The sequence below is a fragment of the Microcebus murinus genome, chromosome 2 (genome assembly GCF_040939455.1).
Source record: "Microcebus murinus isolate Inina chromosome 2, M.murinus_Inina_mat1.0, whole genome shotgun sequence".
Taxonomy (NCBI): domain Eukaryota; kingdom Metazoa; phylum Chordata; class Mammalia; order Primates; family Cheirogaleidae; genus Microcebus; species Microcebus murinus.
The window spans coordinates 125348724-125419132 of record NC_134105.1 but is presented as its reverse complement, the minus strand read 5'-3'; the positions used below and the strand labels follow the sequence as shown (position 1 = coordinate 125419132).

The window sequence follows — 70409 nt, the reverse complement described above, 5'->3', positions numbered from 1 at the left end:
TATATAATCAATATCTAAAATTTGTCCTATGCTACAATATTTCCACTGTGTCTACCACCCACAGTCCTCTGTGTTAGTGGAACGTACTAATGGAACAATTAAGACACAATTGGCAAAATTAGTCAAATTTCTCAGTCTGACTTGGCCAAAAGCTCTGCCCTTAACGCTGTTTAATCATTCCTTTTGGAAAACATACGCTATCCCCATCTGAGATAATTACTGGAAGACCGATGCACTTAAAACAAGGACTTTATGAATCAAAACTAATCAAAGATGACATGTTCACCTATTGTAAGGACTGATCCAGGTATTATTTTAAAAAATCGATAAAGCAATCTTTCCATAGTGTGCTCGTGGGAGATGACAATCAACAGCAACATAATCTACAAACTGAAGACTTTGTGTGTTGGGAACAGCATCCACGTAAGGATGCATTACTGCTAAGATTGAAAGCACCTTCTCAGGTACTGCTAACCAATCCTTGCACAGCAAAGCTTAAAGACACTCATAGATACATAGTTTTCATTTTTAAAAGGCTAAATCTCGAGGGGAAGGAGGAGGAGGAGAAAAAAATAAAAAAAAAAAAAAAAAAAAAAAAAAAAGGCTAAATCTCCCATATGGCCATCTCAATCTGATTGACAGTTTAAATCTGAAATTTAAACTGTCCAGGAACCACTCTACTCAATCTTGAAATAAGAAGTAGGCGACATTGGAAGTTGACAGCTGTCCCAAGACTCTGGACCAAGGCATGAATATGACTCCAGAATACCACTCCTTATCACCCTCACATTGATCTTTATGCTGATCATTGAAAGTCTACAAGGGCCACAACATCATTTGTCACCTCAATGCTTGTGCCCTTGCCAAAAATAATTGACTTTCTAAAGACATATTTAGGACCCAGATTTTGGAATTTAAATTAGAATGTACCCTATTGTCAATGTATTTGACCTACTTTTTTGATTATTGCCTTTTCAATGTTATTAGTCCTTTTACACCAAGTAAAAGTGATTTAGGTCCTATTCTTAATTATTTTTGAACATTGTGCCTCCCTTTTTGGCTCTATTGCTAGTTCCTATTACTGCAGAAATCGTTATTAAATGCCCTGGCCTTTCAGAATTTCTGTATCAACCAGGACAATCTTTTGAAGATATCTCTAAAGACATAGCATCTTCCCAACTTTTGCCTATAATGAGATCTAATTACCTTCTGCTCTGTTTTTCCCTCATTATTTGCAATATCACACCCTGGAAAAATAATGCCATAGTCCAATATTCACAATCTTTAGCCACCTATGGAAATCTCTCTGAATGTTGGATATGCCACATTTTCCCACTAACACATATTCTAAAAATCATGATCCCATTGTTTTATCTGTTTCTAACTTATCATTCCCTAACTGCACTTTCGCCTACTTTAAAACACCACCCAATATTGCTTCTCATGTCTTCATGTATTGGCAAGAAAGTAACCCCCATCCCTGCTTCTTCTTAACTTCACCTATACCTAATGGAGATCTCTACCTACCCACATCAACCTCAAACTGTACTAACTCAGGGGAACTATAGCAAAAATGTAATCCAAATCCCAGGATATACTTTCCAAGAATCTCATTATATTGTGAACAAAAAACTGAAAACTAGTTTAACCCTGTATCTTGGGACTTCCTATCAATCAACTGTGTCACATCAGGCTGTCAAGCTTCATAGAGGTCATACTTGAAACCCTCTCTTCTTTGGAAGGGGTAGGTCCCATTTCTGCCAGCCCCATTACATTAAAAATCTGCCAACTCAACAAAATCTCCAATCTTTGGTCGCTACTTAATTCTGATCATGGTTTAATCACATTGTCCCAAGCCTACATCAGAATCAATCTTGCAAGTTTGCAAATCTCTCAGATCTCCTTTGTGCTCATCAAGGGTACGTATTTGTGGATGAGGGGATTTATTTGGGCTCATATATCCATATATGTCTTGACAGCTGGCAGTTAGGTGGTACTTGCCTACTGGGCTATCTTAACCTCCCCTCTGGTAGTTCTAAAATCAATAACCTCTGAATCCACTCCAAATTCCCACAGAACAGAAGGGCCCTTTCAATAGTCATCAACCTGATGATGATCCCTCTGAATATGACAATAATAGCTGTGGGCTCTCATAAGACTGTGAACGAACTTCCTGGTGGCATTAAACCCAATGAGGGTACATGCCTAGGGTGAATTTTGGGGTCCTTTTAAGGTATAGAAACTGCCACAAAAGAATACATGATCTGAAACTTCTCCCATACTGTGGGCCACATTGCACGGTACACTGCTAGAGCTGTTAGAGCCCAACAGAAATCCTCAGATCCTCTTGCCCATGTGGTTCTCAACAGCCATGTGGCTTTAGACTATTTACTGGCTGTTCAAGGAGAAAAGTCTGTGCACTTTCAAATTCCTCTTGTCATACATGGATAAACTCTTCCCTCAGGTTGAATTAGAAACGTCTAAAATACACAAATTAGCCAAATATTTAAAAGGAATGCTTTCAGAGGGACTTTCGTCATGGCTTAACCACAAATTTTCTGATCTTTTTAGTTAGCTTCCTAACAGTGTTGGGAACATCGTCAGGACTAGAATACAATTATTGTTAATTGTCACCTCTCTGCCAATTCTTATTTTCATTCTTTTTAAGACATATATGGTTTGTATTTCTCATTGCTGCGAAACTACCCAAGATGTTAAGATCAGTGTGTCATATGGTTAAGCATATCAAATGTATGCTTCTTCTGATATACAACTAATTGCCATAGATTAATGCAGGCTTCCTTATTAAAATCATTCCCTTGGCTGGGTGCGGTGGCTCATGCCTGTAATCCCAGCACTCTGGGAGGCTGCGGTGGGAGGATCGCTCAAGGTCAGGAGTTCAAAACCAACCTGAGCAATAGCGAGAACCTGTCTCCCCTAAAAATATATAGAAAAAATTAGCTGGGCACTGTGGCACATGCCTGTAGTCCCAGCTACTCGGGAGGCTGAGGCAGAAGGATCTCTTGAGCCCAGGAGTTTGAGGTTGCTGTGAGCTAGGCTGACGCCACGGCCCTCTAGCCAGGGCAACACAGTGAGACTCTGTCTCAAAACAAAACAAAACAAAACAAAAAAACATTCCCTTGTTACTCAAATTTGGCCAATCTCTGAAGCTTTGGATGCACATTGACTTTCAACAACAACCCCCAACATGACACTCTAGAAACAGATGTTTCTAACTGTGAGAGAAACATATCACAAATCCGTGGCAGATCCACTGATAATTAATTAATGATGCTTCCTCACATCAGATCTTGATTAAAAGGGGAAAGTGTGAAATGTGATGTAAAAAGTGACATCACCCAGGTTCAGAGCTCTAAAATGGAGAAATGGAGTTGGGAAGCCATTCTGAAAAGGACTGCCTGCATATCCTGCAAACTTGCAAAAAAAAAAAAAAAACTCAAAAAAACAGGAACTTGCCTTGAATCTTTGAACTAGGTTAAACTGCGATGACCAAAACATTCTGGAAAACAGCTAAATTTCACCAGCACTGCATCTCCTCAGCAATGATGACCAATGAACTATGGATTCCTCATGTACCAGCCAGCTTCCTCCACTAATGACAATTCTTTGAAACTGACTTGTGTAATTACTCTTAGAGTCCTTTTTATTCCTCTTAAAACCTCTACTCCCTCCCTCTCTTCCAAACACACTTTGGCTTCTAGCTAACTCTGTGTCTTCCACTTTCAATTCCTAAGACCTCGATAAATGCCTTGTCTTACTGCATTGCAGCTTGATCTTTTGCCTCTTCTTACTTGACAGGCTACACAAAAAAGATATGAGTGATTGAGAAATAGTTCTGTTTGCTGAATTGGTGATCCCTTTCTTTCTTTGAATTATCTTGCCACCATTTAAAATCCCACAGAGGTGATAAGGAAAAGGTGTGTGTATCAATGGATGTTTTATGCAATTCTCTGCCCTAAATTAACTTGATCTCCTGTCATTAATTTTAATCCTGAGCTCAGCCAAAATGAAGGAGAAATTTAATCAATTTCCATTTTGAAAGATAGTTAGAATTTACATGCAGTTATTATAAAATACTTTAATAATTATATTTTAATTATTAAAATATTTTAATTATTTTTCTCCTGTGATTATAGTTTATTTTTAGCACAAATATTTGATATTACTAGAATATAAACAATTTATATTTATTTATGATTTTTGTCAAAAGTAGTAATAGTGACTGCATACTGGAAAGTTTGTCTTTGTAAAGCAATCTAAAAGATTTTTTTTTTTTTTTTTTGAGACAGAGTCTCACTTTTGTTGCCCAGGCTAGAGTGAGTGCCATGGCGTCAGCCTAGCTCACAGCAACCTCAAATTCCTGGGCTCAAGCAATTTTTCTGCCTCAGCCTCCCAAGTAGCTAGGACTACAGGCATGCGCCACTATGCCCAACTAATTTTTTCTACATATATTAGTTGGCCAATTAATTTCTTTCTATTTATAGTAGAGACGGGTCTTGCTCTTGCTCAGGCTAGTTTTGAACTCCTGACCTCGAGCAATCCGCCCGCCTTGGCCTCCCAGAGTGCTAGGATTACAGGCGTGAGCCACCACGCCCGGTCGCAATCTAAAAAATTTGTAGGAGCTGGAAGATTAGGACATAAGTGAAAGAGAAAATAACATTCTTTTTTCCTTTTTTTTGGCCAATTAATTTGTTTCCATTTTTAGTAGAGATGGGGTGTCACTCTTTCTTGCTCAAGCTGGTCTTGAACTCCTGACCTCGAGTGATCCACCTGCCTCGGGCTCCCAGAGAGCTAGGATTACAGGTGTGAGCCACGGCACCCAGCCTGAAAATAACATTCTTGAAAGGACAATAACCAAGAACATTTTCCTTCTTCCATAATATGTTTCTATAGAGATTACAGTATTTTCAAGGTCAATTCTGAGTTAGATGGGAATAGAAAGTAGAGAATAATTCCAGACCTCTCCTGTGTCATGCTCCTACCCTCACAAAAGTAATTTATGAAACACATGCAATAGCTATTTGGACATTGGACACTATCTGATGTAATTTTACTATGGTTCTATAATAGATATCTAAAATGGATTTTACTAAATAACTGAAACTTGTTGTGAATCCTTTTTGAATCTGGGAGAATTTATTTTTAAATCACCTCTAAGTTTCACTCACAAAAAACAACCATGACTTACAATAAAAATATTTCATTGTTTATAGAAGATAGTAAGTTTTATAAGATAGTACATTTAATACAAATTTACACCAGTAAATGTCTTTTGGTATGTAGAAAGCTGACCTAGTGATTCAAACAGAAAAGTAGATTAGATTCCCTAAATCAAACTTTGATTCTATCACTGACTCACTGTGCATACTTAAGCAAGTTATTTAATCTCTTAGTATCTTAGTTTCTGCACCTATAAAATGGAGGTAATAATATTTGCTGTTAGACAATGTCAGCAGAGCAGTTGAAGAACGTCAGACAAAAGGCGCCAGAGTGTTTGCTATGCAAAGCCTGACCTCACGCTGTCTGAGGAACGGGCCTTACCAGGCTTGATGATTATCTGGTCACATCACTGCTAAACTTTTCCTGTTCAACTTGCTTTTTTATTTTATTTCTATTTACAGTGTATTCTTTATGTATTTTAACTTTATTGTGCCGTTTATGTTGTTTTAAGGAGAATTGATGCTTCAAAGAAACTATGAAACAAGGCTTTAATTTTTTTGGTGTTGTTTAAACTCTTATGTTTAAGATTTGAAACAAATAAAAATAAGCACTGAAACAAAAAACTTTCTAATTATGGGATATGGCTATAGCTATGAGAATTATATTAGCTTACCCACTTGTTCCTTTTGTTTACTTAATTTCCTATTAAAAGGCAATTTTAGCATACATATATGTATATATATTTACATCATTCCTTGGACACTTTGTGAAAGACTTAAGACAGATATGAGAATGCTGTAAATTTTGATGTTTGTGTCCCTTTTGTAGAGGAATGAGATAACAGGTGATATAAGGGCAAAGGATTAGTTGCTTAGAACTAAATCAGAGCGTAATCTATAGTTCAACCAGCTAAAACATGTTGATCTGCTCAGGCAAACTGCAAGGGTCAAAGGGCCACCTTGAGAATAACTAGTTGATTAAAAAAACAGACTTGTGGATTCAATAACAAAACTTAGAGGCAAAGTCAGAGATAGGAAGTTGGCTGCCTTTTGTGAAAGCAAAAGCCCTTCATACCCTCTGTCTGCTAACCTGCTTATCAAAAGCTGATACAAATATTTCAGAAGAGCAAACCTTTGGTCTTTGGAACCTACCAGTTCACAAGAGAAATTCCAATTCTTTGTAACTGTTTCCAAAGAAAAAGATTTCATTGGAATCTGCTCACTAAGATGTTTTATTTCAAGCAGCAAGTATTACTCTACTCAAACACAGCTTGAGACACCTGTTAAACATTGGACAGGTCATGGACTACAAGCAATAAAGACTCTTTCAAAGAGCAAAATATTCTGGGCTTTACATTATTTTCAGCTATTATAACCTTTACCAATTCTACAGAATCAGCATTGGCAGAGACTTTAACCACTTCACTATGAGCATCGACTATAGTCGACAGCCACACATGAACGTGCACAGCCCAGCGTCGACTATAATCTATAATTTTGAATTGACTTTTCTAATTCTTCATTTATCAAAATAAAACTGTGAGCATTTAAAAATAACGTAATGAAAACATATATGTGCATGTTACCTATTCTGATTTACATGACAAGTAAAGCTGCCTGTAAAGTAAAACACGCTGTCAGTGCTTTCAAGCTTTCCTCAGCGCATAGCGCAAAGCGGATCCGTTGTCGATGCGCAGCACGGACTATTGTGCGGACTCTGAGTGCGGCTGTGGGCGAGGTTTTGTGGCCAGTGAGCGCCATACAGAAGTGGTTAAATATCATCTAGTTCAACATACATACAAATTAGGAAATCAGAACCATAGTAGGCCTTTGTTATTAGAAAGGCATTTTTCCTAATAGAGCTCCAAACATTATTGCCAGTTTTATAGAGAAGTGTAAATTTTATTAGGTAATCCAGTGATCCTATGCGTCGGGCACTATGTTTCCTCAATTTATATCCATTATATGTTTATGGTTTATAAGATATGCTTTAATATCATTTTTGCTCCTTAAGAAATTGATATGAGGCCAGGCACAGTGGCTCATGGCTGTAATCCTAGCACTCTGGGAGGCCAAGGCGGGAGGATTGCTTGAGCTCAGGAGTTTGAGACCAGCCTGAGCAAGAGTGAAACCCTGTCTCTACTAAAAATAGAAAAATTAGCCAGGCACAGTGGTATGCACCTGTAATCATCCCAGCTACTCAGAAGGCCGAGGCAGGACAATCACTTGAGTCCAGGAGTTGGAGGTTGCTGTGAGCTATGATGACACCACTGCACTCTAGCAAGGGTGATAGAGCAAGACTCTGTCTAAAAAGAAAAAAAGAAATGGATATGATTGGATAGAATGTAGAATGATATTATAGTTAAGAATGCAGATGCAGGAGTCAGACTGAGTTCAAATCCTAGATGCACCAGTTACTAAACAGTATAGCTTTGGGACTTCATTTCCTCATCTGTAACAAAAAGATAGTAATAATATCTACTACAAAGATTATAAAGATTAAATGAGATACTATATGTATGGTGACTAGCATGGTGCCTTGCACATATTTTTTTAATTTTATTTCTCACGTGTTTGGCTAGCTGCAAGCCTTGCACATATTAAATGCTTGATAAACATTAGTGATTATTTACCCCATTTGTAGACTATGCTAGGCTTAAAGTATGACTTAGGCTGGGTTCTCTGAGAAGCAGACTCTGAGACAAAATTTAGTGTACAGGATGTTTATCAGAGAGTAGCTTGGTATCAACAACTATGGAAAGGAGGGAAAAGCAGAACGGGGAGGCAGAGAAGTCGTGCTGCAACACAGGAGCCGTGGCATCAGCTGACCTCATGGAGGAAACTCTGGAGTGCAAACAGCCGTCAGAGTCACACTAAGTGGAGCTGAGAAGGCCAAGCCTTCATACCCCTCAATCGGTCTCTGGAATGTGCCACTCTTCCCCACCCCAGATATGGCCTTGGCGAGGAGCTTCTCTGTAGCTGAGGCAACGCGTGAAGTGGTTGACAGGAAGGCCACGCACTGTGAGCACCGCCAGCAGCTGGTGGAAGATTCTTCCTTGAAAGGGGACACGGGCAGCACACCTCTGTGTTCAGCATGGGGCAGTCTAAGTAGCACTTGGAAAATATCAACAAATTACAGTTGCTTGAATAAAAGAGAGGTTCATTAAGGATGATAGCAGGACAATGAAGGTGAGTAAGTCGACTAAGCTAGGATATACGAGAGAAAGAGCCGTGTGTAATGGAAAAGCTTTCTTATTCTTTATAGTACTCCTGATTTGGGGGAAGGCTGGATTCTGGTAACTGGAAGGCCTGTTGTTTTAATAAACTTTGTGATGGGTTGGGGTTTGTAATGGAGGTGGAAGCTGGGAGACAGCCCAGTACTGTGTATAACAACGCTCACCTAAAAGGGTGGAAGTCAGGGCCTGTCACGGTTGACGCCACACCGGAAAAGGGAGAGAATTGGTGGTAGTAAGAATTTTGGTGAATGAAAATGGCTAATATACCCCTTTGATGTGCTCAGCACTTTGTAAATGCTTTGCATGTATGAACTCACTGAATCCTCACAACAACATTATAATGTGGTTACATTATTTTCCTCATTTTAGAGATGAGAAAACTGAAGCACAGAGATGGTAATTTGCCAATGTCATGTAGTGAGAAAGGTGCGAAGGTGGGACTTGGTCCTAGGCAGTCAGACTCCTAATCATACTGTCTCTCATTACAATAGGGATAAGGATGACTCCATGTTCTGTGGGTTGTGTTATTTGTGTCCTGTGGTCAATTTTCCTTCTGCATGAAATTGTCAATGCTCTTCATGCAAATGGATTCTTTCTTAGTAATTCAAAGAGGTGTTGAGTTTTGCATCAAGGTTGAGAGAGGTCAAAAACAGAGGGTGCATGGTAAGCAGGGACTTTTAGCCACCCCCTGGGTTACATGTAAGGGTTTTGAAAAAGATGAACTGTGAGTTAACACTGCAGTAATTGTAGTTACAAAGGCATGATTGTGTACGCAAATACCATGTTTTCCCGAAAATAAGACAGGGTTTTATATTTATTTTTCCTCAAGAAGACACCCTAGGGCTTATTTTCAGGGGATGTGTTATTTTTTTTAAGTACGGTACAACAATCTACATTTATTCAAATATAGTTAAGTCTGGATATCATCATCACTCTCCAAACCCCGAATTCCATCCTGAATTTCTTGCAACTCTGTTTCCTTTAGAACCACTGGCCCCAGTCTCTCATGTTGAGCAATAGCGCTCCCATGGGGCAGATAAGAAGGGCTGCTCGTCTTCTTTCCCGCTCTGCGACGACACGCATGGGTTACGCAGATACACTGTGTAGCCATGCCCATCACTAGGTCTTATTTTGGGAGCAAGGTTTATGTTGTGCAAATGCTTAGAAATCCTGCTAATGGCTTATTTTATGGGTAGGTCTTATTTTCGGGGAAACATGGTATGTGTGAGCAGATAGGACTGTGTGATGATTGTCTCATTCTGCTCATTAATTCTTTAGATCCATGGTGTGTGCAATATTCAATTCCACATGCTAAGCAAGGAAGAAAGAAAAATGTTTAAAGGAAAGCCACAGATAATACATAGATTGAATATAGCCTGTATAGAACCTGAATAGATTGGGATGGAATAGATGGAAACTCCATGCCCCTTCCCACATGCCTTGCCGTATGCATCTCTTCAGCTGGTATTCATTGGAATCTTTTGGAATATCCTTTATAACAAACCTATAAATGTAAGTACAGCCATGTGTTACTTAATGACAGGGATATGTTCTGAGAAATGCATCATTAGGCGATTTTGTCATTGTGCAAACATCATAGAGTATACATACCTAGGCTATATATGGTATAGCCTATTGCTCCCAGGCTACAAACTTGTACAACATGTTGTCATACTAAATACTGTAGGCGATTTAACATCATGGTAAGTACAGTTGACCTTTGAACAACTCATGGGTTAGGGGTACGATCCCTAGTGCAGTAGAAAATCTGCATATTACTTTTGACTCTCCCCAAACTTAACTGCTAATAGCCTAATGTTTGTTACCAGAAACCTTATTGATAACAGTTGATTAACATGTATTTTGTATATGTATTACATGCTACATTCTCATAATAAAGTAAACTAGAGAAAAGAAAATGCTATTAAAATCATAAGGAAGAGAAAATATATTTACAGTAGTGTAATATATTTATTTATTTATTTTTGAGACAGAGTCTCACTTTGTTGCCCAGGCTAGAGTGAGTGCCGTGGCGTCAGCCTAGCTCACAGCAACCTCAAACTCCTGGGGTCAAGCGATCCTCCTGCCTCAGCCTCCCAAGTAGCTGGGACCATAGGCATGCGCCACCATGCCTACCCCACTAATTTTTTCTATATATATTAGTTGGCCAATTAATTTCTTTCTATTTATAGTAGAGACGGGTCTCACTCTTGCTCAGGCTGCTTTCGAAGTCCTGACCTCCAGCAATCCGCCAGTCTCAGCCTCCCAGAGTGCTAGGACTACAGGCGTGAGCCCCGGCCTGTATTTATTGATACTGTAAGTTTACTTTGTTTCTAAGTTAAGTATTCTTTCTGAAATGGCAGCAACTGCATATGCACACCTCAATCTACAGTCCATATCTTGCAACTTTTTCTTGTAATGTCATGAGTTTGCACTTCCAGCATCACTGGTGGCATTTTGTATGGGTCCTCTGGTGTTATTCACGATTTATGGTATTGAATTAAACATGATGAAAAATACATAAGAACTGAGGGAGATCACTTTGTTCTGCAAAACAACATGTACCAGGGGAGACAAACTGTTCACATGAAGATGACTGACATCACATGGTGTTTTAAGCAGATACAACACTTGAACTCAACCCAATAGCCACAGGGAGGGCTATGAAATTATTACAGTAGTACAGTATGTGTTAATACTACAGTTTTATGCAGTTATGATTTAATACTGCATCTTTACATTTGTTTACAGTTCTCTCGACTGCAAATGGCAGCCTGCATGATGTGTAAGTTTTTTCTTTTTTTTTTTTTTTATTTCGGCAAATTATGGGGGTACAGATTCTAAGGTTTCAATAAATGCCCTTTCCCCCCCTGCCCCCACAAGTCTGAGTTTCCAGCGTGACCATCCCCGAGATGGTGCACATCTCACTCATTATGTATGTATATACTTGTCCCCCTCCCCCCTCCAACCTGCCCTATACCCTATTACTGTAGTACCTATGTGTCCACTTAGGTGCTGCTCAGTTAATACCAGTTTGCTGGTGAGTATATGTGGTGCTTGTTTTTCCATTCTTGGGATACTTCACTTAGTAGTATGGGTTCCAGCTCTAACCAGGAAAATATAAGATGTGCTATATCACCATTGTTTCTTAGAGCTGAATAGTACTCCATGGTATACATATACCACATTTTATTAATCCATTCTTGGATTGATGGGCACTTGGGCTGTTTCCACAGACTTGCAATTATGAATTGTGCTGCTATAAACATTCAAGTGCAGGTGTCTTTTTTGTAGAGTGTTACTGGATCTTTTGGGTAGATACCCAGAAATAGGATTGCTGGATCAAATGGTAGATCCACTTGTATCGCTTTAAGGTATCTCCATATTGCTTTCCACAGAGGTTGAACTAGTTTGCAGTCCCACAGGCAGTGTAGGAGTGTTCCTCTCTCTCCACATCCATGCCAGCATTTATTGTTTGGAGACTTTCTGATAAAGGCCATTCTCACTGGAGTTAAGTGATATCTCATTGTGGTTTTGATTTACATTTTTCTGATGATTAGAGATGTTGAGCATTTTTTCATATGTTTGTTGGCCATTTTTCTGTCTTCTTTAGAAAAGTTTCTGTTCAAGTCCTTTGCCCACTTTTTAATAGGGTTATTTGATTTTTTCTTGCTGATTTTCATGAGTTATAAGTATATTCTAGTTATCAGCCCCTTATCAGATGTGTAGGATGCAAAAATTTTCTCCCATTCTGTAGGTTGTCTGTTTACTTTCATGACTGTTTCTTTGGCTGTGCAGAGCCTTTTAGTTTGATCATGTCCTATTTATTTATTTTTGTTGCTGCTATGATTGCCTTTGGGGACTTCTTCATAAATTCTTTGCCTAGGCCGATATCTAGGAGAGTGTTTCCAACATTTTCCTCTAGAATTCTAATAGTTTCATACCTTAGGTTTAAGTCTGTTATCCAGCGTCAGTTGATTTTTGTGAGAGGTGAAAGGTGTGGGTCCTGCTTTAGCCTTCTACAAGTGGCTATCCAATTTTCCCAGCACCATTTATTGAAAAGGGATTCTTTTCCCCAGCATATGTTTTTATCTGCTTTGTCAAAGATTAGATGGCTATATGAGGATGGTTTTTTTTTTTTTTTTTTTTTTTTTGAGACAGAGTCTCGCTTTGTTGCCCAGGCTAGAATGAGTGCCGTGGCGTCAGCCTAGCTCACAGCAACCTCAAACTCCTGGCTCAAGCAATCCTCCTGCCTCAGCCTCCCAAGTAGCTGGGACTACAGGCATTCGCCACCATGCCCGGCTAATTTTTTGTATATATTAGTTGGCCAATTAATTTCTTTCTATTTATAGTAGAGACGGGGTCTCGCTCTTGCTCAGGCTGGTTTCGAACTCCTGACCTCAAGCAATCCGCCCGCCTCGGCCTCCCAGAGAGCTAGGATTACAGGCTTGAGCCACCGCGCCCGGCCATGAGGATGGTTTTATATCAGGATTCTCAGATCTGTTCCACTGGTCAATATTCCTATTTTTGTGCCAATACCAGATTGTTTTAATTACTACAACTTTGTAGTATACTTTGATATCTGGCATATTAATACCTCCCATTTTGTTTTTATTGCCTAGAATTTCTTTTGATATTCGGGGTCTTTTTTGGTTCCATACGAAGCGTAAAATTATTTTTTCTATATCTGTGAAGAATGCTGATGGGATTTTAATAGGTATTGCATTGAATCTGTAGATCAGTTTGGGTAGTATAGACATTTTAATGATGTTGAGTCTGCCAATCCACGAGCATGGTATGGATTTCCATCTGTTTACATCCTCTGCTATTTCCTTCCTCAGTGTTTCATAGTTCTCCCTGTAGAGGTCTTTTATCTCCTTGGTTAAGTATTTTCCTAGGTACTTTAATTTCTTTGTTGCTATTGTGAAGAGAATTGAGTCTTTGATTTGGTTCTCAATTAGATTGTTGTTGGCGTATATGAATGCCTCTGATTTCTGTGTATTGATTTTGTATCCTGAGACTTTACTAAATTCATTTATCAGTTCCAGGAGTTTCTTGGTTGAATCTTTGGGGTTTTCTAAATATAATATCATATCATCAGCAAACAGTGAAAGTTTGATCTCTTCTGCCCCTATTTGGATACCTTTAAATTCCACTTTCCTGTCTGATTGCTGTAGCCAGGACTTCCAGCACTATGTTGAACAGAAGTGGAGATAGTGGGCAGCCTTGTCTGGTTCCAGTTCTAAGTGGGAATGCTTTCAGTTTTTCCCCATTCAGTATGATGTTGGCTATGGGTCTGTCATATATGGCTTGTATCATTTTTAGGTATGTCCCTTCTATGCCTATTTTCTTAAGTGTTCGTATCATGAAAGGGTGTTGAATTTTGTCAAAAGCTTTTTCTGCATCTATTGAAAGAATCATGTGGTCTTTGTTCCTGCTTCTGTTTATGTGGTGAATTGCATTTATGGATTTATGTATGTTGAACCATCCCTGCATCCCTGGGATGAAGCCCACTTGGTCGTGATGGATTATTTTTCTGATATGTGTCTACATTTGGTTAGCTAAGATTTTGTTGAAAATTTTTGCATCTATATTCATTAGGGATTTCTTTTTTTGTTGCATTCTTTCCTGGTTTTTGTATCAGAGTAATATTCACTTCATAAAAGGTGTTGGGGAGGTTTCGTTCTTCTCGAAGTTGTGGAATAGTTTCTGCAAGATAGGTACTACTTCTTCTTTGTAAGTGTGGTAAAATTCAGGTGTAAAGCCATCTGGACCGGGACTTTTCCTTTTAGGGACATTTTTAATTGCTGTTTCTATTTCAGCTCTTTAGATTGGTCTGTTCAGGGAATCTATTTCTTCTTGATTGAGCCTAGGGAGGCTGTGTGTTTCTAGAAATTTGTCCATTTCCTCCACATTTTCCAATTTGTGTGAATAAAGATTTTTGTAGTACTCATATATTATATCTTGTATCTCTTTGGGATCAGTTGTGATATCTCCTTTTTTGTTCCTGATGGAGCTTATTAGAGATTTCTCTTTTCTGCTTTTAGTTAGCTTAGCCAGTGGCATGTCAATTTTGTTTATTTTTTCAAAGAACCAATTTTTTGTTTTGTTAATCTCCTGTATAGCTTCCTTGTTTTCAATTTCATTTAGTTCTGGTTTGATCTTGTTGATTTCACTTCTTCTGCTGGGTTTGGGCTGGTCTGTTCTTCTTTTTCCAGCTCTTTGAGTCGTTTCATTAGATTGTCTATTTGTGAACTTTTTGACTTTTGGTTATAGGCATTTATGGAGATAAACTTTCCTCTCAGAACTGCTTTAGCTGTGTCCCAGAGCATTTGATAACTTGTCTCTCCATTGTCATTTTCTTCATAGATTTTTTTTTATTTCCATCTTGATTTCTTCATTTATGAAGTAATCATTTAGTAGGAGGTTGTTTAATTTCCACGTTTTTGTGTAGAAATGTGAATTTCTCTTAGGGTTGATTTCTTTTATTCCACTGTGATCTGAGAAGATACATGGTACGATTTCTATTTTTTTAAATTTCTTAAGGTTTACTTTGTGTCCTAGGATATGGTCAATCTTAGTGAATGTCCCGTGTGCTGATGAGAAGAACGTATATTCTGTGGCTTTTTGGTAGAATGTTCTGTAAATGTCAGTCAAACCCAATTGTTCTAAAGTGTTGTTTAAGTCCATTATTTCTTTATTAATTTTCTGTTTGGAGGATCTGTCTTGTGCCATCAGTGGGGTGTTGAAATCTCCGGTGATTATGGAGTTGCTATTAATCCATTTGCTTAGCTCCAGTAAGGTTTGCTTTATAAATCTGGGTGCACCTAAGTTGGGTGCATATATATTTAAAATTGTTATCTCTTCTTGTTGAACTGTGCCCTTCACCATTATATAATGACCCTCTTTGTCTTTCACTACTTTTGTTGCTTTAAAAACTAAATCGTCTGAAATTAGAACTCCCACGCCAGCCTACTTTTGGCTTCCATTTGCTTGGAATACTGATCTCCACCCTTTTATTTTAAGTCTATATGCATCCTTGCAGGTTAGATGTGTTTCCTGAAGACAGCATATACTTGGCCTCTATTTTCTTATCCATTCAGCCAGCCTGTGTCTCTTGAGTGGAGAGTTTAAGTCATTCACATTTATTGAGAGAACTGATAGGTAAGGTAGATTACTGTTCATTCTGTTGGGTTGGATGTTGTTGCTTTGATTTCTCTCTTTAGCCATTGTAATATCTGGCCTTTAATCTTTGGGTTTGGGTTGTTTTTATATTCGTGGGTTATTATTATGATGTTCCGTGCGTAACACTGTTTTGAGTACTTCTTGTAGGGCTGGTCTTGTCTTGGTGAATTCTCTGAGCCTTTGCTTGTCTGAGAATGTCTTTATTTCTCCTTCATATACGAAGCTTAGTTTTGCAGGGAATAAGATTCTAGGCTGGGGATTGTTTTGTTTCAAAAGAGTGAGAATGGGGCCCCAGTCTCTCCTTGCTTGTAAAGTCTCAGTAGAGAAGTCTGGTGTTATTCGAATTGGCTTTCCCTTGTATGTTACTTGCTTCTTTCATCTTACAGCTCTTAGAAGGGCCTCTTTTGGTGATATTTTGGTCAGTCTGATGACTGCATGTCGTGACGTCTTCCTGTTTGCATTGAATCTCCCAGGGGTCTTCTGAGCTTCTTGAACTTGTATATCGAGATTTTGAGCAAGGCCTGGGAAATTTTCCTCTATTATATCTTCAAATAGCTTGTCCAATCCTTGAGTGTTGTCTTCTTCCCCTTCTGGTAACCCTATGACCCTCACATTAGGTTTCTTCACATAATCCCACATCTCTTGTAGGCTTTGCTCTTTTCTCTTGTTTCTCTGCTCTATTTCTGTAACTGATTTATTTAATTGGAGGGTGTTATCTTCAAGCTCTGAGATTCTTTCTTCTGTTTGATCTGTTCTTGAGACTTTCTACTGTATTTTGTAGTTCCCCGAATTGATTCTTCATTTCCAGGAGTTTGGTTAAACTTTTCTTCATTGTGTCTATTTCTTTAGTGAACTTTTTTTCCAGATCCTGGAGGCTTTTTGTGGTTTCTTTGTGTTGGTTATTGAGTTGTTCTTGTAGGTCGGTGAGTGTTCTTATGATCCACATATGAAATTCCTCCTCTGTCATTTTGGTTGCCTAATTTTGGTTGGTGCCCGTTTCTAGGGAGCTGGTGCTCCTCTTTGGGGGTGTGTTTTCCGTTTGGTTCTTCATATTTCCTGAGTTCCTTCGCTGATTTCTTCCCATGTCGGTCAGTTGTTTCTTTTCTTTAGGTTTTTGTTTGGGTATTCACACGCCTTGTTTAGTTTCTGAGTCGGTAGGTGGTGTCTGTGAGTGAGATTCGACCACTCCCTGTATAATGAGTCAGTAGGTGCCGTGAAAAGGCTGTGCAGGATGTCTTCCCTGTCAGTAGGTGGCGCTTGCTTGGAGAAACAGGCTATGCTGTTGTTTTTGTGTCCTGTTATCAGCTCTTGTTCCTGTAGAGAGAACTCTAGTGCCTCAGGTGGTCGGTGGGGCCCTGGGACTTCTAGGTGTGTCCTCTTCTCCCTCTCAGTGAGGGCTGGTCTAGGAGAGAGTCTGGGCGGAGCTGGGTTGGGTAACCCTGCCCTCAGGCACCACCAGTGGGGTTAGCAGGGGTCAAAGTTCTGTTCTCTGCTTCCAGGCAAAGCTGTCAGGGCAGGGCTGGAATGGCCCGGCTCAGCCAGAAAGTCTGGGTGTGGGGGTGGGACTGTCTGAGACCCGCAGTCTGGAGGGGCCTCACTCCTTTCCACCCTCCCCAACTCCGCAGCTACTCCTGGGCCTCTGCCAGCAGGCCAGACCTCAAGCCACCAGGCCTCCCCTGGCTGTGATGCTGGTGGGGAGGTTCCCTGCGCAGGAACGCCACCTGGGCTGGGCGCACGGCCTCCCTTTGGGCGGAGGGTTGCCCCTAGGATGCTGATCTGCCCCTGAAGACACGCACACCTCAGTAGGCTCTTCACAGATATCCCTTCTGTGCCCCGGGCAATGCGAGACCTGGGTGCACGGGATCTGGTCTGCAGGTCCGACCTCTGGGTCCCAGAATTCAAACTGTATCCCCATCAGGGAGAGGAGTGCCTGTCCCAATTCACCCATAGGGAGCCCACGCTGGGTCGATGTCTCTCAGCCTCAGGGTCTGCCCCGTTCTCCTGGGATCACTGTGCCAGCAGCACCTGGGAGGGCTGGTGGGTGGGAAGCTCACCGTCTGAGTTCCCCTTAGTCAGCTGTAGGGCCCCAACAGGGAAGGTCCCGTTCCCTGGAGGTGCCTCCGGCTGGTGGCTCTATTGTCTCTCTCTCTGGGCAGCCACGGGTAGGGACGGGGGAGGGGAGGAGGCGGCAATATGGCGTCTGCCGTGCGGCTCGGGTCTGTGCACATGGAGGTGCTCCGAGGGAGTTGGGAGCCTGGTGCCAGGTCCACTACTGGCTCACCGCTCACTGGCAGCGCCCGTCGCTTGGCTGGTGTCCACAGGTCTCTCCACTCGCTGGGGAGCCCACCAGCAGTCCGGGATGCAAGGGAGGGGAAACGGCTGATCCACCTACACTTCCTGCTGGTCTCCGGGCTGCTCCGGGGTCCCAGCTTTCAGTTTTCTCCGTGACCTCCTCCCGTGGAGTCTCCCGTGGTCTCAGGTACTCCTCCTTCCGACCCTCATCCGATGTATGCTTGTCTTCTTGCTTCTTCTAATTTCTGCTAGAATCTGTCTTTTCTGCAGAGACACTCTGTCCGGCGGTGTTTCTCATCAGCCATCTTCTTCTCTAGTATATGAATTTAATGTTTTCAAATTGTTGCAAATCTCCAAAATATTTTCCAATATTGAAAAAAATTCGTGTATAAATGGGCCCACACAGTTCACACTTGTGTTGTTCAAGGTTAATTGTATTTGTGTATCTAAACATATCTAAATTTAGAAAAGGTACAGTAAAAATATATTATTATCTTAATGGGAACATAGTTATATATTGTAAGGTTTTTCGGCGGCGGCGAAAAGAAAAGACAGACACAGAGAGAGAAAGAGTGGGGGCCAAACCATGTGGCTTTATTATACACCCGTGGACGAGGTTCTGGGGCCCCAAGAGAGGGGGGCCCCAGCAGTCGCCGCCGTTTGAAGGGGCTGAGGCCTTTTATACCCTTTGGGCCTGGCTAGGGACTTTTGGCGGGAAGAGCTGGGGATTTTAGGAGGGGCTGGAGGTATTTGTGGAATCCAGGAGACAAAACATTCTTATCCAGGTGGACATCTGGGTGTGGATCCTCTCAGCGGGGCCTGGCAGTTTTGTCTTTGGCGGGTGTGGTCTCATGAGCCTTTTCTTTTTGACCTAGGGAAGGGAGGGGGCCCCGCCACCAGCCTTACATATATGTGGTCCAACAATGAGACGTCATTAGGCAGGGTATGACCAGAGAGTGTTTCTCGGAGTTTGGTGAGCTGCTCTAGCATAATTAACCAAACCCAAGGAACAGGGGTCATGGGAACCCTGATTTATAGCCAGTTGATCAGAAGTATAGGTAAAACAACATGGGGCTTGTGATTGGCATCAGAAGTGTGAGAGGTGGGGGCAGACTTGTGGGCCTGAACTCTCAATCTATAGGCTCTGATGCTGCCTCCAGGTGTCAGAATTGAATTGGAGGACGCCCAGCTGGTGTCTGCTGCAGAATCGCTTGCTTGCTTGCTTCATGTGTGGGGTAAAACGTCCACAGATCTGGTATGAGAAGGGTGTTGTGAGAGTACAGTAGGAGACAGTTTGTTTCTTTCTATATTTAAAATGGGGTTCTAGCCAGGCGAGGTGGCTCACGCCTATAATTCTGGCACTGTGGGAGGCCGAGGCAGGTGGATTGTTCGAAGTTAGGAGTTCGAAACTAGCCTGTGCAAGACCCTGTCTCTACTAAAAATAGAAAGAAATTAATTGACCAACTAAAAATATATATACAAAAAATTAGCTGGGCATGGTGGTGCATGTCTGTAGTTCCAGGTACTTGGGAGGCTGAGGCAGGAGGATCTCATGAGCCCAGGAGATTGAGGTTGCTGTGAGCTAGGCAGACACCCCAGCACTCACTGTAGCCTGGGCAACAAAGTGAGACTCTTGTCTCAAAAAAAAAAAAAAAAAAAATAGAATGGGGTTCTAGAGAACATCTCAGTGGTGAGAATAGATGTTCCAAAGCCAGATTGCCTGGGTTCAAATCTCTGCTCCACCATTTTGAGTGTCATTTTACTTCTCTGCTTCAGTTTCCTGTCTATTAAATAGGGAAAATATAATAGTACCACCTCTAGGGTTACTGTGAGAATTAAATTAGTACATGTAAATTCCTTAGAACAGTGTTTGGAGCATTAATAAACACTCAATAGCTGGCAAAAAATATAAAAGGTTAAGGGACAACTTAATACATATTCAAATACTATAAAAAGATCTTTATAGAGATCTTTTCCATCTTTGTTGTAGACAAAATAAGAGGAAGTCAATTTAAACTCTGAGAAATTGAGAATAGATAAAAATTTTGTCCATTCAGAAATATAAATAACTACTATGGGTGAATATCCTTTGTAGAGAGCTATGTAGAATGGAGCAGATTCTGTTACTGAGTTTAGTCCAAGAACAGTATTCTCTCAAAGTGGGAAAACAAGCCCTAAAAATCAAGTTTGAATCGGGTACATAGTCACCTACCACCTCACTTGTCCAAGAAACAGAATGAAACCAAAGAAAGCTCCATGTTCTATTGAGGGACTTAAAACAAATTAATAATAATAGCTGATGTATATTAAAATAGTGCCTGATGTCTTGATAACTGTCTCCCTCTTTTTCAGCAGAGAGGAAACAGAAATAATGGGAAGAAATCACATTCATAGTAGACCTATGACCAAGACCCAGATTTTAAAACTTAAAATGTTTCCAAATACCATATTGATTTCAGCATTTGAGATGAAAAATGTTTCCATTACTTTTAATGTCTTTTTCAAAAAGCCAAAATGAATTAATCATATAACATCGCGTTATATATAGAAAGGTCTTTATATATTTGAAGAAGTATTTAGTCATTCCTGAACCATATCTGCCCAGTCCCTGGCCGGATCTCAGGAAACTACCCTATCCCATCCCTACCCCATGGTCCCTCTTACGGGGTAAACTAGACAACTATGTCTAATCATATATCCTTAGGGATCCTCCAAACACTGGATTGAGCCACCAAATTCACCTTCTTGGCACTGAAGTCACAGACGGGAAGTTACTAATGGGTAGAAGCAGAGAGAATGGCTGCTGATGCCTCCATCCAAAACCAGTCTTCACAGTTCCCATACTCTCTTGTCTTGGGAGTCTGAGATGTAAATTCTTCTCATCCACACCTCAGCCCTCCTTTTCTCATTTCTTGGTTGGACATGGTATTTATTTAATCGATTCCTGACTAAATACATGTGACTATCTCTACTTCAAACTGCAAAATGTCAACTTATAAAGTCAACAAATCTTGTCACTTACACTTCTCAGATATTTTTCTTATCCATCTTCTCTCCACACTCATAGCCATCTCTTATCTGGATTATAATACCTTCTTAGGCAATATAAAAAGAGGTAAGGAAACTTGCTAGCTGTTTTAAGAAAATGCAAATGCCAAATATCACTGAAAAGATCTCAAGCTTTCGCCATCTTTTCCCTTGATATTCACTTTCCCCTTGGGGACCTCTCACTAATGATCACTGTCTCTACCAGAGAAGTGCCAGTTTCTGGCACTTAGATTGGTCCTCTTTTTTCTTTATTCATAGCACTGCTGAATCCAGGTGAAATAGTTATATAAAGCTTTTAGAAATGGCTCAGGCATAACAGAAAAAAAAAGCAAATAAAACACTGAGCAAAATGCAACCTACCTAATTAGGTAGGGCTTGCTCTTCTTATTCAACAAATATTTGAACACTCTTTGTGATTACCATTGTGCATACACTGACAACATGTATGCTTCTCAAGGGGCATGTAGTAAGGGAAGCGTGCTAATGCTGTAATGAGTAATATGGGATAAACGAGACCATACAAGGAGGCACGTAGCCACAGTGTGCATCACTGTAGCACTTCAAAATGCTTAGGCAAGGCTGTGCTCTCTCCCTTTATCTGGCAGATTCACTAGTCATTTGAGCCCTCTGGAATGACTATTCCCTCCTCCAACTGGTTTGGGTGTGGACATTACTCAGCTTTGAACACAGCTGGCTTCGGCTAGCCGTTTATAGAGGTTTCCCTTCGTCAGGGGCATTATTGGTTGTCTTGTGATGCTCATGACGAATTTTTCCAGCCTCTAAGTCATTCTCATACTGCTGGGTTTTGTGTTAATAAAACACCTCTCCTCCCTGCTACTTGGGAATCTGAGGTAGGGGGATCACTGGAGCCCAGGTCTTTGAGACTACAGTGAGCTGATTGTGCTACTACTGCACTCTAGCTTGGGTGACAGAGTGAGACCCTGTCTCTAAATAAGTAAATCAAAATACAGATTCCCTTGAGCATGCATTCCCAGTAGAAGTGAAAATTGGTTTGTTGGGGGCAAAAAACGTATTTTGTATGAAACACAAAAATATATGCAGTTCATAAACATATTGTATGTGTAGTATTAAAATTTCATGGGGAGGGGATGTCTAGAAAAAAATATCTAAAAAGGCTCTTTAGGGAAGTGATAAAGAAAAGTTTAGCAAAATCTGTGTGGAGATTCTTTTGCCACATGAGCAATAGCTAAATTAACTACATTTTAATAATTCAAAATCTTTGGATAAAACAAAATCATGGCTGCTCCATTTCTAACCAATGTACTTGTGAATGGCTCTAATTCTTTGGCCTTGTTTCTCATAGTCAAAGTCACTATAATTGTTCAAGTGTAAAGAAAACACTTGGATTAATTTTAAAAAAAGGTTTATAAATCATTAGGTTTATAACACAGAGTACAAACCAAGTAAGTAAATTTATTTAGACTACTAAAATAGTTTTTAAAGTCATTTACAGATCAGCTGCTACAATTATTTTTCCTGAAAGATATAAGTAACATATTACTTTTAAATTACTTCAGTCAGTGAAATATTTAATAAAAATATTTGTTTCTCCATATAACATGTATATATAAAAGAAACCTTTTAAAAACTGCTGTTTTATAATCCTCTATAAATCAGATGATCTGACTTTTCAGAGTCAGGAACAAATTACAATAAGGGGTATAAATTTATGAGTCCTAGTGGAAAGAATCATACCCCTCTCTATTATCAGTTGTGGGACCCTCAAAGGGTAAATGATGAAGCCAGTGACTGATTCTAAAAACAATATTTTCATATTTTCACTTAAAGGTTTATAGAAAAAAAAAAGTTGATCTAGAATCATAAGATTCTAAGAAAACCAAAGCAGTTGACAGATGAGCAAGCTCAGTTACAGATACCAAGTTACAGCTAAAATACTATGGTAGTACAGAAATACATTTAACATTCTTCATATGTGATAAAGTTCACTGTCGTGGTTTGAGGCACTCAGTAAAATTTATCACATGCATAGTACATTTTTATATGGTGTGTTCTAAAGGCTGCAACAAGTGGATGTGCAGAAAATTAAATGTTTCTTCAAAAGCCCAGGATAGCTGGTTAAACAATGGTTTACCAATTCCTGAAACTATGTTTCTTAATTTAAAACAGAAGCTTCTGGGTATGCCCAAAATAAACTCTGAATTTACCTACCCTTAAGAGTCAAGTAAACAAATATATTAAACCTTGTCATACACATGCTTTAAAAATCCTTAGGAGGACCAAGAATTTCTTCAAGAAAAAAAAAAAAAGAAATGTAAAAAACATATCCCAAATACCCATGTTTGACTAACATATCTCAGTGCCTTATTGTAACATTTCATCTTAAAGACTTTTTTCCTCCCCTTACCTTCCCTATTACACAATTTCTCTCTTTTCCCTTGCCTCCTTCTCTCCATTCTCCAAAAACAAAAGAAAAACATCCAAACACACAACCAGATGACCTTTCATTACTTTTGTTCCTATAAACAGAAGCTGACTAAGGAACTCACAACTAAATGGTGTAAAAGGGAACATAATGGGAAAATACGCAGTTACATCTAGGGAATCTATCTTACTAATAACTCAACAAACTTTGTGAAAAATCCAAATTAAAAAATCGGGAAAATTCACAAGAAAGAAGCTGAATCCCTCTCACTGGTTACAACATAGCAATAATAATTCAGCCCAGGATCAAAATAGATTCTCTATGGAACCGCATATAATTTATATCCTTAAGATACCCTTAACACAACTCTGAATGGAAACAGAAATGATTCTCTCATATAATAGATAATTAGGTTGAATAAATGACCTAGATGTTCCACGTTTACATAAAGAACTTAACTTCCTTTAAAAAGAAACCAGTTCTTTCAAAAAGAGCTCTGAATCCTGTCTCTGGTTAGGAAGTCTGAAAAATTCTTCAACTTGAGACATGATTTTCTCTTTTCTCACACCTTATAAGCAGATACCCCTTCTCAGGGCATTTTCAGGTTGCACAGGTAGGACTAAGTGAGAAATACGGCTCCAGAGCCCATTCAATTTGTCTGGGTCCATAAGATTGTAGGAGTTGGGTGTGTTAGAGCTGGTGAACTTGACTTTAAGGAAATCTCTCACTTTTTCTTCAATTTCCTTTAGGCCTAGACTGGTCCCAAGTGTCTCCTCCTCCAATAAGACAGTCAGTACTAACGCTACATCTTTGAAGGCTGCGTTTTCATGGTCACAATATTTATAGAAGATCAGAGTAGAGCCTGCAGGCAGGGACTCAAAGCGGTGTACCACGGCTGCATTCTGGCCATTTTTGAATCCATTGCTCAGTTCCTGATCTACCTCGAGTTTGACAGTATCACTGTCCTGAGCAGCTTTGCTTGCCCCATCAATCCGGATGGCACGAACACTACGGAAGGAAGAATAGGCATCAGCAATTTGTTCACTCAGACATTTAAGTGCCTCTTCAGCATCTCGGGCAGCAGTGAGGAGCAAGATAGCAGGCTGAGGCCGAGGGTGGGAGCTATTAAGATGTTTTTCCAGGAACGTTAGGCTCCTTTTCCATAGCTTCTCATCTTGGCCCTGGTACTTATTCCTAAGTTGTTTCATCTGGTTCTGGAACTCTTGAACAGCAGCAGTGGTTTCTACTTCAGGAGTACAAAAGAACCAAAAACTCCCAAAGGCAAGAGGAGCTATTAGGAAAAGTGGCCACCACCACTTGATCTTGACAAAAGATACATTTTTGGGTTGTGTAGTCAATTCTGCTCAGAAAAAAAGAAATGAGATATAAATACCATTTTCTTAGATTCAAGAATGAATGACTTTAAAAATCAGTATTAATCTTTATAAACATTAATTAAAAGAGGAAGGTCTTTAAAGAAGGGAACTGATAATTTTTCTTTCTTAAAGAATTAAAATAATTTATCATGTTCCCAAGAAAATCTCAATACCCATAGGCTTTGAGTTATGTGTATAAATATGCATATATCTCTCCAATATAAACATAAGTCTTCAAGGAAAAAGCACTTAAACATATGAAATGGCATAAACTGGTCAGAAATAATAGTTTATAAAGCAAAACTATTAATAAGACTGCTAATAGTTGTGAGAAAAACAGAATTAAAAGACACTTTATAAAATATCCAAGGTGGAGTATTTCCTTTTTCTTTTTCTTTTTTTAAAAACAGGGTCTTGCTCTATTGTCCAGCTGGAGTGCAGTGCTGCCATCACAGCTCACCATAATCTTGAACTACTGGGCTCAGGAGATCCTCCTGCTTCAGCCTTCTGAGTAGCAGATATGCATCACCATGCCTGGCTAATTTTTCTTATTTTTGTAAAGATGGGGTATTGCTACGTTGCCAAAGATGGTCTCGAATTCCTGACCTCACAAAGTGCTGAGATTACAGGCATGAGCCACCATGCCTGGCCAAGGTGAAATATTTCTTAAGTATATAAAGGGATAAAGGAAAGGATGCAATATAAGTGAATGTCTTCCAGATACTGTAATAGCTAGTTGTCCCTTTAACTGCACTGATGCCTATCTTTTTTTGGTATGGAAGGTAACACTGGTAAAATTTAGTTTGTATCCCTAATTATTATTGGCAATAGTAACATAAATTTACATTTATTTAGTGCTTTTCAGTTTATAAAGCACTCTCTCATATTCTACTTCATTTAATCAGTTAATATGATAACAACAATATACTGTTATGCCTTTTATTTATTTATTGACTGCTTTAGGCTAATAACTGTACTAGGGACCTTTTTAGAGCAGCAGTTCTTAAAATGTGGTCTGTGAGGGGTACCTTAAGACCCTATTTTAGGTAGGTCCATGAGGTTAAAGCTATTCTCATAATATTCAGATGTTATTTGACTTTTCCATTGTGTTGACATTTGCCCTGATGGTGCAAAAGCAATGGTGGGAAAAACTAATGATGACTCAGCATGACTCAGAGGGCAGTGGCACCCCACAGGACCAGTGTAGTCATGGTAATTTTCATGGCCACACATGCAAGGCTAAAAAAAGGGGTCCAGTTTCACTTAAGAATGTCGTTCATGAAGCAGTTAAAGTTACTTATGTTATTAAATCTCAATATTTGAGTATACATCTTCTCAATTCTGTGTGATTCTTCTCTATTCTGTGTGAAGCAATGGGAAGTCTATATAAAGCACTTCTACTGCATAGCACAGAACAATAGCTGTCTCAAGGAAAAGAATTTTGTGCACCTAGTTATAAGCTGATTAGTACTTTTTTAATAGAATATCATTTTTTAAGTGAAAGAACAAGTAACAAACTATGGTTAGACTTGTGTATCGGGCAGACATTTTCTTGAGAATGAACAAAGTGAGCCTGTTCTAGGAACACAACTAACAGTATTCATCAATTACAAAATTTAAGCTTTCAAGTGAAAATTAGGATTTTAGTAAAATTCTATCTGCCACCACAAGCTTGACAGCTCCCAATACTGTACTTAAAGACATTTTAAAAGTCTTAAGGCCGGGCATGGTGGCTGATGCTGTAATTCTAGCACTCTGGGAGGCCAAGGTGGGAGGATCACTTCAGCTCGGGGGTTCCGAGACCAGTCTGAGCAAAAGTGAGACCCCTTCTCTACTAAAAATAGAAAAATTAGCCGGGCACAGTGGCATGAGCCTGTAGTCCCAGCTACTCGGGAGGCTGAGGCAGGAGGACCACTTGAGCCCAGGAGTTTGAGGTTGCAGAGAGCTATGATGATGACGGCATTGTACCTTAGCCCAGGCCGATGGAGCAAAGCTCTGTCTCAAAAAAAGTCTTGAGATTGGTACTGATATTAACAAATGTGATCTTTCCTATTACAAATGTGTCAATATTTGGAAGATCTGCATATCTTAGTGAACCAATATTTTCAAAATGACCAGTCCATGATACTCCACTCAAAGTATAACAAAGACCAATTGATTTTAGTAGGGTACAAAAAGTTCATTAATATGGTTTCTATTTCGTATTTCAAATAACATTTAAGAAACTACCATTTGTTGAGTTTTGGAGAATACCAAAAAAGAATATCTGACCTCACATAATTATCTGAAAAGGCTATTAAAATTCTTCATATCTTCATGAAACTGGATTTTCTACAGATACTTCAACCAAAGCAAACAATATAGGCCAGGTGCTGTGGTTCACACCTATAAATCTAGCACTCTAGGAGGCTGAGGCAGAATGATTGCTTAAGGCTAGGAGTATGAGACCAGTCTGAGCAACCCAGCGAAAAATTAGCTGGGCATGGTGGCACACACCTATAGTCTCAACAACTTGGGAGGCTGAGGCAGGAGGATCACGTGAGCCCAAGTGTTTGAAGTTGCAGTGAGCTATGATGACGCCACTGTCCTCTACCCCTGGCAACAGAGTAATAAACTGAGACCCTGTCTCAAACAAACAAAGAATTAATATATTGTAATGACTGAATGCAGAAGCAGATGTGAAAATCCAATTCTGTTTTATTAAGCCAGGCATTACAAATATTAGAAAAAATGCAAAACTGTCACTCTTCTTACTAATTACTTAAAAATAAATATTTTAAAAATTTCTCAACTTTAATTTCTAGGTAAGTATGAATAAGTATTAAACCTTCCCCCTTTTTTAAGAGACAGGGTCTCACTCTGTCACCCAGGCTGGAGTGTGATCAGAACTGGCTACAGCCTCAAACTCTTGGGCTCAAGCAATCCTCCTGTCTCAACCTCCTGAGTAACTGAGACTACAGGTGCATGCCACCATGCCTAGTTAATTTTTAAAATTTTCTGTAGAGATGGGGTCTTGCCATGTTACCCAGGATGGTCTCAAATTCCTGGGCTCAAATGACCTACCTGCCTTGGCCTCCCAAAGTGCTAGGATTATCAGCATCAGCCACTGTGCCCGGCCCCACCTTTTTTTTCTAAAATGTTCTTTGAGGTTCTTAATAACTTTATTAGTATAAAGGGTTACTGAGACCAAAACGTTTGAGATTCACTGACAGTTTATTTTCTTAGCACTGATTCAGGACAATAAACAGGCATAGTGAATTTAAGAAACTTGCTCCAAGGCTATACAGGAGCTAAGTGGTCCAATCTAGTTCAAAACAGGTCTGTGAACTCTAAAACCCATAATAATCCCATTATGCCATTCTATGTGCTATCTTTCTTCTAATTCAGCATGGTTCACTCAGTAAACAGTATCAGTAGCTTTACTTATTAACTTTTATTTTGGTCTATGGACAATAAAGTAAAGGAGAAAACCAGATGTTGTCTGATATAGTTTGTCCATAGAGAATTTCACTGCTAGTAAAATATATACTATTTCCTATGAAATGCTTAAACTATGATTCTTCAAATAGCGTCAGTCATACTGCTGTCAAAAGACATTTTTAAACAATATGGACCACCAATTTTAGAGACCCATTTAACAAAAACCAAATAGACAAACTTACGTTGGCTGTGGGTTGATGGAGATTGGTTTCCAAGCTCTGATTTCTGAATGCTGTCATCTAATGATAGGAGTAATAAAAGAAGACTGTCATCTTATATTTTATAATTTGAATTTTTATTTCTAATAGAGAAAGATATAAATTCCATCAAGAAAAAACGAAGGCAGAGATCAGACAGAAGCAGAGAAGAAAAAGTAGACTATTCGCGTGCCCATCAGACTGAAAGCTCCCTGAGACACAAGACCTATGTCTTTCATAGTTATCACAGCAGGTAGTGGTCCAGTACAAAGCAAGCACTTAATATGTATTTATCCAAGAAAGCCCTGAAGTATCTGACCCATAATTATGTAATACGATTGGTGAAAATTCGGTAATAAAGTTAAGAGGACAAAGAAAATAGCACACCAATACAAAAGGAAATATATTATACCATCTGAAAAACTGCCATATATTGAACTCTTGCCTGGTGAAGGTGCTGTAAAGAGGGGGGGAAAGGACAAAATGTGGATTATGGATTACTGAGCTATCAGGATTAAGGTGTTTTAATATAAAATTCAATCTTAATCCTATTTTCTACCTCAAACTGATTCAAATATTTCTTCTGGGGCTTCTGACCATTTCAAATATTAGTAATATTTTAAAAAATCACATTAAAAAACTTTTCACCATTTCTGTTAATAAGTAATACTGTTTTAGATTTGTGATTAAATGGAGCTCAAAAATAATTTTATCACAACTCCATCAAATCTCTACTTCCATCATTATTTTAGAAAATAAACAAAAAGAGTATCCTAATGCTTCCCTTTTCCCATCTATCATTTTTAGCATGCCTGCAGATTTTAACGTCTAAGAGAGGGAATGGAGGGACAAGGTTCAGAAGGTGGAGCGGCTGAGGTATCTCAATCATATGCCCTATATTTACCAGTACTGCCACCTTTTACTTGCCTGGAGTTTTATAACTTTTATATTAATATATAGAAATGATCTTCCTGGTGGATCCTACTGGTATTTGTCAACAGCTTTCATTTGAGAAACATTGGACTAAACTAGAGGAATAAAATTAGCACTGCTAAGATACAGAAATAGCCTTTTTGGTCATATGACAAAAAACCCCAAATAAGGCAAAATGACATCAACTGTAACTCTAAGAAGCATATTGTTTTTCAATTACTAGTTTAGCTTAGAAAATTTAGTTATTTAAAAGTTTCTAAGTTAGGTCATCAAAATTATAACTAACAAAACAAAACAAAACAACTCAACCAAATAAAAACCCCCCAAACCCATCAGATAATGTTTATCCTAAATATCTCCCTCTATGGTTGCAAAGATCAAATGAGATAATATATATGAAAATGCTGTGAAGTGAATTCTATGATGTTAATGATGAAGAATAGCTAAATAATAATTATCTATAATATGTAATATTTATATAATTCATAGACAACAATCACACACTTAGCAGGATATATACAGCTGCAGCAGGACATTGTCTAAAAGGTAATTTCTATTCCTCTTATTAAAATTATTAAAGATGGTAACAAAAACTCTGAAAAAAAATCTTTTTAAGCCGGGCGCGGTGGCTCACGCCTGTAATCCTAGCTCTTGGGAGGCTGAGGCGGGCGGATTGCTCAAGGTCAGGAGTTCAAAACCAGCCTGAGCAAGAGCGAGACCCCGTCTCTACTATAAGTAGAAAGAAATTAATTGGCCAACTGATATATATATAAAAAATTAGCCGGGCATGGTGGCGCATGCTTGTAGTCCCAGCTACTTGGGAGGCTGAGGCAGAAGGATCGCTCGAGCCCAGGAGTTTGAGGTTGCTGTGAGCTAGGCTGATGCCACGGCACTCACTCTAGCCTGGGCAACAAAGCGAGACTCTGTCTCAAAAAAAAAAAAAAAAAAAAAAAAATCTTTTTAAAAGATAAAACTCAAGCCTTTTCAGTTCAAAGAGTATGGTAACAATCACTCTATAAAAGTCAGGAGTAGAGGGTATGAATCCCATTAGACAGTATATTAATGATAAATAAGCATTAATAATTATATGATACTTAGATTTGTTTTGTTTTTTATTTTTTATTTTATTTTATTTTCTTCTTCTTATGTGATCTAAAACATTTGTATGTTTTTTATTTTTGAGGCAGAGTCTCACTTTGTTGCCCAGGCTAGAGTGAGTGCCATGGCGTCAGCCTAGCTCACAGCAACCTCAAACTCCTGGGCTCAAGCAATCCTGGTGCCTCAGCCTCCCGAGTAGCTGGGACTACAGGCATGCGCCACCATGCCCAGCTAATTTTTTCTATATATATTAGTTGGCCAATTAATTTCTTTCCATTTATAGTAGAGACAGGGTCTCGCTCTTGCTCAGGCTGGTTTCGAACTCCTGATCTCAAGTGATCCGCCTGCCTCAGCCTCCCAGAGTGCTAGGATTACAGGCATGAGCCACCACGCCCGGCCTGATACTTAGATTTTTAAAAATTACATTTCCACATATAAACTCATTACAATTACATAGCTATAGGCACTAAGATCTCTAAAGGCAAGAAAACTGAGGTTCACAAAGTTTAAATGACTTTGCCAAGATTACTCAATTTGTAACTACCAAAGACAGGACTGGAACCCAAGAGCTCTAACTTCAAACTGTCTTCTTTTCTTTATACCAACTTCTGAGACAGATTCCAAAGCATGTATATTAATGGTCTGATCTCTCCATACATATATATTTTTCCCTATTCTCACTGTTTTATCACCTGGCAAATGGGAAAAAGTAAAGAGAGTGGTTCTATCTTTCCCAAAAGCTTAGGATGCAGTCACAGAAACCTGAACTAGAACCTGTCTGCCTAGGGAACTGGTGCTAACATGGGATGACAGTAAGAATCTAAAGCCCCAAGTTCTTGAACACCCAAATCTAAAAATCATTTTTTTCTTACCAAAGTAGACAGAAATATCACTTAAGAGAATGAGATAATTAAATTTAGAATGCTAAGAAAATAATTAAAATATGATCTTTGATTGAAAAGGAATGTATGATAAGGCCATTTAAAAAATCACTGGAGTCTTCTTCCACTTCATTGAAAATATTTTCTTCCTATTCATTGTTCTGTCTTAAAGTCCTCATGTGGTTAAAGGTCTAAAAAATTCTGTTACATGCACATTTCTGGTATGTTACTTCTACATAATACTCAAAAGTTCAACATAGTACCGACATATGGTAGGTGGCTGTCAACCAATGTACCACTATTTAAGCCTTAGTAAATATATTAAAGACGAAGTAAAAATGCAAACAGACAAAATACTAAAAATTAGCTATCAATCTATCAACTAAAAAAATCTATTTCTGCATTTCAATCAGATGTTCAATATAATTATTTTTCCTTCTGCATTGCAATGTCTTATAAGAGGAAATAACAATTATAGAAATATTTTCTGATAACAATATGTACTAACTTCACTTATCTGGAAGTCATTTATCTGATACTAATTAATTACCCAGAATATATAGTTAAGAACTAAGAAATGATATCAGAAGCCTCTGAGCTTTTCCCAATATATACTAAAATTCATGTGTTTTTACTTCAAACAGTATCTCTTAGGTCTTCAAATTTAATTTTAATGTTTGATTCTGGTTATAAATATAATTCTAATAAGCTAAATAATTGATATTTGGTTTCCTAACAATAATAGGTCAGGAAGAGCAAATTATAAGAGGAAATGGTCTTCTAATAAGCATACACTCATAGGAATAAGAAATGATACCCAACAAAGCAAGGGCAAAAGCTATTGCAGTTTAGACAGCTAAAGAACTCACTTATATGTGGGGTAGAACTTTACTGCTAAGGAAGAATGACCATTGTGACCATTACACTTTACTCATGGAATGCCACAGAAGTTAACTTGTTCAATTACAGAATTAATCATTCCATGAACAAGGGATCGATGATGGAGATTTGTATATTATCTAAATAAAAGTCAAGGGATACCTGATGACCTTGAGACCTATTGCAATTAGATAAGTAAAGAAGGGATAACGGTTAAAGGTCACTTAAGGTAGAAAATATGAAAGGTTTTTTTTAAATACAGTCAAGGTGTAATGTGGACACATTTCTACAGAAAGTATGATAGGCACTGAGTTCAAAGTATGATCATTTCATCACGTTAATTTATGGCATTTCTTAAGTTCTGTGACATTTAATCCATTCTAAACCTAAATATGAAAATGTAATTTGTGGATTTCAGCCTTTATTACATAAACTAATAGGCATATAAAGCTGCTCCAAGTGGTGATTTATGTAAAGACTGCTAAAAACAAAACACATGTATTGTCAAAAGGGCAGAATGTCATTATCATATACAGATTGTACTGCTGCTGGAATTGACAGCGTGTCAAGCCTAAGCCCATCATTCACAAGCTTTCTCATACCACTATTTACATTCTACACCCAGTTCATCTTCTGCCAGTCCAAGCAAATGGAAATCACTAAACTAGTCACTATAGTTGTCCTTTTTAGTGACAACCTAAATGTCACTAAAACAACCTAAATGCTTATCTGAAGAACTAAATATTTTTATCAAGAAAAACATAGCAAATAAAATTATCTCAATAACAGAGATTTATCTACTTACTTTGCATCCTACCCCTTATTCTTGCAGTTTGTTTGGCCCATACTTGAGAGGGTTTTTGATGTCCTGAGGCTGAAGCAAACACATATATCAAAATATTATTCCCCATACTTTGAAAGTTTACACCATATTCCAGTGTTATACAATGAATCTATCAGAAAGGCAAAGTAGAGGAGGAAAATAATAAAAATAATAGTTATAGAAGTAAAACATAATTTCAAAGGATCATATCAGTAAGGATGAACCACTTCCCTTGGCAAAGCAGGTAGCAAATAAGTATATCATCTAACAGACAAAACTATGTACAATAGTACAATATCTTTTGGTCTGATGTATGAGAATGACTAAGTTCAAAACCACTTCACTAAATTTTAATGTTATTTAAGAAGAAAAGTTAGCCATCTTTCTCTCTATATATGTATATTTATCTGTTTATTTATTTAGAGATGGGGTTTCACTCTGTCACCCAGGCTGGAGTGTAGTGGCATGATTATAGCTCACTGCAGCTCTAAACTCTTGGGCTCAAGCAATCTTCCTGCCTCAGCCTCTCAAATAGCTGGGGCTACAGGCATGTGCCACCACACTCAGCTAACTTTTAAAATGGCTTTACACATGAAATCTCACTATGTTGCCCATGCTGGTCTCCAACTCCTGGCCTTAGCCTCCTGAGTAACTGGGATTATAGACACAAGTTACTGTGCCTGACCTAACTATTTACTCTTGCAAGTAAATTACTTGTGGTAAAATGGCCCTGAATACATTTCCACATCACAGAGTGGTTATCACACGTGGTGCTGATGCATGATGGATTAAAAAGGCAAAGAGTAGGCCGGGCGTGGTGGCTCATCCTGTGATCCTAGCTCTCTGGGAGGCCGAGGCGGGCGGATTGCTCAAGGTCAGGAGTTCAAAACCAGCCTGAGCAAGAGCCAGACCCCATCTCTACTATAAATAGAAAGACATTAATTGGCCAACTGATATATATATATATAAAAAAGTTAGCCGGGCATGGTGGCGCATGCCTGTAGTCCCAGCTACTCGGGAGGCTGAGGCAGAAGGATCGCTCGAGCCCAGGAGTTTGAGGTTGCTGTGAGCTAGGCTAATGCCACGGCACTCACTCTAGCCTGGACAACAAAGCGAGACTCTGTCTCAAAAAAAAAAAAAAAAAAAAAAAAAGGCAAAGAGTAAAATGACTTAAAATCCTATCAGAACTTTAAGTTGGGAGAATAAGGTAAGGTTAGATTTGATTGAGCAAATAATGAGAAGACAGCCAACCACTCACTCAGCACTGAAGGTTGCTTATTATGAGCTATGAAGTCTTGACCTGAAACAGAAAATAGGAATAAGGTTATAGACTACTTGAAAATAAAAACAAAAATGATGTATAGACATTTTGCTTGTTTACTGTGGATACTATTAAAAACCCAGAACCAAAAAACACAAACCTCTCATCAGTTCAAAACAATCTCTCTCTCTCCATATATATATATATATATATATATTTTTTTTTTTTTTCCTTCATTTAAAAACTTAAAAATGTTCAGGAATTAAGGCCGGGCGCGGTGGCTCACGCCTGTAATCCTAGCTCTTGGGAGGCCGAGGCGGGCGGATTGCTCAAGGTCAGGAGTTCGAAACCAGCCTGAGCAAGAGCGAGACCCCGTCTCTACTATAAATAGAAAGAAATTAATTGGCCAACTGATATATATATAAAAAATTAGCCGGGCATGGTGGCGCATGCCTGTAGTCCCAGCTACTCGGGAGGCTGAGGCAGGAAGATCGCTCGAGCCCAGGAGTTTGAGGTTGCTGTGAGCTAGGCTGACGCCACGGCACTCACTCTAGCCTGGACAAAAAAGTGAGACTCTGTCTCAAAAAAAAAAAAAAAAAAAAAAAGTTCAGGAATTAGAAAAGGAATCAGCTTTATGATCATTACCAACAAAATAATGGCGAAAAAAGTATTCAATGATTACCAGCTATCAAGTATAATTTACTTAATTCTCATACTTTATGTGGAAAACACTATTATCCTATTTTAAAAATAAGGGAAAATTGAAATTAATAATTTTCCCAAAATTACATATCTAAAAGTAGTGAGGCCCAAGCAAGAATGAGACCCTATCTCTACAAAAAATAGAAAAAATTAGCTGGATGTGGTGGCATTAGCCTGTAGTCTCAGCTACTCAGGAGGCTGAGGCAGGAGGATCACTTGAGCCCAGGAGTTTGAGGTTGCAGTGAGCTATGATCATGCCACTACACTCTCCCTGGGGCAACAGAAGGAGACTTTGTCTTAAAAAAAAAAAAAGCATGGTGGCTGATGTCTATAATCCCAGCATTTTAGGAGGCCAAGATGAGAGGATTGTGTGATCAAATTATAAGTACTTTTTAAAAAAGTCTTTGAGTTAGGGCTATATCTTATAATCAATGGTACTGCCATAGTTTAACTGGATGGTTTTCCTTTTCCATCGATACATAAAATCAATGGCATCTTTGATTCAATGAAATATATCTTTTTTTTTTTTTTTTTGGAGACAGAGTCTCACTTTGTTGTCCAGGCTAGAGTGAGTGCCGTGGCGTCAGCCTAGCTCACAGCAACCTCAAACTCCTGGGCTTGAGTGATCCTTCTGCCTCAGCCTCCCGAGTAGCTGGGACTACAGGCATGTGCCACCATGCCCGGCTAATTTTTTTATATATATATCAGTTGGCCAATTAATTTCTTTCTATTTATAGTAGAGATGGGGTCTCACTCTTGCTCAGGCTGGTTTTGAACTCCTGACCTTGAGCAATCCGCCCGCCTCGGCCTCCCAAGAGCTAGGATTACAGGCGTGAGCCACAGCGCCCGGCCAATGAAATATATCTTGATCGTGTCTTTTCACAGGTATACAACAAACTGATTTTTCACATCTAAATAGTGTTTCATTGCATGGGTAGCATCATTTATATAGGTATATGGATTTTAAGAGTTTCCAAGTATCAAAGATTTGGAGTAAAATAGGGCAAACACACTAGATAATTCAAAGAGCAATTTTACACAGTGATATTTTTTGTTTCAGCAGCTTACTCATTTTATGTCTCAGTTTATAGTCAGTAACCCGGAACCCAAAACTAAAATTAAAAAAATATATATAAAATAGAATTCTATGAACACAATGATTATAAAACAGATTACCAACAGCTTTTTCTTTTAAAAAATGTGATGTGGAGCCAGGCGTGGTGGCCCAGTACTCTGGAGGCTGAGGCAGGAAGATCGCTTGAGGTCAGGAGTTTGAGATCAGCCTGAGAAGGAATGAGACCCTATTTCTACTAAAAATAGAAAAAATTAGCCAGGCATGGTGGCGCATGCCTGTAGTCCCAGCTACTTGGGAGGCTGAGGCAGGAGGATAGATGGAGCCCAGGAGTTGGAGGTTGCTGAGAGCGAGGCTGACACCACGGCACTGTAGCCTGGGCGACAGAGCGATACGGTCTCAAGGGGAAAAGGTGGGCGGTGTCTGCAACCAGCGGGCGCAGCAGCGGGGCGAGTCCGGCAAAGGCGGAGGCCGGTGGGAAGCGGGGGGCGCGGCAGCCGCACCTGCGCCAGTGACCAGCGCCAGGACCAGTGCCAGGTCCCCGCCGGGCGGGCGGCAACGAGGGCCGGGCGGGGGCGGGTGGAGGCCCACGTTCTAGCGCAGGAGCTGAACAAGCCCATCTGGGAGTGCCTGAGCGGTACCAGAATCTGTCCCCGCTGGCTGTGGCGCCTATGGCTCGGTGTGTGCTGCTTTTGACACAAAAACTGGGTTATGTGTGGCAGTGAGGAAGCTATCCAGACCATTTCAGTCCGTCACTCATGCCAAAAGAACCTACAGAGAACTGCAGTTACTTAAACATATGAAACATAAAAATGTGATTGGTCTGTTGGACGTTTTTACACCTGCAAGGTCTCTGGAGGGATTCAGTGATGTGTATCTGGTGACCCATCTCATGGGGGGCAGATTTGAACAACATTGTGAAATGTCAGAAGCTTACAGATGACCACGGTCAGTTCCTTATCTACCAAATTCTCTGAGGTCTAAAGTATATACAGTCAGCTGACATCATTCACAGGGCCCTAACCCTAGTAATCTAGCTGTGAATGAAGACTGTGAGCTGAAGGTCCTGGACTTTGGACTGGCCCAACACGCAGATGAGGAAACGACAGCCTACATGGCCACTAGATGGTACAGGACTCCTGAGACCATGCCGAACTAGATGCATTACAACCAGACAGTTTATATTTGGTCAGTGGGCTACATAATGGCCGAGACTGGAAGAACATTGCTTCCTGGTACAGACCACATTAACCAGCTTCAGCAGGTCATGCGTCTGACGGGGACACCCCCTGCTTCTCTCATTAACAGGATGCCAAGCCATGAGGCAAGAAAGTGTATTCAGTCTTTGATCCAGATGCTGAAGATGAACTTTGCAAATGTATTTATTGGTGCCAATCCTTTGGCCGTTGACTTGCTGGAAATGCTTCTATTGGACTCAGATAAGAGAATTATAGCAGCCCAGGCCCTTGTACATGCATACTTTGCTCAGTACCATGACTCTGATGATGAGCCAGTGGCCAACCCTTCCGGTCAGTCCTTTGAAAGCGGGGACCTTCTCATAGATGAGTGGAAAAGCCTGACCTACAATGAAGTCATCAGCTTTGGGCTGCCACCCCTTGACCAAGAAGAGATGGAGTCCTGAACACCTGGTTTCTGTTCTGTTGATCCCACTTCACTGTGAGGAGATAGGATTTTCATAGGAACTCTCCAAATATCATTCAAGCACCTATTGTTGTGAAGATTTCCTCCATGGTGGAAGGGGTGTGTGTGTGTGTGTGTGTGTGTGTGTGTGTGTGTGTATACATGTATATATCTGTCTTTGTGGGAAGGTGAGAGAATAATATGAGCGAACTATGATCACAGTGACTTTACGTGGAATTGCAGATGCTCCCTGGCAGCTTCCACTTGTTCTGCATTCTGAGAGTCAGCTCAGGCAGACAAGAACTGCCATCTTGTTAGGAAAATGTTAAATGCAAAGTAAAAAAATATTAAACATCCCCATCGCAGTCATGCTTTTGCCACCTTGGCTTCTCCTGTGGCCCCACCTTGATGGTAGACTTGACTACATCCTGCAGTGGCAGGGGAGGAGGCTCCCACCTTCTGGTTGCTTCAGACCTGAAGCCGTCCTCAGTGATATGTACAGCCAAAACAGACCAACTGGCCTCTGTTAACTTGCTTGGTATGATTCTCAGAACTCGACAGGTGTATTTGAAATTGTAAATATGTTTGTGCCTTAAAAGGAGAGAAGAAAGTGTGGATAGTTGAAAGACTACTGCTGCTGAAGTTATGAGCTGGGCAAGTAGACAGGGCTGTTGGAGACCTGCTATGGGCTGGAAGTAGCCAGGCAGCCTTCAGAGGCAGCCATGTGTGCGCATGTGTATGTGTGCATCTCGCTCTTTCTCTTTCTGTCTCTCCCCTCACCTGCAAGTGTTGTTGCCATGTCTCTGCTTACCCCTCACTTTCAGCGCGGAAGTTTTATGAATATTGGCCCCAGTAGTGAGAACCAGGCTCTTGCTGTCAGTATACTTCCTGTGTGCTTTTTATTTCTAGCAGAGTGGGGATGTGTTCTGCACATCTTGCTATTTGAGCATGCACAGCTGCTTGCCCTGTTCTCTTCGGGAGGCTCTGGTGCCAGGCAAGTTTGCCCGTGGAGACTTCTTGGATAATTCAGATCCTTTGTCATGTCAGCTGATGTTATGGGCAAGTGACATCATCCTCTCTTCAATCCCCAGTGCTATTTTGTGTTGAACACAATTGATACTCCAGGTGCTTTTGATGTGAAAACCATGAAAAAATGGAACAGATGGATGTATAGCATTTTCATTCTTGCCATCTTTCAACAAACTATTTTGGGGGAGCTAACATGGGAGAGATCAGGGCTTTCCCCAAGAATATCCCAAACTTTGGAAAACAAGTTGTTCTCTTTTCTCCCACTAACCAATGCCAAGAAATACTGAAAATAAAAGTGAAAAATAAACATCATGAGGCCAGAAACTCCTTTTGCTATCTTTCTCTAAATGTGGCTTAAAAAAAAAAAAAATAGGGCCGGACGCGGTGGCTCACGCCTGTAATCCTAGCACTCTGGGAGGCTGAGGGAGGATCATTTGAGCTCAGGAGTTCAAGATCAGCCTTAGGAAGATCAAGACCCCGTCTTTAATAAAAATAGAAAGAAATTAGTCAGACAACTAAAAATATATAGAAAAAATTAGCCAAGCATGGTAGCATATGCCTATAGTCCCGGATACTTGGGAGGCTGACTCGGGAGGATCACTTGAGCCCAGGAGTTTGAGGTTGCTGTGAGCTAGGCTAACACCACGGCACTCTAGCCTGGGCAACAGAGTGAGACTCTGTTAAAAAAAAAAAAAAAAAAAGCTAGTGTGATTTCCTATAAGAAATACTGCTCGGAATATTTTTTAATAAAGGTCTTTACACACGTGACCACATACATGTTAGGAGGCTGAGTGCTCCCGGAGCCTGGACTCTAAGCTGGAGCTCTTGGAAGAGCTCTTTGGTTTCTAAGCATAATGCTCACATCTCCTGATTTCTCTGACAGAAAACAAAGGAGAGAATGAGGGAAACTGCTATTTTATTTGTATTGATGAACTTGGCTGTAATCAGGTATGCCATATAGGATGTCAGACAATACCACTGGTTAAAATAAAGCCTATTTTTCAAAATCAGTGAGTTTCTCAAATTTGCCATATTTTTCTCTTGATTATTTTTATTTAATGTGCAATATGGCATCATATCAATGTTCTTTCAATTGTGGCCTGGCATGCTTCTGACAGATCTTAATACTATTCTTAAAATTTAGAAACATTGATAATGCTCCTTGGCTGTACGTTTTATGGTGAAGAGAATCTGGGTCTGTGATGTGGGTAAAGCAAAGAGCAAATAAACAAGGCATCGTATGGCAGAGTCTGTGTCACCACATGAGGGTGTGAGAGTGGCCTAGGACAGGTGTCAGCAAACTGGCCTGAGGGCAAACTGGCCTGTTTTGTGTAGCCTGCTAAGAATAGTGTTTACATTTTTTAATGGTTGGGGGAAAAGTAAATAAAAGAAGAATAGTATTTTTGTAGCACATGAAAAGTAACGTAAAACTCAAATTTCAATGTTCATAAATAAAGTTTTATCAGAGCATTAAAAAAAGTGATGTGGAAGAAAAACAATTTTCTACATTTTATATACAAAGATATTTTCAGTTGATTAATAATTAATTCAAATTCTGAGAGACTTGATTTAAAAATGGAAAAAGAAAAAATAGTAATACCGAAAATAATAAAGTAAAAGAAAAATGTCACTAATGATTCTATAATCTGAAGCAAATCATTCTTAGCATTTAGTGTATTACTTTCCAAACTTTTGTTATATTTTCACATTTGATCATGAAAATTTTCAAGTTAAGCTAAATTGTAAGACTTTTATAACGAATACTCATATCGGCGTCAGCCTAGCTCACAGCAACCTCAAACTCCTGGGCTCAAGCGATCCTCCTGCCTCAGCCTCCCGAGTAGCTGGGACTACAGGCATGCGCCACCATGCCCGGCTAATTTTTTATATATATATCAGTTGGCCAATTAATTTCTTTCTATTTATAGTAGAGACGGGGTCTCGCCCTTGCTCAGGCTGGTTTTTGAACTCCTGACCTTGAGCAATCCGCCCGCCTCGGCCTCCCAAGAGCTAGGATTACAGGCGTGAGCCACAGCGCCCGGCCACCATTAACTTTTTATTATATGTGCTTTACCACTTATTTATTCATCCTTCCAAAAATTTGCAACAGAGTTGAAACCCTACTATATATAAAATTTTATGTCCATATAAGTAGGCTCAAACCACTATATTGGTCAATTAAACTAAAAACAATCAACCCATTTATAGTGTAAGCAAAGTCATTCAACAAATCACAGAAAGCAGTAGTGGGGTATTTTTGTGTGTTTTAAATTCAAATTTAGGTATAGAGAATAACTCAAGAAGTGAATTCAAGAGGTAGAAAGATTTTGGTAAGTTTTTTTTAGTATTTATTACAACTATTTTTCAGTATTTATATTAAATTGTAAAAGAAGATCTTCAAAAATAGAGAATAGTATTTGACCAGGCCCACAGGTAGACCTATAAACATGGCTTTACTTACTTTGTGATGACTGCCAAAATGATTCTCGATATTGACCAGATGATCGAGTAGTTTGATCTAAAAACAAAAACAAAAACCATATTATACATCACATTTAACTTTTAAATTTACATTGTATAAGAGAATAATGAGTATTTAATCAAAAGAGCAAAAATATTCAGATAAACCACAAAGAATTCAACACTTGGGTACATAATTTATTTAAAACACATGGTTTCTAAACAGTCCTATCATATCTAAAAAGTTAACTAATTTATTATGTCTTTTCCCTAGCCACTTTTTTGTTTTGTTTTTTTTTTGAGACAGAGTCTCACTTTGTTGCCCAGGCTAGAGTGAGTGCCGTGGCATCAGCCTAGCTCTCAGCAACCTCAGACTCCTGGGCTCAAGTAATCCTGCTGCCTCAGCCTCCCAAGTAGCTGAGACTACAGGCATGAGCCACCATGCCCGGCTAATTTTTTCTCTATATATTAGTTGGCCAATTAATTTCTTTCCATTTATAGTAGAGACGGAGTCTCGCTCTTGCTCAGGTTGGTTTCAAACTCCTGAACTCAAACGATCCGCCTGCCTTGGCCTCCCAGAGAGTTAGGATTACAGGCGTGAGCCACCGCGCCCGGCCCCTAGACGCTTTTTAAAGAAAAAAAACTGTAAGACATGGAACACGGCATGAGATAAGGAAATAATGAAATCTTTGAGTTTGGGGAAATTTTTGAAAAGCTTATAACGATGGATTTTCTTGAAATCATTAATATCCATTTTGCCTTAAATTTTTACTGCAAGTAGGCAATACATTATGTATTTTAGTCTGTTTTTCTTAAAATTTTTTTCTCCATAAAAAGTAGAATTTATAACTAGATTTGTTTACAAGTGATCAAATTGTTACTTTGGAAATAGAAGCATTTGAAGCATAAAGGTATAATAGCTAAATATTTTTGATAGTATATTTCTATCACTAAAATAATTTTGACCATCAATCTCTGAAACATTTTTTCTTTCTTACATTATATACATTGCACTATGGAAATAATACATTTATTAAGACCAGGCTGGCCAACAAAGCAAGATCCTGTCTCTATAAAAAAAAAAAAAAGAATTAGACAAATGTGGTGGCATGCACTTGTAGTCCTAGCTACTTGGGAGGCTAAGGTGGGAGGATTGCTTGAGTCCAGGGATTTGAGGCTACAGTGAGCTATGATCGTGCCACTGCACTCCAGCCTGGTGACAGAGTGAGATTCTGTCTCTACAGATAGAAATAAAATATAAATGTATATAAAATTCTATTATTTTTTTCCTGCATTCCAATGGATCTTCTTGTACCTCTTTGGTGATGACTGGTCCAGAAGATAACCTAGGAAGGCCAGTACTCTTAGTATGTCTCAACATTTTGTTCCTTAGCTAGAGCTTTCTTCTGCATGTGGGTATGCTTCAATAAGGTCACACAAGAACTTTTAAGAATTCTAAAGGGATCATAGGACCTAGAGTTATGGCAGCAAACTATTGGCTATATGAATGACTTAATTAGTCTCTAATTTTTAGAGCTTTATGTATACATATATGAACACTAATAACAACACAAGTGGTCTACTAAGTGCCAGGTACTTGCTAAGTGCTCTTTGCATATGTGAATTAACTTAATCCTCACAAAAACCCAGATGAGGAGAATGAGGAATACAGAAGTGTGAAGGAGGCCGGGCGCTGTGGCTCACGCCTGTAATCCTAGCTCTTGGGAGGCCGAGGCGGGCGGATTGCTCAAGGTCAGGAGTTCAAAACCAGCCTGAGCAAGAGCGAGACCCCGTCTCTACTATAAATAGAAAGAAATCAATTGGCCAACTGATATATATATATAAAAAATTAGCCGGGCATGGTGGCGCATTCCTGTAGTCCCAGCTACTCGGGAGGCTGAGGCAGAAGGATCACTCGAGCCCAGGAGTTTGAGGTTGCTGTGAGCTAGGCTGACGCCACGGCACTCACTCTAGCCTAGACAACAAAGCGAGACTCTGTCTCAAAAAAAAAAAAGAAGTGTGAAGGATTAAAATGCATGGATTCTGGCTCCAGAGCCCAGGTTCTTAACCATTATGCTAGACTGTTACATATCTCCTTTTAGGATTTCTATAACAAGAAAGAATGGGGGAAAATGAGGAGTGGGAAATATACAAAATACCAAATACCCATAAAGCAAGTTTATGGGCTTATCTTTCAAACAGAATGATGAAATATAATATAGGAATTATACAAATTTTCAGGAGGTGGTGAGGGGAAAGTGGAGAATTACTTTTCTACAGGACTAAAGTATAAAATTACTCATTATTTACAGAGTTTACAAATTAATTCAGTACTATCTTAAGCTTCAAATTGGTATTTTTCTCTCTTCAGTAAATTCTTTCATTGAATATATCTAAAGATAAATTCACATAAACAGTCAGAACTGTTAATTATTAACTTGGTGTGAATTTGAACAATCCAGAGATAAAAAATAGTTAACTTCCTAATAGCTAAGTGACACTTCTGATCATATGGTAAATTCAAGTGCCAATGTGATCAGTTTCTCTACGAAATTCAAGAATAACAAATAACTCTACTTTTTAAAAAAGTTATGTATCTTTCTTTTAATAGTATTAACATTATTGATTCCACGTGTCCATCTGATTAGTAATACAATATCATGTAATATCTAAACAAATAACTTTTAGCCTGTTTTTTAATGTATTTTTTTAGACTGCTTTCTTTTTTTTTTGAGACACAGTCTCACTCTGTTGCCTGGGCTAGAGTGTCGTGTGTCGTGGCATAAGCCTAACTCACAGCAACCTCAAACTCCTGGGCTCAAGCAATCCTCCTGCCTCAGTCTTCTGAGTAGCTGGGACTACAGGCATGCGCCACCATGCCTGGCTATAGCCTGCTTTCTTATTTATGGAAAATAAGATGTTTTTGTGTCCAAGAGTTATTTGTGGCTGGGCACAGTGACTCACTCCTATAATCCTAGCACTCTGGGACATCAAGGTGGGAGGATCACTTGAGGCCAGGAGTTTGAGACCAGCCTGAGCAAGAGAAAGACCCCATCTCTACAAAAAAATAGAAAAATTAGCTGGGCATGGTGGCACAAGCCTGTAGTCTCAGCTACTCAGAAGGCTGAGGCAGGAGGATCATTTGAGCCCAGGAGTTTGAGGTGGCAGACCTTGACTCAAAAATAAATAAATAAATAAATATTAATAAAAGAGTTATTTGTTTTCAATAAAAAATTTTTAAAGTACTTTTAAAAAAGTAAATTAACAGAATACCTTTATATTTTAACTAAAAAGATAGCTCCTATGGAAGAGTCTTATTTATATAAGCAAACTTACCTCCAGACTCATCGGAATCCCTGGATCTGACCTTAACAGTAGTGACATCACTGTCAGAGCTGTCTTGATCATCTTCTTCAGTTTCTCCTGAAGAGAAGTAAACAATATACTAGTATAGCCTTTGTTCTAATGCTCAAAAGATCTGAAGTAAAAAAAAATATTTAACATGAAATGAAGGGTTTTAAATTAAAAGATATAGAATTGCTATTTATTTATTATGCTTATTATTTTGAAACCCAAAGTTCTAAGTGAGCTAAAATTGAGTTCATTTATTTTGTGTTCTCTGAGGCATATAATTCTTTCCTAAACAAATATTCAGAATAAGGCCAGGCGCGGTGGCTCACGCCTGTAATCCTAGCTCTCTGGGAGGCCCAGGTGGGCGGATTGCTCGAGGTCAGGAGTTCGAAACCAGCCTGAGCAAGAGCGAGACCCCCATCTCTACTATAAATAGAAAGAAATTAATTGGCCAACTAATATATATATAGAAAGAATTAGCTGGGCATGGTGGCGCACGCCTGTAGTCCCAGCTACTCGGGAGGCTGAGGCAGGAGGATTGCTTGAGCCCAGGAGTTTGAGGTTGCTGTGAGCTAGACTGACGCCATGACACTCACTCTAGCCTGGGAAACAAAGCGAGACTCTGTCTCAAAAAAAAAACAACAACAAATATTCAGAATAATATCTAAAAGACTACATTCTGCGGCTTTAATATAGAGTCAAAAATCAAGAGATAAGCATTAAATAATCGAAAAATTTTAGTTTATGTGGCAAAAACCTATATAGAGTTAGTTTGCAGTAAAATTCAGACAAGATTAGTGTATATATTAATGTGGTCGTAGCTGTGTATCTGTGGTGGAAAGGTAGTGTACACAGACCCACACGCAAACATTTTATTATGCAGGCAACTAATCTCAGGCTAGGCTTACAGATGAACTAAATTTTACTCCTGTACTTTTCAAACATAGACTGGTTTTGAGAATTTGGAAAAGTGATTATTTTAATATCATAATCAAAGGCCAGCACATGCCAGAAACAGAACATATTAGCTATACTTAAAATTAACTCAAATTGACAAAAGATGCTTAAAATATACACATTCTATCTTATTTTACTCACCCACTTAACAGTTCGGATAAACATGATTTTTTTTCCTAAAGGAAAAAACCCACAATTTTCTGTTCTTACCTCTTACATACCTATCAAAATGGCTCCTAATGTAAAGAAAAAGATATAGAATATATTGCATTACAAAGAGAATACCTCCTTCAGAGCAATTGACCTTCTGTTGGACACTGGTGGCTTCTAGAAGAAAAAAGCATACATCAGCCTGTAATCCTAGCACTCTGGGAGGCCGAGGCAGGTGGATTGTTTCAGCTCAGGAGTTCAAGACCAGCCTGAACAAGAGCAAGACCTTGTCTCTACTAAAAAAGAAATTAGCCGGACAACTAAAAATATATAGAAAAAATTGGCCAGGCATGGTGGCACATGCCTGTATAGTCCCAGTGTTTGAGGTTGCTGTGATCTAGGCTGACGCCACAGCACTCTAGCTTGCGTAACAGAGTGAGATTCTGTCTCAAAAAAAAAAAAAAAAAAGCACACATCAAAAATTAAATATATGATATCAAAAGTTAAAGCTTAGGAATAAAGAGCATCTAATTTAGGAAAATGAACAGAAAGATACACTAAATAATCTTTTTTCTGTTTAACCACTAAGAATCTATCATTTCCTTTTAGGCTAGTTCAGAAATAAGTCTGACACAAACTAGAATCAGAAATAAAGTGTTTATTTTACCTTCAGTCATGGTCTATTTTTACTTTAAAATATAACCTGCATGTACAGAGTACATTAAATTCTACATTGACAAGTATTTCAGTCCATATAGGTTTACTATAATATACTTTCATTTTCCTATTTGCCAGATTCTCTACACTCCTGTGAAAAACCTACCACACCCACTGAACTGACAGACCAGTTCTTTTAGTGCACTGGTACATCCAAAGAGGAAGTATGAAAGGTAAAGAAACCCTTTTCCTAGTTAAGCAGATCCATGCATTAATACATCACTGTTTCTCAGAGCAACAGAGAATCTGAACAAAGATAAGTAAGCAAAACATATCAAATAAACTTTAAATGCAGTGTTTTTACATGCAGTATTTTTACATGAGCTATTCTGAAACTTTTAAAAATATAAAGTGAGATATACCCAAATGTGGGCATTGTATAATTGGGCTAAAATATTCTTGAATGATCCATGTACAGAAGTAGCATGATTCAGGCTTCTTTAACAAAGCTGAGAAAATGTTTCTTTTCAGCTTCCATGTGTGTTGATCTAACCTCTATTTGCTTTTTAAAATGGAAAACAGGATTGTGAAAAGCAAACATTATATGGCAAATTTGGAAATTTTTCAAATCCATATAATTAGATTAGTATAATACTTGTCAAATTTTGAGTTCCACTGAAAATACTTCTTGACAGTGGCAAGTGAAAATATCTGGAATACATTTGCCAACATTTTTACCAGAAAAAAAATCCTAACCCTGAGAAAACTGCTGATAACACCATGTTACTCTTAAAAAGCTAGAATCTGGTATATTATGTACTATTTTAATCTAAGCTCCTTAGAGAGACCAGACTGTCCTTTCATTTTCTCTTTTTTAAAAGAGAAAAATGAAAAGTCAAACTTCTCTTAGTAATGTTCCCTTAAAAATACTGTATTAATATTTCCATTCCTACAAAAAGGTATTATTCCCTTTTGGAAGTTTTCTTTTCTAAGTGCATAACTATTATAGTACTTTGTTACTTGTAAAGCAGTTTTATACTATTCATTTATACAACTATTTACATAGCATGTAACCAAAAGATGCTTTCTTAAGAATCAATGATTTTAGTTACTATCTTAATAATATAAGCCCTTAATATTGCATGATGCTATTTAGTCTTCCAAAAAACCTTCATGACTGTTATCTGATTCCCATATCATCATAAGGGAATACTTTGATAAGTAAGGTTCATAGATATTAAGTGACTTGTCTAAGGGTGTAGAACTAACATTAATAAAATGGACTTGAACACAGGCTCTTCCGACTTCTAGTCTACTGCCCTTCTGCCACCATGTCAGTCGTGTTCATGACAGCACATTGTAAGCGCTCAGTAATTTTTTGAATAAATGAAGAAAAGGCTGAGAGCTGAATCTTTCCTAATATCAGAGGTTCCAACAACTCCTTGGTGTAAGTTGTATCATACAGTAGGATTTACTAAAGTTACATTTATCTTAGGACATTATGTTTTACACAGTTACTCTTTAAAAATTATCTGGTATAGCAAAACTTCTTTAAGGCTGAATAGACTTTAGTATCTGTAATAATGAAAACAAAGGTATATTGAAAATTTACATTCCTTCATTGAGCTATCAGAAAAAATGAACAGTACAATAATCTCTCCTTTTTTCATTCTGATATATTTTATTTCCATATACATTTGAAGCTCCAGGTCAATTTGTCTAGAGTCAATTCACTCACTAATCAATCCTCCATATACCAGGTTGCCTAAAATTCAATTCCATCTCCTTTTTTCTACTTATCCATGTGTTGTCTAAGTTGCATGGGGGAAGGGTGTTTAAGAATTATTTTTAGCCAGTTTACATACGGGAGCTCCCCATTTATTAATTTATTTTACTTTAGAGATGGAGTCTCACTGTATTGCCCAGGCTGGTCTTGAACTACTGTGATCAAGCAATTGTCTGGTCTCAGTCTCCTGAGTAGCTGGGAATACAGGCACATGCCACCGCACCTGGCTCCATTTATTTTTAATACTTCTAATATGTTATTATATTGGAAGTATCTAATAAATCATGGATTTTATCTATTTTTTTTCTTTCTATACCAACCAGGAGGAAGCATTGAGGATTTTATCTACTTTTTTTTTTTTTTTTTGAGTCAGAGTCTCACTTCATTGCCCAGGCTAGGGTGAATGCCTGCCATGCCGTCAGCCTAGCTCATAGCAAACTCAATCTCCTGGGCTCAAGCAATCCTCCTGCCTCAGCCTCCCGAGTAGCTGGGACTACAGGCATGCGTCACCATGCCCGGCTAATTTTTTAATATATATATTTTAAGTTGATCAATTAGTTTCTTTCGATTTTTTTTTAGTAGAGATGGGGTCTCGCTCAGGCTGGTTTCAAACTCCAGACCTGGAGAGATCCACCCGCCTCGGCCTCCCAGAGTGCTAGGATTACACGTGTAATCCCCTCCCCTTCCAGAGTGCAGGATTACAGCCCTGGGCCACAGCATCTGGCCCATTTCCCTCTTTTTTTTTTTTTTTTTTTTTTTTTGAGACAGAGTCTCACTTTGTTGTCCAGGCTAGAGTGAGTGCCCTGGCGTCCTAGCTCACAGCAACCTCAAACTCCTGGGCTCGAGTGATCCTTCTGCCTCAGCCTCCCGGGTAGCTGGGACTACAGGCATGCGCCACCATGCCCGGCTAATTTTTTTTATATATATATTAGTTGGCCAATTAATTTCTTTCTATTTATAGTAGAGACGGGGTCTCGCTCTTGCTCAGGCTGGTTTTGAACTCCTGACCTTGAGCAATCCGCCCGCCTCGGCCTCCCAAGAGCTAGGATTACAGGCGTGAGCCACAGCGCCCGGCCCCATTTCCCTCTTTTTATTACGCAGTTTCCTTGGTTTTAACTTGGCTGCTATGTATAGAAGGTTAAAGCATTAAAAGAAATATTTTTAAATAAAAGTATTACTTTAGGATACAAAGTATGCTCATGCACAATCTTTGACAATTAAAATCCTATTTTGAGCAAAAATATCCTTATTTTAAAAAGTTATTTTAAGAAATGATAAAGGCTATGGTTTTAAGAAATATAGAGATAAATATTAATTAATTAAATCATGCTGTTAAGAAGGTGTTACTTTTCCAACAATCTCAACTGATTAATAACCACTTTCGTATGAGTGTGGACTATAGGCAACAGCCACAGATGAATGCACACAGCAACTTTAGCTGACGGCCGTGAAATGACTTTTCTAATTTTTCATTTATCAAAATAAAATTGTAAACATTTAAAAATCACGTAATGAAAACATATATGTATATGTTATCTATTCTGATTTACAAGTAAAGCTGCCTATAGAGTAAAACAAGCTTTCAGTGCTTTCAAGCTTTCGTCATCACACAAGAGCAAAATGGATCCGTAGTCAATGCACAGCACAAACTATCCTGCGGACTGTGAGTGCCGGTTGTGGGCAAGGTTTTGCAGCTGGTGAGCGCCGTACCGAAGTGGTTAAGAAAAGCTACTTTTAAGCACTCTGGGAGGCAGAGGATCGTTTGAGCTCAGGAGTTTGAGACCAGCCTGAGCAAGAGTGAGGCCCTGTCTCTACTAAAAAAAAAAAAAAGAAGAAAAAAGAAAGAAATTAGCTGGACAACTAAAAATGTATATACAAAAATTAGCCAGGCATGGTGGCACATGCCTGTAGTCTCAGCTACTTGGGAGGCTGAGGCAGGAAGATTGCTTGAGCCCAGGAGTTGGAGGTTGCTGTGAGTGAGGCTGATGCCACAGTACTCTAGCCAGGGGAAAAGAGTGAGACTCTATCTCAAAAAAAAAAAAAAAAAAAAAGAAAGAAAGAAAAGCTACATTCAGAAGTCCAAGGTGTTTATGTTTGAAGAATAGATCACTTACAATCATCTCCTCTAATAGAGACCAACCACTAATTATGCCACTTTTTGTTGGCTTTCTTTCATTTAACTACGATTTTTAAGGAAAATACAAAGTCCTAGGTATAACTCAGCCTGTTAAGACTCATAAAATTCCCTAGATATTTTGAAAGCCCAGGTGCCAAAGCACCTAGATTTATACTATACACCTTGTTATTCATAGAGACTTATTGGATGTGCTTGGTGTGATGAATAAAGGCTACTGAAGAAAATATAAACTTGGCTTATGTTGTGTTTTGTCTGGGGACAAAGATATGAAAATATCACAAATGAGACTGCTGTGCTTTCCCAAAGGAAGATAGTCAGAATACAGGAGTCATTGTCTCCTTTCTTCTTGGGCTGTCAGTACAACCTAGTATATGTTCAGGCAAGTATGTAACTCCTGAATTTACTTTTAGAACAAACAAATGACAATTTGAGTGATTTGCTGTCTTTATTCCAGCCATCAGTATAAATCAAGGGTCGGCAACACTTTTTCCATAAAAGACCAAACAGTAAACATTTTAGGCTTTGTGAGCCACATAAGGTCTCTGTCAGGTTTTTCCCCCCAAAAATATAAAAATCCTTTCTTAGTTCATAGGCTGTACAAAAACAGATTATGAGTCAGATTTTTTACCCGGAGGATGTAGCTTACTGATATAGATACCTTTAAGACTGTTCAATGACAACCATGCTTTTGAGAGCAGTCAGAGCGGGGCAGCAGGAAGGCCGCAAGAAGGAGAGAGCAAAGAACAATTTGTAGATAATCACTAGTATTCCAGCTTCATGAATGGCCATTTACTCCAAGGTGTACTAACATTACTACAAAAGGAATCAGAAAGTGCTATTCTCTGTATTAAACCTACAGAAAATTACTTTAAAATGGCAAATGGTTTCTAAAAGTTTAGTTTTTCTTATGAAGTTGTTATAAAGCCACAGATACTAGTAGTATTCACATCCTACAACAAGGCAAACACTTGAATTAAAACCAGTTCAACAAACATGGCAAGGGATGCTGAATTTATGAAAAACATCTCAAATTCACTTTCTAAATCAAGAGAAAAACCTTAACTGGTAAGTTGATATCTCCTTTTTCCTCAACAGTATGAATTAAACTAAGACTAATAAAAACTTAATAGATTTGTTAGTACAGTTCTTATATTAATTGAAACAATAATATAAGAGATAATTTCAGGCAGAAATAAAAACCAAGGCTTTTCAAGCTAGGCCATGGTGATAGGGACAGCGTCCCACAAGCTGAGATAATAAAGTAATATTCTCAAGCCAGCAACCAAATGTGTACTCCTTTATTCTAATGATAATCAGAACCCTCAAAGGTAACCTGTAAGAATTAGGGATAAACGAACCTAATTCACTCATTTCAGTATTTCCATTTGTTTTGTATGCCGAATCTGCAAGAGAGAGAACAAGAGAATGATTAGACCTGAAAAGGAAATGCATCATACGGTTCTTTACCATAGGTTCATCATTAGAACCTTAACAGATCTTTATCATTATACTACTTAAAAGGACTATCAACTATCTATCAAAATAAATTAACATAATTCTTCCTTAAAGAGAATGACCATGGAGCAATAGCAACATAATATAAAGATTAGTAAGTTTCATTTTTAGTTTCAATGATAAAGCATCCTTAGGAGCCAATAAACATTGAAAATGAAGTAGAAATAAACTGCTTGGAATGACCTTACTAGCTTTCTTTCATAGTCATGAAATCAATTAAAGGGCAATACTTTTAATTTAAGGTTTTAGTCAAAAAGAAAGGCAGGGACATTTTATAGCCCTATGCCACAAAGCCTCAGTCTTAAATTTTTTATTAGCAGTATACTGGGAGGAACAAAAAGTCCCTGACCTTGGTTTAAAATCACCAAGCTAACAAAAAGAACCAGAGCAACATACAAGAAACAATCTCTTGGCTGGGTGTGGTGGCTCACACCTGTAATCCCAGCACTCTGGGAGGCCGAGGAGGGCAGATCCTTTGAGCTCAGGAGTTCGAGACTAGCCTGAGCAAGAGCAAGAGTGAGACCCCGTCTCTACCAAAAATAGAAAGAAATTAGCTGGACAACTTAAAATATATAGAAAAAATTAGCTAGTCACGGTGGCGCATGCCTGTGGTCCCAGCTACTCAGGAGGCTGAGGCAGGAGGATTGCTTGAGCCCAGGAGTTTGAGGTTGCCATGAGCTACGCTGATGCCACGGCACTCTAGCCCAAACAACAAACAGAGTGAGACTCTGTCTCAAAAAAAAAAGAAACAATCTCTTAAAAAAATTAGGAAGTCTTTTATGTACTGATATGAAACGATCTCTCAATATATGTTAAGTAAAAATAGATAAGAAAGTGCAGAAAACAGGATTTATCAGGCCAAAATTTGTATTAAAAAGGGGAGAAAAGGGCCAGGCCCAGTGGCCCTTTTATGGAAAAATTATGGCCCTAATAATGGAAAAATTAACCAGTGTCATGGCGTTTGCCTGTAGTCCCAGCTACTTGGGAGGCTGAGACAGGCGGATCACTTGAGTCCAGGAGTTACGAGGTTGCAGAGAGTTATGATTGACACCACTGCACTCTACCTGGGGCAATGGAATGAGACTTTGTCTCAAAAACAAAAAGAAAAAAAAGAGGAAAAGATAATTTATACATGACTGTCCTTAAATTTCCAAAAAATATCTCTGAAAAAGACTTCAGAAACTGACAATATAGGTTGCTTCTCATGAGGAGAATGGGTGGTTAAAGGGGACAGAAAGACTTTTCAGTGTGTATCTACAGTAACTTGAGTTTTGAACAATATGAATAATGTATTTCACTTTTAAAATAATAATTTTAAAAGTAAAATTGTATTTATAAAAACGTTAAGCTAACAGACAAAACAATCTCTTACCAGATCCTGGGCTTCTCAGAGGGGGTCTACATAGGCTGATTACAAGATCATCTCTCACCACTAATACAGGAAGGAAAAATATTTTTAAAAATATAAAATGTGAAACATACTAGCTTTATTATGTAATCATCTTCTTATTTATTCAACATAGGTTTACGGAGCTTTTCATTATGCTGGAGAACTAGAGACAAGTTTCTCTAAGTGAGACCACCTGTGAACTAGTGACAATAGCGAATTAGAGGCATGTTTCCTGCCATACAACATTTATGGTTTTGATGAAGAAATTCTCAATTTTTCTCAGCAGACCATATTTGTACACAGGGAAAGAAATACTAAATAAACCTCTTCGAAATAGCTCCATCAAGAACCAAAATCTGTACTATAGCACCAATTCAATTATCTGTTCCATCTGTGATTTACCCTCATCGTGTATTATTTATGGCATATTTTACGGTTAACTTCCTGAGAGTTAGTTAATACATTCATTCCAACTATTTAACCTTGTGTGTGTTGAGGAAACACAAACTCTTAATTTTTTTTTTTTTTTGAGACAGTCTCACTTTGTTGCCCAGGCTAGAGTGAGTGGCATGGTGTCAGCCTAGCTCACAGCAACCTCAGATTCCTGGGCTCGAGCAATCCTTCTGCCTCAGCCTCCAGAGTAGCAGGGAATACAGGCATGTGCCACCATGCCCAGCTAATTTTTTCTATATATATTAGTTGACCAATTAATTTCTTTCTATTTATAGTAGAGACGGGGTCTCACTCTTGCTCAGGCTGGTTTCAAACTCTTGACCTCAAGCGATCCGCCCGACTCGGCCTCCCAGAGTGCTAGGAAAACAGGTGTGAGCCACCACGCCTGGCCGCAAAGTCTTAATTTTAACTAAAATTGTTCATTTCAGACAGTCTATGGTTCAATGGCATAGGGTTAGTGGAAAAGACCATTCTATTAAAGAAAATGTTAATTTTATCTTAGAAAACCAATTATAGGCTGGGCGCAGTGGCTCACGCCTATAATCCTAGCACACTGGGAGGCCGAGGCGGGCGGATCGCTCGAGGTCAAGAGTTCGAAACCAGCCTGAGAAAGAGCAGAGACCCTGTCTCTACTAAAAATAGAAAGAAATTAATTAGTCAACTACAAATACATAGAAAAAATTAGCTGGGCATGGTGGCGCATGCCTGTAGTCCCAGCTACTCGGGGGGCTGAAGCAGGAGGATTGCTTGAGACCAGGAATTTGAGGTTGCTGTGAGCTATGATGATGCCATGGCACTCTAGCAGGAGTAACAGAATGAGACTCTGCCTCAAAATAAAAAAAAAAAAAAAAGAAAAAAAGAAAACGAATTATAAAGGTATCTTTTATTCAAAGAGCCTTACACAATATATTCTAAAACCCAATATGTATCTAAATTTGGATATTATGTTTTGTTTCATTCATCTCTATAAAAAAACCTTTATGTTTTGGCTCTGTATGAATTGCAAAAACCACATTCTGAAACTTTAATAATTTCCCTAACTCTTCCATCTCTAAGATTCTATGTAATATCGGTCCAGGAGCGGTGGCTCACGTCTGTAATCCTAGTACTCTGGTAGGCCAAGACGGGCAGATCGTTTGAGCTCAGGAGTTTGAGACCAGCCTGAGCAAGAGGGAGACCCTGTCTCTACTGAAAATAGAAAGAAATTAGCTGGGCCGGGCGTGGTTGCTCACACCTGTCTTCCTAGTACTCTGGAAGGCCGAGGCGGGCAGATTGCTAGAGTCAGGAGTTCGAAACCAGCCTGAGCAAAAGCGAGACCCTGTCTCTACTATAAATAGAAAGAAATTAATTAGCCAACTAATATATATAGAAAAAATTAGCCAGGCATGGTGGTGTATGCATGTAGTCCCAGCTATTCAGGAGGCTGAGGCAGAAGGATCACTTGAGCCCAGGAGTCTGAGGTTGCTGTGATCTAGGATGACACCACGGTACTCACTCTATCTAGCCTGGGCAACAAAGTGAGACTCTGTCTCAAAAAAAAAAAAAAAAAAAGAAATTAACTGGACAACTAAAAAATACATATAGAAAAAATTAGCCGGGCACGGTGGCTCATGTCTGTATTCCCAGCTACTCAGGAAGCTGAGGCTGGAGGATGGCTTGAGCCCCGGAGTTTGAGGTTGCTGTGAGCTAGGCTGATGCCATGGCACTCTAGCCAGGGCAACAGAGTGAGACTCTGTCTCAAAAAAAAAAAAAGAAAAAAAAAGAAATTCTCTGTAATATCTATCTCAGTTGTTAGTATTTCACATATCAGGTATTTAGAACTTATATAGATTTAAAAATAAATTTTGTACATGTGATAATAAAGGCAAATTTTAGTTTCTGTTATTCCCAGTATTATAACTACCTTCCTCTTTTTCTCCTCTGTACTTCCATTCTTTTCAGGTTTAATTAAAACCTAAAGCTAAAAATCTGGTTTATGTTTGTTTGCTTTTATTGAACTATGTATTAAAAAACTTAATCTATAGACATGAATTACTAGTTCCCCATCTTTTCCTTTAAGAAGCATTTCCTGGCCAGGCATGGTGGCTCGTGTCTGTAATCCTAGCACTCTGGGAAGCCAAGGCAGGAAGATTGCTTGAGCTTAGAAGTTTGAGACCAGCCTGAGCAAGAGTGAGACCACATCTCTATTAAAAATAGAAAAAATTAGCTGGGTGTGGTGGCACATGCCTGTAGTCCTAGCTTCTCAGGAGGCTGAGGCAGGAGGATCACTTGAGCCCTGGAGTTTGAGGTTGCTGTGAGCTAGGCTGAGGCCACGGCACTCTAGCCCCAGCAACAGAATTTCCTGTAAGCTCTACTGTACACACAGACCTACATAAGGTACTTAAAAGACAAGTTCTTGGCCGGGCGAGGTGGCTCATACCTGTAATCCTAGCACTCTGGGAGGCCGAGGCGGATGGATTGCTCGAGGTCAGGAGTTCAAAACCAGCCTGAGCAAGAGCAAGACCCGTCTCTACAATAAATAGAAAGAAATTAATTGGCCAACTAATATATATACAAAAAATTAGCCGGGCATGGTGGCACATGCCTGTAGTCCCAGCTACTTGGGAGGCTGAGGCAGCAGGATCTCTTGAGCCCAGGAGAGTTTGACGTTGCTGTGAGCTAGGCTGATGCCACGGCACTCACTCTAGCCTGGGCAACAAAGCGAGACTCTGTCTCAAAAAAAAAAAAAAAAAAGACAAGTTCTTGCTTTGCTGGCCAGGCTGGTGTGCAGAGGCATGATGATAGCCCACTAAAATCTTGAACTCCTGGGCTCAAGCAATCCTCCTGCCTTGGCCTCTCAAGGTGTTGTAATTATAGGCACGAGCCACTGTGCTTAGCATCCAGTACCCTTCTTCAGTTGGTATCTCCCTCACTTTTCTGCTTTTGCTCACCACTGCACCCTCAGCACCAAGCACAGAGAGTGGTGCAAGGTGCTCAATAAATATCTGGAGGCCGGGCGAGGTGGCTCACACCTGTAATCCTAGCTCTCTGGGAGGCTGAGGCGGGTGGATCGCTCAAGGTCAGGAGTTCAAAACCAGCCTGAGCAAGAGCGAGACCCTGTCTCTACTATAAATAGAGAGAAATTAATTGGCCAACTAATATATATATAGAAAAAGTTAGCCGGGCATGGTGGCGCATGCCTGTAGTCCCAGCTACTTGGGAGGCTGAGGCAGCAGGATTGCTTGAGCCCAGGAGTCTGAGGTTGCTGTGAGCTAGGCTGATGCCACGGCACTCACTCTAGCCTGGGCAACAAAGCCAGACTCTGTCTCAAAAAAAAATAAAAATAAAAATAAATAAATATCTGGAGAATGAATGAATGCTATAACTACCGCAGCTAAAGAATCAAATATTCATGACAAAATAGTAGGCATTTAAAAATATTTATCTATGATTACTTAGCTAGAAACCACAACTGGTAGAACAAAAATACCTACTTAACTTTAGGAAATTAAATGAAATGGGTAATAATATATTTTTTAGACTATAAAATTAGTTTCACGATTTCCAGAAGGAATGAATCTGGCCATAGAGGAATAACATTTATGTACGTATATATGAATTGAATTATTAAATAACCTAATGGCTATTTAAATGTGAAGACAATTCAATTCTGGAATTTCAAATGATGAGAAGATTTCAAACCATATCCCTATTCTAAAACGAATATAATTAACATGTTTCAAGTCTTCCAAAAACAGGATGACATATCATGATGACAAATCATGTTTTTACTAGGTTGTTTTAGAAGACAGTTGCTTGGTTTAGGTCTTTATTCTTAAGTACATCTTTGCATAAATTTCTCTCAAACCACACCAGTGGCCCTATATATAATTACAGCACCAGCCAGGTATTGTGCCTCACACCTATAACTCTAGCACTTTGGGAAGCTGAGGCAGGAGGACTGACTGCTTGAGGCCAGAAGTTCAAGACCAGCCTTAGCAACATAATGAGACCCCGTCTCTACTACAAAAAAAAAATAGAAAAATTAGCTGGGTATGGTGGCATGTGCCTATAGTCCCAGCTACTCAGAAGCTGAGGCAGGAGGATATGCTTGAGCCTGGTAGTTTGAAATTGCAGTGAACTATGATGACATCACTGCATTCTAGCCTGGGCAACAGAGTGAGACGCTGTCTCAAAAAAAAAAAAAAATTACAGCACTATTTTGAATACCAGAGTGAAACTAAAAGCCTGTCTATGAGGAGGAAGGGCCTACCCTTAAACTTATACTTAAAGCAGTACTCTAATACAGATGGACTTCTACTTAAATGATTCCCCTTAGACAGACTTTACAAACATTTATTTAATAATTCCAAACTCTTTCTCCTTTCATTAAGAGGCATGGGAATACACCAACTATTAGATGTCATATGATTTTTTTTTTAATTTTTTTTTTATTTTGGCATATTATGGGGGTACAGATTTTAAGGTTTCAATAAATGCCCATTTCCCCCCTGTCATATGATTTTTTAAAAGCACCTTTTAGAGAAAGAGGGCCCTGAGTATCTCAAAGCTCCCAAAGATGGATATACTCTTATTTCTAATTATACTGAATGTACAGTGTGCTATCAATACATTTCAAGTAATCTATATATGGGTTCCATTTAATATGTCAGCTATACTGGGATTGTTTTCTTTTAAATTTCCAATTATAGTATAACCTTCTTGAGAAAAAGGACATGCTTAAGCAATATTTTATGTACTTCATATCTCTTGTAAAGTTCTTTTGTGGGGGGACACATTACCTGTATGTCCTACAGGGTATAAAGTGATTTCATACATACTATCTCATTTCTCCAGTGACCCTGTGAGTTATGCAGGGAAAATAATATAGATAAAGGCCTAGACTGGGCGTGGTGGCTCACACCTGTAATCCTAGCACTCTGGGAGGCCGAGGTGGGTGGATTGCTCAAGGTCAGGAGTTGGAAACCAGCCTGAGCAAGAGCGAGACACCGTCTCCGCTAAAAATAGAAAGAAATTAATTGGCCAACTAATATATATAGAAAAAATTAGCCAGGCATGGTGGTGCATGCCTGTAGTTCCAGCTACTTGGGAGGCTGAGGCAGCAGGATTGCTTGAGCCCAGGAGTTTGAGGTTGCTGTGAGCTAGGCTGATGCCACGGAACTCACTCTAGCCTGGGCAACAAAGCGAGACTCTGTCACACACACACAAAAAAGGCCTAAGGACCAAGGTAGGTGGGTAACTTCATCAAAGTCCAGTGTTCTTTCCACAACATTATACAGCCTATTAGCAGTTCTTAAATATGAGCCTAATATAAATTCCAAAAAGACTGTTCAAATATTCTATAATAATTTCATAGTAAGTCTATAAGCTGGTACTCAACAGCCTTTATTATACCAATTTAATTAACTCCATAGGTAAATCTTTTATAAGTTTAGATTTTAAAATTGACATATTTTTGCTTTTTCAGATATAGGACACATACAATTAAATCTATAGTAAATAAATTCAAGATTATGGTTTTTCCAAATGGCCTGAAAAATCTGATTATAGCATCATTACTCAAAGTATTTTTCTCAGATAGTTTATAATCTTAATATAGTAACATAGGCTATTTAAAGAATTAAGCATAAAGGTGTGTTTATTTGAAACTGAGCTTGAACCAGATATGCTTAATTTTAAATTGAGAATAGCATAGTTCAAATTATAAAGCATAATCTTATTAAAAGCAATAGATAAATAAGTCAGGGTCTAGGTAATAAAAACCAGAGATAATCAGTTTCAATAGCTATGATCATTTATTATTGTGTGACTATCCTAATATCAAAAAAGAAAGTTGAAAGTAAATGGAACTAAAAGCCAAAGCATCAATAACTGAATTTAATAATTTCCCCAGCTTTTCAAAATATTTTAAACAGTTTTTAAAATTTAAGTAAACTATTAAATGTAGCCTACTTCCATGTTACATTGATTCTAAGACAATTTTTTTTTTACAGTTTAAAATCTCTGAAATGGGAAATGCAGCATATAATCTGTGGCATATTATCATGAAACAATGATGTGTATTTTATAACTGATGGCATCTTAGATTTGATAAGACATAGTATTAAACTCACAAGATTGATCATATTGTGTCAAGATTTTGCTATGCAGAAAACTTAATCCATTTTAAGCAAAGGGCAGTAAGATATTCATTCATTTGATTTTTTTTTTTTTTTTTTTTTTTTGAGACAGAGTGTTGCCCAGGCTAGAGTGAGTGCCGTGGCGTCAGCCTAGCTCACAGCAACCTCAAACTCCTGGGCTCGAGTGATCCTTCTGCCTCAGCCTCCCGGGTAGCTGGGACTACAGGCATGCGCCACCATGCCCGGCTAATTTTTTATATATATATCAGTTGGCCAATTAATTTCTTTCTATTTATAGTAGAGACGGGGTCTCGCTCTTGCTCAGGCTGGTTTCGAACTCCTGACCTTGAGCAATCCGCCCGCCTCGGCCTCCCAAGAGCTAGGGTTACAGGCGTGAGCCACAGCGCCCGGCCCATTTGATATTTTATAATCTTTACTGCATAGTTATTACATGAGAGAGTGATAGTGAGGCACTTGGGAGAAAATAAAAGGGCTTTAGAGAAGATAAATCTTGGTCTGAATTTTGGCTCAGTCACATATTTGATCTAAGAGAGGAGTGTCAGCTTCCCTGAACTGTGGTTTTCTCATCTATGAAATAGGTATAATATCTAATCTTGCAAGGCTACATGGATTAACATATACAAAGTGATTGGTACTTTAAGCAGGTACTCAAGTGTTCACCCTGTCTTTTCTTGACACCTACCTATATTGCCTAATTCAATGAACATAAAAAAAAGTTGGCAGGCAAAGAGAAAAACAAAATTAACTATTCTTACCTGGAGCCACTTGTGTTCTCCTGACAGTTTTCTTTGAGACTGTTTGGCTTAAAACAGTTTGGGAAGATGGTTCATCCTCTAAAGAACCAATATGAAAAGAGTTAAAATTCAGAATATATGACCTGGGAGATAATGGTACAGATTATTCATATTTACAGTGATACATAAACAAAAATGCAAGTAATTCATTTCTTCAGAAACATGTAGTTATGTTTACTAAAACTTAAGAATTAAACTTGTCAGAGGCCAGTTGCGATGGTTCACGCCTATAATACTAGCACTGTGGGAGGCCAAGGCGGGAGGATTGATCGAGCTCAGGAGTTTGAGACCAGCCTGAGCAAGAACGAGACCCCATCTCTACTAAAAAAATACAAAGAAATTAGCTGAACAACTAAAAAAAAAATACATACATACATATATACATATACATATATATATATGTAAATAAATTAGCCAGGCATGGTGGTGCATGCCTGTAATTTCAGCTACTTGGGAGGCTGAGGCAGAAGGAGCCCTGGAGTTTGAGGTTGCTGTGGGCTATGATGATGCCACTGCACTCTAGCCCAGGCAACAGAGTGAGACTGTCTCAAAAAAAAAAAAACAAGTCAGAAATCCTCTTAAGACAAAACATAACTAATTTGTCAGGATGTAAAAATAAACTATTCAGGCCGGGCGCGGTGGCTCACGCCTGTAATCCTAGCACTTTGGGAGGCCGAGGCGGGCGGATTGCTCAAGGTCAGGAGTTCGAAACCAGCCTGAGCGAGACCCCGTCTCTACCAAAAATAGAAAGAAATTAATTGACCAACTAAAAATATATATACAAAAAATGAGCCGGGCATGGTGGCGCATGCCTGTAGTCCCAGCTACTCGGGAGGCTGAGGCAGTAGGATCGCTGAGCCCAGGAGATTGAGGTTGCTGTGAGCCAGGCTGACGCCACGGCACTCACTCTAGCCTAGGCAACAAAGTGAGACTCTGTCTCAAAAAAAAAAAATAAAATAAAAAAATAAACTATTCACCATTGTTGCTTTGCAATAAAAATATATTACTTTAGAAAATTAAAAAGATGGGTTAAAGTTTCACAAATGATGTGGAAAAAAGCAGAAGAGTGAAAAATGTTTATATCCTTAAAGATTTGCTAAAGTGGAATCAAATTCCTTACTCTTTTAACAAAAAGCCTATATAACTGCACAGGGATCTTTGAAAATCAATACTACGTAACTTGTTTATTGCCTACCCTGTGCAAAGCATTCTCCCAGGTACTCAAAGAGATACAGAATTAACACAAGTACATAAGTTATTATCAAATACATATGATAGGATCCTTGTCTTCAAAAAGTTTACAATCTTAAAAGAAATAAAACTAACATACACATGGGCTAAACTGTCTTGAGTTATGACATCCAAAAGTAGCTTACATTAACATCAAGTTTTCTAAAATCAAGTCTTCAAATGTGTCAGAACTTCAAGAGTCAGCAGGTAAACTTGCAGCCTATTACTGTCCTCTAAGATGAAAATCCACTCCTCTTCATATCCATCAATAGTCTACCACTATGTCATCCTATTGTGATCCAAATCCCCTTTTACCTCATAAGTGCCTCACATAGGGCTAATATGAAACTTCATCTGTGACTTAGTGTTAGGTCCCAGGGTGGGGTCAGGGTAGGAGAGGACAGGTTAAGAAAATTGATTCACCTGTGAATCACCTAAAACTATACACTCATTTTGTCAGCATCCTTTTGGCCCATTTAGATGAAAAATTGTTAACTAATTAAGAGTCTTTTTTTGTCAGGTTACAGTGAGGGCCACCAGAGTGGCAAATTTTTGGCAGTGACCAACACACTGGAGAAAGAGTGATCAGCTCAGGTTTATCAGACATTGAGGGGCTTCAGTTCGGGATACTTGAGTTACCTCATTTCGACATAAGTATCTGGGTGGGGTCTCAAGTCCATTCACTAATGCGCTATCCCTCGACACGCCCACTCACAAAAAATTCGCCTTCCTCTCTCCCCACCTGGGCGGGGATGGAAAGACTAGAAGGTTAGATTAGAACCGTGACTCTGGCCTCTAAGCTTTAGAGGAAATGGAACTGTCTTCCGTAGAAAGAAACATCCGCAAGGCTGAGGGATCAGAAATGAAACTGAACCCAGAGCAACTCGCCGTCCTCTCGCAACAGCCTGCAGAAAGAGGCAACCTTGACTCCTCTAAACTGATGCGCAAGGTTGGGCCAAGCTCTCCGGCTCTGTCCGGGTGGCTTGGCACGACCATCTTTTCTACTCTGCCACTCGGCGCCCCTGCCCGCCGGCGGGTCTGGGTGGACCCGCGCGAGGCGCACGTCCGGCGGGGACCGAGGAGGACTCAACACCCAGGCGGGCAAGAGCTCCACCGAGGCGCACACCAGCAGCACGCGTTCCCAGTCTTGCGGCTGAGACCTATCTCTGCCTACCTTCAGAGGAAGGAGAGTCCCGCAACCCTCTCCTGGTCGTAACCGGAGACGTTTGTAGCCGAGGCTGCTGTGAGTACTGCTGTTGTCGGGTAGCCCTTCGAGTCTGCATCTCCTCGGCTTCCTGGGGTCCCGGCTGTCTCCGCTGCCTAGACCGAAGGTAGTAGGCGCTTTCTCTCACTTCCTCTTTCGCAGAATCGGGCCGGAACACTTCTAGCGAGGTTCGTTTTCCTCCCGGGGACCTTTCTTTGGTCACCCGGGGCTCGAAGTCGCCGTACACTTGTGGCGGCTCCTCTGAGAACCTCACTTCCCGCCGGCCCTGGCGTGACGGTGTTCCGTACGCAGGCGCGCCACTGCCGCCGCCATTTTGAGGGGCGAGCGGGGGCCTTCCTTCTCGGAGGGGGGCCCTGGGCGTGACGCGCACACCCCATCTTGCCCACACCGGCTCAGCCTGCCGCCCCTCCTCCGCCATGGTTGTTGACGTAGCTTAAGTCGATCGTAAAGATAGCTTTGTGGCCCCTATATGCTCCAGGTGGTGGCGACGATGGCTTCTCGGGCGTGTTGGGCGGTGGTCACGGTGGTCCGGGAGACAGTTGAGAGTCGCCGGGGCCGCCGCCTGCGTCTTCGCTGCTATGCACAAAACCCGCCTCTGGGCCCATGGTGTGTCCTGAGGGCTGTGAGAGAGGCAGTGCCTGCGCTGGGTCAGCTGCTGTGGGTCACTCCCGCCTCCTGGCTGGATGCTCCAAAGAGGAGGAGAAGGGGCGGAGAACGTCTCTGCCCTCGGCCTGAAGGAAGGGAGGAAGGGGTGGGGGCGACAGAAGGTAGCAGGGCAAATTGCCTGTCCTAAGTCCAGCCACTTGTGACAAGTACTGCCCGCACGCTGGCGACGCCCGTCCTGGACCCAGTATCGAGTCTCCAAGAAAGAATGAGTGAGACGAGGGTGGAGAAGACCGAGTCTCAACTCTCGGTCCCAGGCTGTTGCGCAGTTTTCTGGAACCTAGCTGGAGTGATGGTCAGAGAGATAACTTTTTGCACGTCATCTTTTTGTGGCAAAAATTATAGTTTCAAGGGCATTAGGAAGGCGATTACCCAGTTTTAAGTTTTAAATCACTTGTTGAGGGTGTATAAAACTGTCTGCTTTCGTGCTCATTGGATGAATTTCCATTTGCAAAACGTTCCCATAGCAAACTGAATCGTATTCCTGGTCTTTCGTATTTCCTGGTCCAGAACCACAGTGTCAACAGGAAAAAAAGCCGAACTCTGTAAAACAATTTTAAAGAGATTTACTCTGAGCCAAATTTGAAGACCATGACCTGGAGCCACCCCGAAAAAGCCTTCTGAAAGTGGACTGGGTTACAGTTTGGTTTTATACATTTCAGTGAGACAGAGGTACAGGTAAAGTCATCAATCAATAGGTGGGAGGCATATATTGGTTGGGCCCGAAATGGGGCCATCTCGAAGGGGGGAGCTTACAGGTTATGAAGATTACAGGGTTTGAAGATTGTTTGGCTTATAATTGGTTAAAGATAAGAAGCTTTGTCTAAAGGCTTGTAATGTTTTAACATAAGGAGCTGGGCCATCAGACATGAATTTGTTATGTAAATTGAGGACCTGCAGGTTTGTCTTGAATCCTTAGGCCTGTTAATGGGTTATAAAGGTTGTCTCTAAGAAGGGAGGGGGGCATGATGAGGCATGTCTGACCTCCCTCTTGGCAGACAATCTAGTTTTAGGCTGTTCCTTTGGTCACAAGGGGGTCCATTCAGTCGGGGGGAGGGGAATGAGGCTTAAATTTTATTTTAGTTCACAACAGTGATAAAGGAAGAAATATTTTGATTAAAGGCAGTATTGTAATTTTTAGTTGTGAGCCATTATTTTTACTTTGATTTTGGGTATAGCTTGATATACTGCATTTAATTTAAAGTTCCTGCTCTTAGTCTACAGAATCAGAAACCATGGGGAAAGCTTTTTTTTTTTTTTAAGTTGGTATACTTGCAGATAATCTGCAAATGTCTAACCAAATTTAGACAAGCTCAGAGAAGGCCAATTAAGTTAGTGTAAAGTCTAATTATTGAAAGAAAGCTTAGGCCAGGCGCTGTAGCTCACGCCTGTAATCCTAGCACTCTGGGAGGCTGAGGTGGGAGGATTGCTCGAGGTCAGGAGTTCAAAACCAGCCTGAGCAAAAGCAAGACCCCCATCTCTACTATAAATAGAAAGAAATTAATTGGCCAACTAATATATATATAGAAAGAATTAGCCGGGCATGGTGGCTCACACCTGTAGTCCCAGCTACTCGGGAGGCTGAGGCAGCAGGATTGCTTGAGCCCAGGAGTTTGAGGTTCCTGAGCTAGGCTGACTCCACCGCACTCACTCTAGCCTGGGCAACAAAGCAAGACTCTGTCTCAAAAAAAAAAAAAAAAAGAAAGAAAGAAAGCTTAATGTTACCTTCAGATATACAACTTACCTTCTTGGAGGACTTTCTTCTATTGATTTCAGTGAATAGATATAAAGAATTGTAATTTGGATACCAGTTACAGTGAATGATTCTGAAACATTTGAAGATGTTTATTTGTCCAAATAATCACTTTAGAATATCTTTGAGCAACTCATTTGTTGCTCAAACCTGGGATAAATTTCTTAAGTCTCAAAAGTTTTAATGTGTACTATGTTTTCACTAATAGTTCATAAATTTGGCCACAAATACAAGGAATTACATGCTTTAGAGTCAGATTTTGGCCTGTTAAAAGTTTAGTTTAGCTTTGTTTAGCAAAACAAACAAAAAACCTGGAGCAGTAACAAGAGATACTGCTCCTCTGGGTTTTTGGTTTTTTTTTTTTTGTCTTTTAAAAGAGAAGATGAAAAAGAATACTCTCTCTTATCAGCCTTGACTAGATGGTTAAATGGTATATTTGGAAAAGTTGTGGGGCATGGGGGAACAGAAAAAAGAAAAATTTGTGAAACTCTTTTTTGATAAAATGCTGGAAAGTACTTAGTAAGACCTGGTTTTTATTTATTTATGTTTTTTTTCTTTCTTTTTTTTTTTTTTGAGACAGAGCTCGCTTTGTTGCCCAGGCTAGAGTGAGTGCCATGGCGTCAGCCTAGCTCACAGCAACCTCAAACTTCTGGGCTCAAGCGATCCTACTGCCTCAGCCTCCCCAAGTAGCTGGGACTACAGGCATGCGCCACCATGCCCGGCTAATTTTTTCTATATATATTAGTTGGCCAATTAATTTCTTTCTATTTATAGTAGAGACGGGGTCTCGCTCTTGCTCAGGCTGGTTTTGAACTCCTGACCTCGAGCAATCCGCCCGCCTCAGCCTCCCAGAGAGCTAGGATTACAGGCGGGAGCCACCGCGCCCGGCTCAGAGTCTCACTTTGTTGCCCAGGCTAGAGTGAGTGCCATAGCATCAGCCTAGCTTACAGCAACCTCAAACTCCTGGGCTCAAATAATCCTCCTTCCTCAGCCTCCCGTGTAGCTGGGACTATAGGCATGCGCCACCATGCCCGGCTAATTTTTTATATATATATATTAGTTGGCCAATTAATTTCTTTCTATTTATAGTAGAGAGGGTCTCGCTCTTGCTCAAGCTGGTTTCGAACTCCTGACCTCGAGCAATCTGCCCTCATCGGCCTCCCAGAGTGCTAGGATTACAGGCGTGAGCCACCGCAACCAGCCTTATTTATGTTTTAAGTAATGCTTTCTCTCTGTAAGGTGGCTATTACATTACTCATTAGTAACTCATTACTCATAATAGTAAAAGTTTCTTAATAGGTATAATTATTAAATATAAATTTTATGGTATTTATTAATAGATTAAGTTCATATTATGAACATTAATGCACATATTAAGAACCTCTTTAACACATTTACCAGGACAGGTGATTATGTAGAAAGTTGGATACTGGCTTGTAAAACTTGGATACAGGCTTGTATTAATAAAACAGGTTTGAGGGACATATTAAAAAAGAAAAAAGTGAAAGGTTCTACATATTGAATAATCAGTATATGTGTTATTTTGTTATTAAAATGTTTGTAAAGCCGTAGTTATGGCTTTTCATAGAAATGAATAATGAGACTCAAAATCAGAGGCATGGGCCTGGCGTAGTGGCTCATGCCTGTAATCCTAGCTCTCTGGGAGGCCAAGGTGGGTAGATTGCTCAAGGTCAGGAGTTCAAAACCAGCCTGAGCAAGAGCGAGACCCCCATCTGTACTATAAATAGAAAGAAATTAATTAGTCAACTAATGTATATAGAAAAAATTAGCTGGGCATGGTGGCGCATGCCTGTAGTCCCGGCTACTCGGGAGGCTGAGGCAGGAGGATCGCTTGACCCCAGGAGTTTGAGGTTGCTGTGAGCTAGGCTGATGCCAGGGCACTCACTCTAGCCTGGGCAACAAAGTGAGACTGTCTCAAAAAAAAAAAAAAAAATCAGAGGCATAGTAACTTTAATGCTAACACATACCATGTTTCCCCGAAAATAAGACCTACCTATAAAATAAGCCCTAGCAGGATTTCTAAGCATTTGCACAATATAAGCCCTACCTGGAAAATAAGACCTAGTGATGGGCATCGCTATGCAGTGTATCTGCGCAACTCATGCATTTCGTCTTACAGCAGTAAAGAAGACGAGCAGCCCTTCTCATCTGCCCCATCTTGACAGCTACTGTCCCAGAGGTGACCAGAAAGGTGCGGGCAGCCCCACCAACAAGGTTGGCTCCCCCTGTCAGGTCCCGGCCATCCTGTGCATGCTGCAAGCTGAGGCTTTGAGGGGAAAATAACACATCCTCTGAAAATAAGCCCTAGGATGTCTTCTTGAGGAAAAATAAATATAAGACCATGCCTTATTTTCGGGGAAACATGGTATATTTGCTCAGGATTTTCCTTTTCTTGTCTAGGACATAAAATTGCATACTCCGCCGGGCATGGTGGCTCACACCTGTAATCCTAGCACTCTGGGAGGCTGAGGCGGGGGGATTGCTTGAGGTCAGGAGTTCGAAAACAGCCTGAGCAAGAGTGAGATCCCCATCTCTACTATAGATTTTACAGATTTTTATAGATTTTTTTTTTTTTTTTTTTTGAGACAGAGTCTCACTTTGTTGCCCAGGCTAGAGTGAGTGCCGTGGCGTCAGCCTAGCTCACAGCAAACTCAATCTCCTGGGCTCAAGCGATCCTCCTGCCTCAGCCTCCCGAGTAGCTGGGACTACAGGCATGTGCCACCATGCCCGGCTACTTTTTTCTATATGTATTAGTTGGCCAATTAATTTCTTTCTATTTATAGTAGAGACGGGGTCTCGCTCTTGCTCAGGCTGGTTTCAAACTCCTGACCTCAAGCGATCCGCCTGCCTCGGCCTCCCAGAGAGCTAGGATTACAGGCATGAGCTACTCGTCTCTGCTATAAATAGTAAGAAAATTAGTTGGCCAACTAATATACATAGAAAAAATTAGCCGGGCATGGTGGCGCATGCCTGTAGTCCCAGCTACTCGGGAGGCTGAGGCAGGAGGATTGCTTGAGCCCAGGAGATTGAGGTTGATGTGAGCTAGGCTGACGCCATGGCACTCACTCTAGCCTGGACAACAAAGTGAGACTCTGTCTCAAAAAAATATATATATTGCATAATCCTAGTACTCCCAGGACTGCCTCCCACACCCAGCAACCTTGCAAATACCAAACGTTCATGACTGACTTTGAGGCAAATATAAACTCTTGTCAAACTAGATATTCTGCTATAGATGTCTTCCAAACTATAAGGGTGACCCAAAAGAGGTGTCATTCTGGTGACAGGAGACTCATAGCAAATATAAGGGATTTGCAGGGTCACTAATACCAAGAAGAAAGAATGCCTGAGTTCTGGATGTTAAAACAGTTACTTTGGAAATTTGAGAAATATGGAGGAATTCAGTGAATCATAAGAGAAGACAGATAAGAGAAGACATGATAATAAAGAAAATACTCATTCATATATTTATTAATCATCTTTTACCAAACCAAACTGGAGTCCCTCACTCACTGGGCACAGTGAAGCCAGGCACTGAAGATGAGAGTTGCAGGGCACCATGCAAGGAGACCGAGTAGCTAATGTTTAAGACCAGGACTGCCCCGTGGTTTATAAGCCAGGGTTTTTAGAGGCAAAGGTCCATTTCAGGCAGGCAAAGTTGTAAATCAATACATGGAAATTATACATTGGCCTGGCCCCAAAAGGTGGGATATTCTGAAGCAGGCTTGGGGCTGGGAGGGGAATAGATGGGGGTGGGAATTGGTGGATTCTGAGATTCCTGGATTAGTGAGATGTTAAAATGGGTGTGACAGTGCCTCCAGGAAATTTAGAACAAAGAATGGGGTTCAGAGTTCAATCCCTCAGTTCCTCCTTATCTGCGTTTTCCATCTGGTAGGGGTTTCTGAAAAACAACTCAGGAACATAGGGGCGGGTGTGGTGGCAGTTCACCCCCTGTAATCCTAGCACTCCAGGAGGATTGCTTGAGCTCAGGAGTTTGAGATTAGGCAGAGCTAAAGACCTGTCTCTACTAAAAATAGAAAAAATTAGCTGGGCATGATGGTGTGCACCTGTAGTTCCAGCTACTACGGAGGCTGAGGTAGGATTGTGTGAGCCCAGGATTGAGGTTGCTGTGAGTTATGATCATGACCTGGCAAGCTAGCCAGGGCAACAAAGTGAGACTCTGACTCAAAAAAAAAAAAGTTAAGATGTCATATTTCGGTTTCCATAGGGAAACAAAACACCTCATGATTTTGATGATTTGGGCTCTTTTGGTGGGCCATTGTCCTCATCAGTTTGCCTGTTCACTTTTTTTTTTTAAAGGCTAGTAAAGTGAAAGCAGTGGGAGTGAAGAGGGAACAAAGGAATTTGTAACTGGTTGTGATTAGTTGTAAACACCACTGCACTACTGGGACCAGCTGCCCATTCACTTTTCAAGAATGGCCAGGTGTCAGGAACTTCCCTGCAAGATTTTCTTTTTCTTCCATATTGGGGGTGCCCAAAAAGGTCCCAGGGAGGGGGTCCTTGCCCTGCATCACATGTATTATATGCCAACAAAGATGACGATAGCTTTACCTTTAGGGAACTTTCCATTTATCAGGAAAGATGAATACACAAAAAGTTAGAATTCAGATTAAATGACTGATATTTAATTTATAAACTTAGGTATTAGGGCTTGGTCTAGAAATCTGTGCTCTTGAGACTGGGTTTCTAAATCAGCTATTTTAAATAAAACTTATTATAAATTTTTGTACAGGAGTTTTTTTGTTTAGGGTAAGCAGAAATCCAGTTATTTAAAGAGAAAGCCTCTATCAGTTCATTGTGCATAATCACATTTCTTGTTGGATAGGGAAGTAAGTATTTTTGGGGTTGTGGTTTAGTAGTATTAATAGGAGAGGGCAACATTGTTAATTTTGATAAAGATTAAAATATTATGTAAGAGAAGTTAAAGACATAGTAATTGGCTCCATTTATTATCTGTTCTCAGAAAATATAGAAAAAATATTTTAAAGA

At 39.6% G+C, this 70409-nt stretch overlaps 1 protein-coding gene and 1 pseudogene across 3 annotated transcripts; one reads left to right on the top strand and one right to left on the bottom strand.

Moving 5' to 3' along the window:
- Nucleotides 1-18463: 18463 nt before the first annotated feature.
- On the bottom strand, nucleotides 18464-63775 carry TOR1AIP1 (torsin 1A interacting protein 1). Of its 3 annotated transcripts, XM_020285473.2 has the most exons (12): nucleotides 62912-63775; nucleotides 60469-60546; nucleotides 53103-53162; nucleotides 51574-51618; nucleotides 45771-45812; nucleotides 44514-44600; nucleotides 41179-41235; nucleotides 34271-34312; nucleotides 32995-33063; nucleotides 28811-28855; nucleotides 28384-28440; nucleotides 18464-24705 (listed from the first exon to the last, which is right to left on the bottom strand). In XM_020285473.2, exons 1-12 carry the CDS (start codon nucleotides 63378-63380, stop codon nucleotides 23915-23917), a joined length of 1842 nt encoding a protein of 613 aa, XP_020141062.1. In that variant the 5' UTR covers nucleotides 63381-63775; the 3' UTR covers nucleotides 18464-23914. The 3 variants fall into 3 exon arrangements, with proteins under 3 accessions (XP_020141062.1, XP_020141064.1, XP_020141063.1); XM_020285475.2 differs by lacking the exon at nucleotides 28811-28855 and having other exon boundaries at nucleotides 62912-63774; XM_020285474.2 differs by lacking the exon at nucleotides 45771-45812 and having other exon boundaries at nucleotides 62912-63774.
- Nucleotides 36693-37703, top strand: LOC105875482 (mitogen-activated protein kinase 14 pseudogene; annotated as a pseudogene).
- Nucleotides 63776-70409: the final 6634 nt, after the last annotated feature.

What these genes read in the sequence shown, in the direction of transcription:
- TOR1AIP1 (XM_020285473.2), bottom strand. Translation starts at nt 63,380, where the DNA reads ATGGCGGAGGAGGGGCGGCAGGCTGAGCCGGTGTGGGCAAGATGGGGT. An exon ending in GAGAACACAAGTGGCTCCAG is followed by an intron (nt 53,163 to 60,468) that starts GTAAGAATAGTT and finishes TTCCTGTATTAG; the next exon opens with TGGTGAGAGATGATCTTGTA. An exon ending in TCTGAGAAGCCCAGGATCTG is followed by an intron (nt 51,619 to 53,102) that starts GTAAGAGATTGT and finishes TCTCTCTTGCAG; the next exon opens with ATTCGGCATACAAAACAAAT.